Source organism: Salmo salar, chromosome ssa10 (assembly GCF_905237065.1).
Source record: "Salmo salar chromosome ssa10, Ssal_v3.1, whole genome shotgun sequence".
Classification (NCBI taxonomy): domain Eukaryota; kingdom Metazoa; phylum Chordata; class Actinopteri; order Salmoniformes; family Salmonidae; genus Salmo; species Salmo salar.
In genome coordinates, this window is record NC_059451.1 from 98,990,398 (window position 1) to 99,062,486 (window position 72,089).

Here is a 72,089-nt window from a genome sequence, read left to right on the forward strand (position 1 = left end):
CCGATATGTAACTTGATTAAAAAAATAAAAATAATAATCTTATCACTAGCAGGTAAGGTCCTGATTACACTGGAAATGACATTTCGAGTCAGCTCCCTCATGACATTGAGTGACACTTCTTCTTCTAAGGGTTACCATACAAACAATTAATTCAGATCCTGACACCAGTCTTATAATGGCTTGTGTTTAAAGGTGCTGTTATAATAGTCTCATATCGGAGAGCACTGTTAAGAGGGATATATTTCATATAAGGATATTTGATGTAAACAGTTGGATGTACAGGGAGCCATGGTTGCTCACTTTGATATGGCACGACTGAGCTTGTGGTCAATGCAACTTAGATGTATCTGTTCTGTGTTTACAGATGGGACTCTGTGTGATCCACTTGACCCACTATGTTCGGTAAACCTGAAAAGAATTGGGCTTCACTTGGTTTCAATAGAAATGTTTGATGTTAGTCGAAGAGTGCATTTGCACTAAGTTAATGAGTCGCATCAACACCCCGGCCTTAAACAATCTTCTCCAGGGATGTGCCCTTGGCTCCAGAGGAGCTCGCAGTTCCTGGTCCGAGAAGGTCCTGGAGGATGTTCTTCAAACTAGACCTGCAGGGAGATCCCACCTTTGGTCTACCCAGCTGCGCTGCTGGCCGCTAAGGTGTGTGCGTGTTTGTATGTACAAATGTCCTATATGTTTCCACATAGCTTGGTGAATGAACAACCTCTGTGTTTGTGTTGTCTACCAGGGCTGTGGAAGAAACAGGTCCTGGAAGGAATCATCAGCTACTTTAAAGAGCAGGATCTTACGCCAGAAAGAGGAACAGAAAGATGGAGAGTGAGGAGCATTATGACACCAATAATCCACAATGTCTAATTCAATGACAAGCTGTGTGTGAACTTCCTTGATGAGAAGACTCTACGATCTCTCTCTCTCTCTCACACACACACACACACACACACACACAGGAGTATGGATGTGGAGGTTCAGTCCATTCCCTCAGGACCAGCTTGAGGCATGTGGAGGGCACAGCCATCCTGATAGTTTTTGCCGTGCGGCTTGACCAGGAGCTGGGGAGGGAGTTCCTGAAAAGTGTTAAGGTCCCACATACACTCTCACGTACTGTCTCACCCACCCTTAAATAGGATTGACAGTAATGATAAAAAGAAGGGGGGTTTTATTGGTGTGTGTTCATACTGCTTTTGGAGTGAGGCTTTAAATTGTCTATAAATTGAAAATTGTTATTATCCAGATATTCATGAATTCAGTCACCCGTATGTATGTTGAATAGTGTTCGAGTGTGGTGCTTAGACAGTGTTGACTGTGTGTTTGGTCTCTGTCCTCTCTGCAGGGGTCCCAGGGGGGAGCTCTGTCCGTTCAGCATTGTCTCTGCTGCTCTCGGTGGCCAGGATTCAGCGCTACGAGGAGCAGGTAGGAAACCCAGACAACCTCCAATTACAAAAATTATCTTTCTCAATCTTGTCTCCTATAGTTTCTCGTAGATCTTCTCTTTGCCTGCTTCTCAAAAATGCATGGGAGGAGAAGATTTAGAGGGGAAGGAGCTTGAAACTACGTCTCAATGAGGAGACGTATGCAAGGAATCGAGGAAAGACCATTGGGGAAAGCCTCTCACCCTCCCTTCTCTCCCTAACTCTTTCTGTTTTACCCTTTTACCCCCTCCCCCTCCCTGGTGGTGTAGTTGTTTGATTTCTTGAAGGGGGCGTATCACTAAGGGCTTCAAGGATGAGCAGCTGGAGGGCTCCAAGTTCCTGCAGGACCTGCTGCCTCAGCGCTGCAGTGCTCAGATGATCCTGGACACTGTCAAGAACAGGTAGGGCTCGTATTCAGAAAGCCGTTTGGAGTAGGAGTGCTGATCTAGCATCAGGTCCTCCTGTCCATATAATCTTATTCATTATGATCTAAAAGGGAGAACTGATCTCTTCCAGCATCACCTCAGGGGGGATGCTAGGGTAACTAAGGACCCCATCACTGACCTTTGACCCCTGCAGTGTGTTTGGCTGGGACCATGTGACCCAAGGGCTGGTCCAACTGGGCTCATCCTCATGGACGCTTTGGCTTCCCAAGGCAGGGCCGTCGGAAGACTGCAAAATCGAAGGGGCCAACGCCACAGCCAAAACACCCAGCACAGCAGGCCTGTCGGGCCGGGGGACAGGTACTCTTGGAGGGCTTCAAGGTACGGTGACTACTGACCTCCTCCCCTGGATCATTTATATGTAGACTGACAGTGATTAATGAATAGGTTATATAAGGAACAGGATCTGAAGTGACAGCCACGGTACTAATGCTCATTTTATACTGATTATGATCAATCGTTAGTTTCTCAGCTTGAAGCACTATATCTGATTTGGGATGATTCTGATCCCCAGTTGCCTTTCAAAGAGCCCGATTTTGTTAGGACCAACCTAGGTTAAACCAGACTGGAATATTTCGCTCAGTGAAACAATGGTGAGCGATAATTCAGTCTGCTTTAACCAGGCTATAATATTAGAGTGCGTAACAGGCAATGTATTTTGGAAGACTGAATATTAAAGCAGCTCTCCCGTAAGATATCTCCTGTTCATCTGATATTTCCAAACCACTTTCTTTGGTTTATTTGAACAGATGCATGAGCCAATCAGGGGTGAGATTCTTGGAGCAAGTCCTGAACCGACATTGGTCACCAAAACGGCCTCCCCTGTCACTCATTACATGGGGTAAATATACTTATCTTGTTCTCTTTGCGCTCTGATGGGATTAGGTGTACTTTTTTTGGTTTGTTGCTATTTGGCATGAGGGCCTTTTGAACGCCATGTCCAATCCTCTCAGATCTCTACGTGTCCAGACGGTTTGGGGCTAGGATTGTTTCTGGATGTTGTCTGATTTCCCTCTCATCTTCATCATCAGATCTCCTCTCGGACATTGTGGTCTCGGCTCCCATGATCTGCCCTGGAGTCATCATCCAAGGTGACAGAGACGTTGATCACCTGTCCTACCTGCCACTGGCCACCGTGCAGGGGCTACTCAAGGCTGTCCAGGTAACACACACACACACACACACACACACACACACACACACACACACACACACACACCAGGCCCAGTGCAGGGGCCCAGCTTTGTGTGATCTCTCTCTGTGGTGTCCCCAGCCTCTGCTGAAGGTCAGTATGTCCATGAAGGATGCTCTGGTTCTCGATTCTGAGGAAGGCCATGTTCTCCAGGTAAGTTCCCCCTCTCTGCTCCTAACCATACATAGCTCTGATCAGAGATGGGGCCGGAAGTATCAAGTGTCTCAGAGTAGGAGTATTAATCTAGGATCAGGTCACCCCTGTCCATGTTGTCTTTTTCATTGTGATGTAAAAAGGCCAAACTGATCCTAAATAAGCAATCCTAACTCTGAGACACTTTGATCATACAGCCCCCGGGCTCGTACTCAATTAATCTTTCCTGTCATGTGACCCCCGCAGCCAGTTGGATGGGAGGAAATCTGCGGTGAGGGTTCCTGCTGCTGCTGAAGAACTTCCTGGGTCCTGGGTAGCATGGCTTCCAGCCAAGCCAGCCAGGCCGATCTCCTCCAGCCAGGTGTGTGTGTCTCGGTCTGTCTGATATTAGTGTCTTGATATCATACCACCACTCATAGTGACTGAGTGCACACTGAGTGTACGCCTCTGCACTTCGTTCATGTATTCAAGCCATTATGAGGGAATTTCTATTGGTCCATTCACCTGTGACTTGTCCTGTGCCCAGGTCCAGGTGGTACGTTCACCCTCCCGCTTACAACTCTGCTGCCAACGAGGCCTTCTGCCTGGAGACCTCAGCAGCCTGCGCCGATGTCTGGGCCAGCAGGCCGACGTACGACTCATGCTCTCACGAGGTCGGAACCCCACACCACAACGTCTAGCCTGGTCCCAGATCTGTTCGTATTCAATGATCATTACAAGACAGTGACATAGGTGTTCACAAAACGGGCATTAAAATATTTGGGATGAGAGCTACACAATGTCAGCTTTGGCTGATAAGTATATACAAAAGTATATATATATATACAAAAGTATGTGGACACCCCTTCAAATTAGTGGATTCTGCTATTTCAGCCACACTGTTGCTGACAGGTGTATAAAATCGACATGCCATGCAATCTCCATATACAAACATTATTTATATCTGTAATAAAAACCTCTTTCTAATTGGCTGGCCGGCTCGCAGTGGCTGCACCCATGCCAATTCATGTCAAATCCATAGATTAGGGCATAATGAATTTATTTCAATTGACTGATTTCTTCTTTCTATGAACTGTAACTCAGTAAAATCTTTGAAATTGTTGCATTTACATTTTTTTCAGTATACATATTATCTTCTAACACAAGGTTGTCAGTGTGTGCCTTATTTGTAGGGTTTCCATGATGTCCTCCACTGCCGGCAACTCTCAACTAGCAAGCTCCATCATGCAGACCCTGCTCTCGAGGTGTGTGTGATATCTTAAGGTGTAATTACATGCGGTATAAGGTTGCACTGTGATTTGACGCATGTGTTCTGTCTAGGTGAGGGCGATACTTATGAGCCAGAGCAGGACCTTCTGCCCCCAGTGAAGCTGGAGTTATGCATCGGTGCTCAAGGAGACCAAGTCTTCCTCCAGGAGCCTCTGGTATTAACTTTTACCTATTAGTGTCACGTGCGCGTGTGTGCGTGCATGTGTGTGTGTGTGTGTATGTGTGTGTGCAGAAGTGGCCCAACTAGTGAGCAACAGTCCACTCTCTAGTGCTTTTTCTCCCCTTGTCTGGCATGCTTGTATGTGTGTGGCGTAAGGCGCCACAAGAACATCAAGACATTGATGCTTCCTGTTCCTCTCAGGCCCACATCCTGTTGAGTTGCACAGTCCCACTGCCTGCTGTGGTACCAGGGAATGCGCCGTTCAGCCCGGCCCAACGCAGGCTGGGAGTGACGAAGTATGATGATGATGATGATGAAGAGGGGGGATTTCAGAAACGAGCTGCAGAGCATCCTGGAGAGCATCATGCGCCGGATGATCAAGTGTGAATTGGAGGACTTTGAGCTGGTGCGTTATCAGAGTAGTGACTTTAATAGAACAGTGTGTGAAGCACCTTAAATATACTTTGTATCCCTCATTTACTCAAGTGTTTCCATTATTTGGCAGTTACCTGTATATACAGGTAGAGCAGATCCAGGGCTCTACGCTTGACCTATTTTACAAGGACCATGTGTGTGCCTCAGTTGAAAAATGTAGGCGAACAAAGAAATGTATGGAGCACAATGAAAACTATTTGAGGTAATAAAGCTAGAATTCAGAATTTTTCTAGGCTCATGATGTTCCTAAATTTAATTTCCAGGTCGCACAGCAAAATATTTGAGACGTGTGTATGCAGAGTAGAGCCCCGAGATCTGCATATTATGGCCACAGCAGGTCACATACAGAAAGTCCTGTTTGGTCCACACGTTGCCGCAGCATGCCATCTGTACTGTTAGGTTCTCATTTTTCAGAGTAAATAACCCACGGACACTATAGAAACGTTTAACCAAGTTTAATTATTCCTAAAGGTTCTGTACAGCTGAAACTGACAGCAAAACATTTCAGACATCACAGTTTATATGCATCCTACTTAAGACACTCCTCCTTGTTGTAGTTTATGGCTCCACAGGAAAGAAGGTAACCAGATACTAACCCCTGATTACTCCCTTAGGGGAACTGACCTCACCTCCTGACCTCAAACTCTCCTTCACCTAATCCACAGATATCCATTTGTCTTCCCTATATCAACACATCCTCTCTCCTCCATCAAACACATTCCAAAGCCTTCTGTCTTTCTTCAGAGAAACCATTAACTTCTAACACAACAGCCAGTCTCTTTATTTCCTATCATTCATTTGCTACCTCAATGATCAAAGTTTAGTGATTCAACAGTATCTCTAATGTTTCTTTTGTTTTTTTGGGATTCTACTCTGCCGCTCAAGGGCTTTTTTTTAACCTTCTCTCAAATAAACATTTAAAAATATGTAGTTATGGTTAGTTTAGTTTATCATAAGGAGTACTGTAATAATATTTTAAAGGTTGCAGTTAGTGGTAGTGTAATCTGTGGTTAAGGTCAACTCTGTAAGAAAAATCATACAGGGGAGAGAAGTGGGAATGTGTTTTTGAGTGGTAGAATGAACAACAGTAGAGTATTTTATTAGGGGTGCTGGCATGGCGTAAGCAAGCAAACCTAGGGAATTTTTGTTCGCACTTGTCGCAATGTTCAATGCCCGATTGGTTGAAAAAGTATATTTGGCACATCAACACTGCTACTCTCAGACACCAAAAAATGTCACCAATTGGTTTAAGTCAAGGCTCAGCCCCTTCACCCCGGCTTGGACGCAGACAACTCACAAAACTTGGTATATAGCATTGCTTCGTCATAAGGACACATTTTCCCAAGGCATCTTTATAAAAAAAAAAACATATTTGTGTCCTCAATTAAACCCCCTAATAACCCTAACTTCTCTTCGCTCTCTATCAACTTGAAACTTGCACATAGTGTTTTGAATTGTACGCTTACACGAGGGATGATGTATAATGCTTCCTTATTTAACCTTTATCTATACAACAGGCAATTAAGAAATATTTGTATTTACACGAGTTATGTCAGTGGCAGAGATTACAACAACAGTACACTGTGACTGAAGTGATGTAATCTCCCTGCAACCTCCAGGATAAGTCGGGCGAGTTCTTCCTGTCCAGTGGGAAGAAGAACAGCATCTACGCCATGCTGGTGATGGGAGTGTACGAGGTGCTCATCGAATAAACTTCATCAAGGCCAACTACAGGTAACCTGAAGAAGACTGGCTCACTGATCTGTGGGAGAAATACTGTATCAGGGTTTTGAATAATGAACTTGTGTGCTCAGATGCTTAAATCAATGTTTACAAATTAGGAACGTTTTTTCAGGATGTGCTCCGGGCCCCGTGAAGTAAAAGAGTGGGAAACGTGCTGAATAGGATTTTATTTATTTCAATGTGTCAAGCGACAACTCTTGGAGGATGTAGGACTAGGCTTGATAGTATGCTACATTGTGAGACGGTGAGTGAATTTGTTTTTATATGACACTGTGTGTGTTGCAGTAAGAGTCTTTTCGAGGAACTGCTGGAGCGTTTAGTCGCTATAACAAGCTGTTGAGATCCTGAAGGAGAAGTCTGGAAAGGGCAAGGAACAGCAAGAGCCCCCGAAGCCTGCTGTCTATGGGCTTTGTGTCAACACTGCTCACTGCACTCTTCAGGTGTGTTGGGGGAATGCTGTCAAGGCTGCATAGACAAGTGCCACATTTTAGTTCAAAGTCATACAGTACCTGTGTGTCTTGTACCTGAAAGTGTGTGTTCCAGAGACAGCGCCAGAGCAGAGAGGAGGCTCTGTTGGTGCTGCGCTCTAGTGGGGACTTCCTGCTTACGCTGTGAGCGTGAGCTCTGCAAAAAAAAAGATTACACAGCGTTGGAGGAAACTGGACACACTGGACGGCCCCGACGGACAGAACACAGACAAGACCTTCCAACAATTCTGTGACATCACTAGGTCAGATCTTCAATCTGAGAGATCAGTACAGAAAGGACACCACCCTAAAGATTCTCTATGACATCGCAGGTTAGATTTCTGACATCAACTGGTCATATTCGGAGACCTCAACTGGTTTATTCCCCCGCTTTCCCAGTGTCTTGATGAGTGGGGGCACCAACATCCCGTGTGCAGTGGAGGATGCTGGGAAGAAGGAGGCCCTATTTCTCTTCTTTCCAGCTCCTGGTGCTGTCTCAGGTGGGAAAGTATTGGATGAGGTGGAACTGGCTGATCACCAGAAGAAGGCCAGTTGGTCCCTGACGAGTCGGCTCTGATGCGGTACACACACACAGCATGACTAGTCCTCAACTGGGAAGGATGAGTGGCAGAGGTAGAGGATCTCCCTTGTGTTGTAACCTGTGTGTGAATGTGGTACTTGCCCTAAGTTCGTCTCTGTCCGTTCCTGTCCCTGTCTGCACACACACACACATGCACCATCTTTGTCCTTCATCTTCATGTGTGTGTTTCCAGATGATACCACCCAGGCTGTAGGCCAGCAGGACCCAGTGGAGAAGCTGACGCTGCAGCTGGGGACTCTCCTGGCAAGCTGACGAGCTGGTCAGACCGCCCTGCCATCTGGAGTCTGCACTAACACACTGCTGGGAGAGCTAAGGCCGTACATACACCCATACTCACCACTCTGGTCAAATATGTAGTGTGACTAGCTTTCTGTTAAGTTCATTCTTGCAGTATCCCTATGTTTCTGTGTGCAGGGCTATCCTCTGTTATTAGTTGTTGATGAACCTGGCCTGAGTGCAATGGCAACCATGTAGTTTGCTAGCCTGGTTTAGTAAAGCGTTGTTAAACTGGAACAACAGCCGTTTGTGTCATTGAGTTAAACATTAACTATGCCCACATGCACCATCCTCCACACCACCCTGGTCAAATTTGTAAAGTCTGACTTACTATACCTACCTACTATATTACCTCTAAAATGAATTACCACTTATCTCTTTTCCTTTGCAGTATTGTCCAACAATGCTCAGGCCAACAGGGCCACACTGCTCCCAGCTGGCGTGGAGAAGCTGAGTGAGTCTGCAGCATTGCCCTCAATGTACATTACTGTTTTACCTGTCTCATATGAGCCCCAGGTGTGTGTGTGTCCACTAAAATCCCTAATACCCCTGTATTTCCAGGTCAAGCTGTCCGGCTCTCACCTGACTCCTGGTGCTACTCCTTCATCACCCGTGCAGGTATAGCCCCTGCGTGTTGGCCGTAATCAGCCTCCCCATCGGCCATTGTCACCCAGCAGGTGGCATCGTTTGTTTCTGTCCTGCGACATTTGACGAGCAGGCCAGATTTACTAAGTGTCTGCACCTGTTTTTTTGAGCAAGGGATAGACTTTCACCAGTTACAAATGCTAAAAAAACTTTCTCGTTGACACTGTCCTCCTAGCTAGGAGGCCTTTTGTTATGACCTTGTGAGGTCATGTGTTTTCCTGCAAAGTGGTAAGCTGGCGGTGGAAACAGATGATAAAAGAAGAAGAAAAAGGAGGGGAGAGGCCACTTATACAGCATCCAGTAAAGAGTTTCTGGTAGACCTTTTATTTACAACCACTTCAACTGATCTTGGAGTCTTGGTCAACTAAAACCATGTTGTGCTGTTCTCTCCATTCTCAGGCCAAACTCCTACATGGACCAAGGCCATTTCCAACCCCTGATCTACAGTATAGAACAGTATGAGAAATACCTCACATCACCCTCTCCAATCAAAGAGTATATAAGGGAGTGGTTTGGGATGGGGAGATTGTCTCACATTGAATTGATGATTGTAGCTGCTTGTAACCAGACAACTCAAGATCACAGATAGGACACAATAGAAGATATAAGACCATTATGACACTTCTCAGTTAACAGACCAAGCTCCAGAACCTTAAAGCACTGCATTATTAACAGTAGAGAAACAGGTGTCTGGGTGTTATTGTTGTTGTGTTGGTAAACCTGATGCAGTACATGAAACTGAGCACGTCAGAGATTTCCGCATCAACGCAGCCACTCTGGAGGCAGTGCTGCAAGGAGCACGACAACAGTCAGCAAGTGAGGCATCAACCATACATTGGCCCATACTGCATGAATGGCGCGATCTAAAACTTTGATTTAGTCTCCTAATCCTCAGCTCCATCATGACTTGTCACCGCAAATTCACTAATGCTTAATTAGTCCACCATCATACTCCGCATTCCTCACATCTACTGCTATACGCCCCATTCAAGATTAGAACTCCATGGATCGTTTTTATTGTCTTTCCCAGACCCAATGGTCCTGAGCTGAAGTCATTCATTTCGTCAGTGTCTTGACACCACATGTCAAGTGAGTTTGAGAGGATACAATATGAGGAGTGCTGGTTTGTCTCTTCCTTCAGACCATAGCCTCTCAGGAGCCAGAGCAGGCCACGAGCCCAAGAAGAGGAAGAAGCAGTAATGGAAATCCAATAGCCACTGGCCCTTCTAAACCTCTCAATGCCTCCTCTCTTAAGTTGCCCCCATTCATCCGGATGCGTTCTCATGATCTGCACTGAGTTGGGTTGTGCTTGTTAGGCCACACTGTAGCAAAATGTTTTTGCAACAGAAAACAAAAGTGTTTTCTTATTGGACAAGTTCAGATAGCCCACAACGGACGTTTTCTTCTATTTGGTGCCTTAACTATTCATGAACGCCGCCCAGGAACCAGCTGGTTCCTGTTGGCGTCATTGGTTTTGATGACTCCAGTGCCTGGGTTGGGGCAGCTCTGGAGGACCTGTGTATCTATCCCATGAAGCCTCTGGCTGCTGGCTACATTCAGAGGACTGCACCGTTTCACCCTGTTATTTCCCTTTCCCCAAGAGCCTTTGGTGATGTCTGATTTGGTATATGTTCAGGGCTTCACCTGTGAAGAGTCAATGTGTTGTTATTCAAGGTATACATACTGTAAGAGAAAAATAAAAACGTTTGTATTATGATTATTTGTTAAAAACTTGCTAAGAAGATTGAGAGCATTTCTGCTGTATTTTATTAATTTACAGTACAGAAATACCATATATATAAAATATATTTTCTTCACTTTACAAGCTTAAGAATTATACATTAAATGTAATTCGTGTGAAATAGATTTTTTTTGCCCATTTGTGTGTTCACTGCTGTTTGATCCTTTTCCACTTTTATCTGGTATCAGTGCTTTTTTTTCTAGATGTTTTGAACAGCCAAAGCTGCTGTTATACGGTTTGAGAGTAACATGGTTTGTAAAAACAGCACAATACTTTATATACTGCGTTCAAAGATAAAGGCAGCGTGTAAATCATTGGTGCAAACATGTTTTCATGAACTGAAATAAAGGGAAATGCCAGAAATGTTCTATGCGCTAAAATCTTATGTCTCAGATTTTTGTGCATAAATTTGTTCCCCACATTCCTGTTGGTGAGCACATTTCTCCACTGCCAAGATAATCCATCTTCACTTACAGGTGTGGCATATCAAGCTGATTAAACAGCATGATCATTACAAAGGTCTTACGATATGCTGAGGATAATATGCCACTCTAATGTGGATACGTGACAACAATGCTATGGATCTCAAGTTTGAAACAAATGATTAGCCTGCCTGCAATATCCACAGAGGCTGTTGCCAGAGAATTTAATGTTAATTTCTTTATCACAAGCTGCCTCCTTCGTAATTTTTAAAAATTCGCCAATCACATGTAACACGCCAATCGAGGCCTCCACATCCAGCTTCTTCACCTTAGGATCGTCTGAGACCATCCACCCGGACAACTGATGAAATTGAGTATTTCTGTAATAAAGCACATTTGTGGGGAAAAACTCCATTCTGATTAGGCTGGGCCTGGCTCCCCCAGTGGGTGGGCCTATGACCTCCCAGGACCACCCATGGCCGTGCCCCTGCCCGGATTATGTGAAGTCCATAGATTAAGGGCCTAATGATTTAAATTGAACGAATGTCTTATATGAACTGTAACTCAGTAAAATAGTTAATTGTTCCATGTTGCGTTATATTTTTGTTAAGTATAAAATCTGAATTGCCATCACATGCACACTACAATATTACAAACGTAAAAGCCTTTAAAGAATGAAGTACAATGATGATATTCATGACACCCACTGTGGCAGGCAATATCTGCACTCCAGCCCTGTAGGAGTTGGAGGGAGTCCCACCTGATCCCATGGTCACCTCCTTGCTCAGACACTGGTCAATGTCCACGGCACTGAAGAAAGCCAATGACTGAGGCATGTCCTGCGCCCTTAGGGCATGTCTGCATACTCAGCGCGTGGGCAAACCACACTTTAAAAAGCACTAAATTTAAAAGATGGGCCAGACACATAGGCTGCTTATTGAACAGATGTTTGAGACATTATATGTAAAAGCAGGTAATTCACGGGCTATGAATGACCGCCTTCAGTATTAACTTACAGTGCTTCATCCCAGCGGCGACCGCATGGTCATTTTATGTAATGTTAGCCTGACAAGACCAATGATGTTAGATCTTTGCTATGGTGACCTGGCAAGAGGTCAGCGGGAGACAGTGTATGAGCCGGGGCGATCCTACTGCCCGTGTGAGCAGGTTGGTGATCTGCAGAGCCAGTGCTGTCAGTTGCGGTCTTCACTGAGGACCACGTAGGCGCCACCTCGTTAGCGGATACTTAATACAGAAGCATCTGTCCAATGTCATGCTCTCCATCAGTCAGCTGCGACTGCTGGCCACCAGCAGAGTAAGGGGTAGTCCACACCGCCAAGAGCTCGCACCACCCAGTTCACCCTGCTGGTGATGAACTGTCTGCGATTAATCTCTTCATCTATAACAAGTGTGTGTGTTTTTAGTGTCAGACAGTCTGTCTTATGATTGAGTGTTATGTGTGTGTGTTATAATTATGTAAATGTTATGTGCTTTTTATGATTGTGTTTTGCATAAGTTCTCCAGACCTCATCCTTCACGGTCTGAGGGCTCCAGTGCTCTGCTGATCCACCACGGCCAGGACAGGGGTGGCCGGCTGGGCCTGAGTGGGCAATGTTCTCCAGCTTGTTGAACGTAACCGCCAAACCACAAACACTGGCCTGCCACCTCCCACTTCCTCTTTCGAGAACTGCACCCAAATAAATGAGAGGGTGAGGTAGAATGTGAAGTGTGTGTTTCTAATAAGATCTACAGGGGTATCTAAGGGGAAGGGCTAGTGGGTCGATTTGGAATTCAGGTCAGTGTTTGTGAAGGACTTCCGAGTTCATACAAAGCTGACATTACGCCTGGTTCAAAAATACACTACATCACCAAGGTATGTGGACACCCCTTCAAAATTAGTGGATTGGCTATTTCCGTCACACCCGTTGCTGACTTAGGTGTATACAATTGAGCACACAGCCATGCAATCTCTCAAGACAAACATTGGCAGTAGAATGGCCTCCAGCTAGCTAGTCCGGACCTGCTGGCTTCGATTCTCTCTCTGTACCGCACCTGCCTCTCTAACTTCATGTGTCGGCTATAAAAAGCCAGCTAATTTTACTCTGAGGTGCTGACCTGTTGCACCCTCTACAACCACTGTGAATTATTATTATTATTTGACCCTACCGGTAATCTATGAGCGTTTGATCATCTTGGCCACCTTGCATGTACCGTTAGTCTCCACCCGGCACAGCCAGAAAGAGGACTGGCCGCCCACCAGAGCCTGGTTCCTCTCTAGGTTTCTTCCCTATGTTCCACCGCCTTACCTAGGGAGTTTTTCTAGCCACACGTGCTTCTACACCTGCATGCTTTGCTGTTTTGGGGTTTTTAGGCTGTGTTTCTGTATAGCACTTTTGTGACATCGAGCGGATGTAAAAAGGGCTATATGCGCTGGTTGATTGATTGTCTTTCAACGTGACACACGTCTTGGTAACCGCCACCTTTCTAACAAGTCAGTTTGTCCAAATTTCTGCCCTGCCTGAGAAGCTTCCCCGGTTAGCTTTGCCCCTTGATTCAGTGAGGAAATCTTAGCGATACAGCATACAATGACATTCTGGAAGAGCGATTTCTGTGCTTTCGGCTTTTGCTTGGCAACAAAAGTTGTTTCAACATGACAAAATGCCCCGTGCACAAAGCAAGGTCCATACAGAAATGGTTTTGTCGAGGTCGGTGTGGAAGAACTTGACTGGCCTGCATAGAGGCCGCTGACCTCAACCCCATCGAACACCTTTGGGAGAATTTAAGAAACCACTCTGACTGCGAGCCGGCCTAAGCAGCTAACATCAGTGCCAGGCCTCACTATTGCTCCTGTGACTGAATGGAAGCAAGAAGAGTCCCGCAGCAGTGTTCCAACATCTGGGTGAAAAGCCTTCCAGAAGAGTGGAGGCTGTTACCAGCGGCAGGGGAATAAGATGGTCCGGCGAGCAGGTGTCCACATATACACTACATGACCAAAAGTATCTCTAACCACCATACCTTCGTTTTTTTGCAGAACTGAAGGACCTAGTCATGTTGATCAAAAGTAATCCTCATGAATTTCAACTTTCATTCTTCCTGTATTTATTGTCTGTATGTCCTTTGATTGTGTGTTTTTATGTATGCACAAAACCGCAAACCACATTTCCCCCATGGGGATTATCAAGGAATTATCTTATCAGGGGTTCCCAAACTTTTTCACTCAGAGCCCCGTCCAGCATTAGGACTATACCACATCGCAGCCTGTTTTGAATTTTTTTGAAAAACTAGTTATTTATACTTTTTTGATTACAACAAAATCTATGGGTTAAAAAGCCTAGCTAAAAAACAGCTGACATGGGCTGCGTTGATTTGGACATTTCTGACAAGTTATAAATAGTTCTAAGGTCTGCAATGACTGGCCCCACATGACAAGAACAAAACGATGATGATGCACTACCCCATTTCGGTTGACTTGTGCAGTCTGCTATTACAACTTTCAAGAGCAAGTTGAAAACGAACTGCGAAGCATCCCAAGCATGCTCCAATGAGTAATCTTATGTCTGAAGTGAGTACATGTAGGCCATGGAAGAACTGGGACATTTTCAGCTTCCCATTATCATGCTGAAATATGAGGGGATGGCAGCGGATGAATGGCATGACAATGGGCCTCAGGATCCCAGGTATGCCGTTCATAAAAATGCAATTGTGTTCATTTCTAACATGACTGCCCATACCATAACTTCCCCCATGGGGCACTCTGTTCCTAGCGTTGACATGAACAAACCGCTCACCTGCACTATGCCATCTGGCTGGTACAGTTCGGGATTCATCTGTGAAGAACACACTTCTCCACAGCCGGTGGCCATCGAAGGTGGGCTCAATTTGCTGAAGTCTGCGGCAAACTGGAGTCAGATCAGGACCCCGGGCGAGGAGCGAAGAGCATGCGAAGAAAAGCTTCCCTGGGGGCGGTTTGTGACGGTTTTGCAGAAATTCTTGGCGTGCTTATGTAACCAGTGTGAAATGGCTAGCAAGTTAACAGCGCGCTAAGCGGTTCAATCGGTGGCGTCACTCGCTCTGAGGCCTGGAAGTCTCTGAGGCTCTGAGGCCCTTGCTCCTGCAAGAGTTGTGAAAGCTTTTGTGGAGCGATGAGTAGCAGTGCTTCAAGGGTGACTGTTGTTCTCTGTGCAGAAGGTCCCTGATTCAACCCAAGGTTGGAGCAAAGAGAGGGACGGAAGCTATACTGATACACTTACACATGGTCTGTGGTTGTGTGGCCGGTTGGACATGCTGCCAAATTCTCAAAAAGATGTTTGAGGCTGGCTATGGTACCAGAACATTAAATTATTTGGCAACAGCGCTGGTGGACATTCCACTGCAGTCAGCATACCAACTGTGCGCTCCCCTCAAAAATGAGACATCTGTAGCATTGTGTTTGTGTGACAACTACTTTTTTAGAAGTAAGGCCTATTGCCCCCAGCACAAAGTTCCACCTGTATAATGATCATTCCGTTTAATCAACATCCTTGATATTACCACACGTTCCGAGGTGGATGGATTATCTTTGCAAAGCGAGAATATGCTTTCACTAACAAGGCGTAAACAAATCTGTGTGCAAAAATTAGAAATAAATTGTTGCATTTGGAAATTTCTGGGATCTTTTATTTCCAGCTCGTGAAACCAACACTTAACATCTTTGCGTTTATATTTGTTCAGTGATAAAGATAGCATTTATCAGTGCTTAGATCCAACCACACCTCCAAACAGAGCAAGCAGAGGTTGACTTTTATGGACTTTCACAGTACAGCTCTACAGCTGCCTAGTCTTAACCATCCTATCCCCCTCTGTGATACTACTTGGTAGTGGACGAGGTGAGTGCCCCCTGCCCTTGGATCCACTTTGGGTCTGCATCTGAAATGGTACATTCTATTTCCAGCGTGACATTTCGGACACAGAGGGTCATCACTAACTAAATCCGATCCACCACTATCCTTCCTGTACCTGCTTAGGCCCCTCGCAACATCTGCCGGGTTGCTGGGTGGCCTCCGGCTAGCTGGGGTCGAATTGCAGGCAGCTTGGCGAAGGGCTGCCCGGCTCCGTGAGAAATGCGCCTGGGTGAAGCCCTTGACATGCTCGCGGCTGATGCCCACCTTGTCGGCGGTCGCGGCTGTACAGGTCATACCCCAGCTCTTCTTGCTCTGCAGGTCATCCAGCGCGAACACTGTGTGCAGCATGGACATTCAGTGCCATAATGAACTGGCTACATGCTTATTATTGTCAGTAGATTTCTCAAGTATCCAGATATAGGCCCACCTTTTGTAACATGATGCATGTTGTGTAAAAATATATCTGTGACACAACAGCATAAACAGATACAAAACATTCCCAGTCAGAATATTTAAGTAACACGAGTTCCCCATTAGATTGCTCAACTTTTTCTTAGGCACATGCACCAAACATTGTTTGGAAAGTTGTCAGAAACTCACATTTCTGATGATTCTCATAACAACAATGAATGCTGCATCAATCTTAGTACCAGTTGCCAGGAGTGAGGTCTCACCGTGCTGCCAGCGAAGTGGGCCTCTCCCCGCCGGGTAGCGATCCACAGCTCCTGGGCAGTCCACGTCCATCCCCACCAGGTGGTACCCAGGGGCACCTGTACCATGGCCTTCAGCTCACTGCCCACTCGATCCCGCTGCACAGACAGCATGCAAAGTCTATATCAGTGGTTCCATTAAAAGGCTGTATTGCCCAGTCCACTTACGCCCTTCCCCCCATATTTTTTTCTCTCTATTCTCTTACCTGAGTGTTGCTGACAGTCAGCCACGTTGGTTTCTCAGCCCTGCAGGTGACGGTTCCCTCAGTGAAGACCTGGGGCAGATGGCGCCATACTGCCCCCTCCTCCTCATACTCTTCATGCCTGCTGACAGTGCGATGGAGCTCCCCTTTCCTCAGCCACACCACCTTCTGGAAGCTGCCAGGACACAGACATGATAACAACTGTACTTTAACCCCGTAGGATCAGTCATTTCAGATGTTTTATTGTGTATGATCATGATGATTAGCAATGTAAATGCAGTATGTCTTCAACCATTGTTTTCTCCATTAAATCAATTGAATTCCTATTTATGAAGTCATTCTTACATGCAACTGTCCACATACAATGGAGCCTAGGTGATTTTCTGAGTGTTCCTCCAGAAGGAGATCTTATTGATCTCCAAAGCCCGGGTGGCGTTGGTGCCCCCGGTGCCCCCCTGCCCCGCCCTCAAGGTCCCGTCCTCCATCTTGGACAGAAAGTCATTGGAGAAGGGGCTGCCCACGTTGTCGTCGTTTCCATCCTGTAGCCAAAACAGTCTCTTAAGCATTTATGAGGGCAACAGCGCCTCTTCAACCTCAGGAGGCTGAAGAAATTCAGCTTGGCCCCTAAGACCCTCAAACTTTTACAGATACACAATTGAAAGCATCCAGGCGGGCTGTATCACAGCCTGGTACGGCAACTGCACCGCCAGCAATTGCAGGGCTCTCCAGAGGGTGGTGCGGTCTGCCCAATGCGTCACACTGCCTGCCCACCAAAGGTGGTACCGAGAGGCTGAAAAACAACTTCTATGACAAGGCCATCAAACTGTAAAATAGCCATCACTAGCCAGCTACCACCCGGTTACTCAACCCTAAAGATCATTGCGGTAATAGTTGGTGTAGCGGTGGACCAGAGAGATTGAGCAGTGTTTCCCAAAAGTACACAATTTCATTGTCCAGGGCTACAAACTCATTGAGGGCTTGATGATTAGTTAACAAGGTGTGCTTGTCCAGGGTTACAATAGAAATGTGTACTGTTGGGGGGTACTCAAGGACCAGGGTTGGGAAACACTGAGATAGAGGGTGCACTTGCCACAAGAATCGATCAATGTCAAAGAGAGGTGTGCCCTCGTCCCATCTCTATGGAGAGGAGAGTTCACCTCATTTCTCTTGGTCCTCGTCACGCTGCCGCCATTCTCCTCTGACACACTCAAGGTGACTCAACTCAACCTACAGGTCAGCACAGGAAAGACAGCCACCTGTTGAACTATTTGACAGAAGAGCATATTTGATATTTGCACAGAATTCCTAGTTGATATGGGCAGTTCATTTTCTGTGTGTACTTCTTTATTACACAGTTATCATTCCAGCTATTAAAACGGTAATCCAGGAGGTGTCATTAAGACAGACCAATCCTGTGTGCACGCGTGTGCTTGTGCGACAGGGTCTGCCACAGCGAGCTGTCGGTCAGCATGAGGTCATCAGAGAGGCTGTTATCCAAACACCTAGGCTGCTCCTTATCTTTCTGCTCACAGTACAGTCGTGGCCAAAAGTTGAGAATGACACAAATATTAATTCACAGTCTGCTGCCTCAATTGTATGATGGCAATTTGCATATACACCAGAATGTTATGAAGAGTGATCAGATGAATTGCAATTAATTGTAAAGTCCCTCTTTGTCATGCAAATGCACTGAATCCCCCAAAAACATTTCCACCGCATTTCAGCCCTGCCACAAAGGACCAGCTGACATCATGTCAGTGGGTCTTTCGTTAACACAAGTGTGAGTGTTGACGAGGACAAGGCTGGAGATCACTCTGTCATGCTGATTGAGTTCGAATAACAGACTGGAAGCTTCAAAAGGAGGGTGGTGTGGAATCATTGTTCTTCCTCTGTCAACCATGGTTACCTGCAAGGAAACACGTGCCATCATCATTGCATTGCACAAAAAGGGCTTCACAGGCAAGGATATTGCTGCCAGTAAGATTGCACCTAAATCAACCATTTATCGGATTATCAAGAACTTCAAGGAGAGTGGTTCAATTGTTGTGAAGGCTTCAGGGCGCCCAAGAAAGTCCAGCAAGCGCCAGGACCGTCTCCTAAAGTTGATTCAGCTGTGGGATCGAGGCACCACCAGTACAGAGTTTGCTCAGGAATGGCAGCAGGCAGGACGTGAGTGCATCTGCACGCACAGTGAGGCGAAGACTTTCGGAGGCTGGCCTGGTGTCAAGAAGGGCAGCAAAGAAGCCACTTCTCTCCAGGAAAAACATCAGGGACAGACTGATATTCTGCAAAAGGTACAGGGATTGGACTGCTGAGGACTGGGGTAAAAGTCATTTTCTCTGATGAATCCTCTTTCCGATTGTTTGGGGCATCCGGAAAAAAGCTTGTCCGGAGAAGGCAAGGTGAGCGCTACCATTAGTCCTGTGTCATGCCAACAGTAAAGCATCCTAAGACCATTCATGTGTGGGGTTGCTTCTCAGCCAAGGGAGTGGGCTCACTCACAATTTTGCCTAAGAACACAGCCATGAATAAAGAATGGTACCAACACATCCTCCGAGAGCAACTCCTCCCAATCATCCAGGAACAGTTTGGTGACAAATAATGCCTTTTCCAGCATGATGGAGCACCTTGCCATAAGGCAAAAGTCGCTCGGAGAACAAAACATCGATATTTTGGGTCCATGGCCAGGAAACTCCCCAGACCTTAATCCCATTGAGAACTCGTGGTCAATCCTCAAGAGGCGGGTGGACAAACAAAACCCCACAAATTCTGACAAACTCCAAGCATTGATTATGCAAGAATGGGCTGCTATCAGTCAGGATGTGGCCCAGAAGTTAATTGACAGCATGCCAGGGCGGATTGCAGATGTCTTGAAAAAGAAAGGTCAACACTGCACATATTGACTCTTTGCATCAACTTAATGTAATTGTCAATAAAAGCCTTTGACACTTATGTAATGCTTGTAATTATACTTCAGTATTCCATAGTAACATCTGACAAAATTATCTAAAGACACTGAAGCAGCAAACTTTGTGGAAATTAACATTTGTGTCACCCTCAACTTTTGGCCACGACTCTACTCTCTGCACACACTCTCGATGGCCCTGCAAGTCACAGCAACATAGAGGTAACTACACACACACACACACACTTCCTCTGGTGGATGCACGTATAGTACACCCAGTGATGTACTACAAAAAATAAAAAAAAATAAAAAAAAATAGGTTGACTGATTCATTAATTAAAACTAATTCATTCAGTAATGCACTTATTGTCTCATTGACTCATCCCTGTGCTGCCTTTGTCTTTTGTCTCCATTTCCCCTGGTGCCCGTGTCCCCGAGCTGTTTGTTGTTCTCTGACCTACCTATGGGGCACACAGGCTCCGTTGCATCCTCCCCCTGGGGCTCCATCATGTTGTCCCTGCAGCCAGGCACCAGGTAGCCCCATGAAAAATTAAAGGCGAGCCGCACTCTTGGAGCTCAGATGCAATAATTTAACTACCTAATAACCAACGTTTCAAAAGACAAGCTGTCTTCATCAGGGTATAATGACAAACACTGTGGGGTGACTAGTTTATATAGTGTCAAAGGACACACACAGGTGTCTGTAATCATGGCCGGGTGTGGCCTGATATCATTGGTTAATTCTCAGATATAAAAATGACATACCAAAAACATGAAAGGATAGCATACGATCATAGATACAATTTGGCTACATAGGCCTACAAACATTTACAACAGAAAAATCACAATAATCACAAGAATGGCTTCAGATCAAAGTCTACGTTGAGGCCGAAGGGAGCAAGGATCTTTAAATTAAAGATCCAGGCAGCCTCTCGTTTTATTAACAATAAATGGTCGAGGTCACCCCCTCTCCCAGGGAGGGTTACATGTTCGATGCCGATATAACAAAGGGACTAAATCGAGTGGTTTGCTTCCAAAAAAGTGGGTCGCAGCTGGGTAAGTCGAGTTTTTGCACCTAATAGTGCTACGAGGCTTTGAGATTCTTATTTTTAATTCGTGCTTTGTTTTACCCACATTATATTTACCACAAGAACAAGTTGTAAGATAAATAACTGCCTTAGTGGAGCACGTGATAACATCTTTGATTGGGATCTGTTTCCCTGTGTCACGATTTCCCACGAAGGTGGCTCCTCTCCCTGTTCGGGTGGTGCTCGGGCGGTCGTCGTTGCCGGTCTACTAGCTGCCACCGATCCTTTTTTCCTTTCGTTTGGTCTTGTCTGTTTTGATTGTGCACCTGTTTCTTGTTTAGGTTAATTAGTGTGGTTATTTATTTTCTCCCTACCCGCTTTGTTTCGTGCGGGTTTATTTTTGTTTCCCTGTTTCTATGTTGGGCAACATTATTTTTGTTCATGTATATTCATTCAGGTTTTTCCCCTAGATTGTTATTTCTAGTGGTGTTAACGGACTGTATATTTAGGTCCTGGGCCTGTATGTTTTGGATGGATTCACTTTTGCATCTACTCCTCTCCTGCGTCCGACTCCTACACCCACCTCTCGTAGAGAGCTCTGACACCCTGTTTGGGGGTGTTTTGAAGGGAACTACATTTATAAGTGTCATTGCATTGAGCGCAGCCATTACACTTGTAGTTTCCATCTGGTAGGGGCCCAAATACAGTGAGTGAAAAAGTATTTGATCCCCTGCTGATTTTGTACGTTTGCCCACTGACAAAGAAATGATCAGTCTATAATTTTAATGGTAGGTTTATTTGAACAGTGAGAGACAGAATAACAACAAAAAAATCCAGAAAAACACATGTCAAAAATGTTATATATTGATTTGCATTTTAATGAGGGAAATAAGTATTTGACCCCTCTGCAAAACATGACTTACTCCTTGGTGGCAATCACAGAGGTCAGATGTTTCTTGTAGTTGGCCACCAGGTTTGCACACATCTCAGGAGGGATTTTGTCCTACTCCTCTATGCAGATCTCTCCAAGTCATTAAGGTTTCGAGGCTGACGTTTGGCAACTCGAACCTTCAGCACCCTCCACAGATTTTCTATGGGATTAAGGTCTGGAGACTGGCTAGGCCACTCCAGGACCTTAATGTGCTTCTTCTTGAGCGACTCCTTTGTTGCCTTAGCCGTGTGTTTTGGGTCATTGTCATGCTGGAATACCCAATTTGAAGAATGAGATGGGGAAAATAACATTAGTGGGTGTTGCCTGATGTATCTCACAGCCACAGCTTTCTGTACCAGGGTGTTAGTGTGCTATATTAGTTAGCATTTAGCAAGATGAAGCTCCACAAGGGGCCCAGTCCTGCCCAGCTCACCCAGGATGTCCAGGCATTCATTTGGGAAGCCAGCTGACCGTCTCCTTCAGCCTCTCCACAGCCTCCCTACTGGGGCACGCCCCTGCAATCTCCTCCTTAGTGGGAGGGACCTAGGTCTGACAGCACAACACCACAGCTAGAGTAGTATCTTTTTTTTTTAATTCTTTTTTTATACTTTGTTTTTATTGAGGAACACAAAGAAAGTACAAATAAAGTAAAAGAACAACAAAAAAGATCTGGCAGTTATAGTGCACATCATACCTTCATCATATTAGTTACATTGACATCTTTGAATTAGACCATTTTCAAGTACGAAACCCATTTTTCCCAGTATTCCTGACCTCTCTCCTCTTGAGTTCTTAAAGCAAAGGTCATTCCCTCCATGTGGTATATTTCTCTTACAATGTCTATCCATTGTGTCACGGTGGGAGGGTCTTTTTGTAGCCATTTCCTAGTGATAGCCTTTTTACTGGCTGCCAGTAGGACCTTCAAGAGGTACCTTTCGCTATTGTGTAAGTTATCAGGTATTTCACCCAAGTACAAAGAAATGCATGTTTGTTCTATAACAAATCCCATAATTTTTCCAATGTTAGATCTCATTTCTCCCCAGTAAGTTTTGATTGTGGGGCAGGTCCAAAAGATATGAGAGTGATCTAACCTCAATAGACAGCATTCTCTCCAACAAGGATGTAGGGAGCCAGTCTGGTTTTGATTTCAGTTTAGGTGTTATGAAGAAACGTACAACATTCTTCCAACAGAATTCTCTCCATGACCTTGAGTTGGTGGCGCTTTGTTGAGTCTCTAATATGTTCAACCATGTTTCATCAGTTATTTCAATGTTAAGTTCCTCCTCCCATTTCTTTTTAATATAGTTTGTAGAATGTTTCTTTGAGGCTTGAATACCCAATTCAAGATAGTTTTTTTGTTACTCCCCCAAGTTGTATGCGTTAGTGAATACTTGGATTAATTTTGGAGGCGCTTGAGGGTCAATCACTTTTATCTCCCTTAAGAAATAGTGTCGAACTTGTAGGTATCTGTAAAAATCTTGTTTATCCAAGCCATGTTTTTTACTTAGGTCCTGGAAGTTATCTAGGTCCCCATTCCTTATAATTGTACTGAATGATGTAATGCCTTTCTCGTCCATTGTTTAAATCTGCTGTCCTGAGTTGCAGGGATGAAGCTGTGGTCGTATGCGGGCCAACTCAGCAGTTTGATCTCTCTGTCTAATTTATTTTGCTTAACTACCCTAAACCATGACTTCAGAGAGAAATTAATCCACTGATCTTGTCTACTGTATATTTCTATTACCATGTCCTTATTTCCCAAAACTGACTGTATGGGTAGCTCTGTCAAAATAGTCTCAATGTCTTTCCATTTGGATTCGTATTCTGAATTGCACCAACAGAGGTCTCAATTGGGCTGACCCAAAATAATCTTTTAGGTTTGGTAAGGCCATACCCCACTGTTTTTTTGTAATTGTAATGTTGTATATCTAATTCTTGGTCTCTTACTGTTCCAGATAAACCTTGATATCTGTTGATCCCATTCCCTAAACTGTTTAAGCGGGATTTCTATGGGCAGTGATTTGAACAAATACAATTACCTCGGCAGGATGTTCATTTTGATTGTTTCAATTCTACTACTAAGATCCAAGAGAAGTGAATTCCAACTGTACAGGTCATCATTTATTTTCTTTTGATGTGATCGTAATTCATGTAATACAGTTTGGGTGTATCTTTTGGTAGATATACTCCAAGACATTTAATGGATGAAGAAGTCCAGTGGAAGTTATACCTACTCTTCAGCTCTTCCTGTGGGGTATAATTATATACTAGGGCTTGGGTCTTGTGTACATTAAGCACATACCATGAATATGTTCCAAATGTTTGTAAAACATTCCTTCAATCTAGGTACACTTGAGCCTGGGTCTTTAAGGAATAACAGAACGTCATCAGCATACATGCATATCTTATGTTCACTGCCTCTTATTGTTATTCCCTCTAAGGTTGGGTCCTGTCTTATTGCCTGTGCTAATGGTTCGAGGTACAAGGAGAAGAGCGTGAGTGAAAGATTACAGCCTTGTCTGGCCCCTCGCTCTAATTTTATCGTTCGTGACAAATGTCCATTTATCTTTATTCTAGCAGTCAGACATGAATACAGTGATTTGATGCCCTGTATCACTTCTTTATTGAAACCAAATCTTTCCATAACTTGGAATAGATAATCCCATCCCACTGAATCAAATGCCTTTTCTGCATCTAGACTGATTAATATTGCACTTGTCTTATTCTGAGTAATGTGGTCCATGACATGTAGTGTTCTCCTTATGTTGTCCTGTGTCTGCCTATTTTGGATGAAACCAGTTTGATCTCCGTCAATCAATTCTGGGATTATGTTCTCCATTCTTTTGGCTATTATTGATGCATATAATTTAAGATGTGTTAAGAATTGCGATAGGTCTATATGAACTGCATTCCTTCTGATCTTTACCCACTTTTGGGATTACAGATATGATGGCCTCTCCATGACGGTGGGAGACCCCCTCCCGTAGAGTTCAATTAAAGCAGGCCTTAAGTAGAGGTGTTAGTTGTTCTCTGAAGGTCTTGAATCATTCTGCAGGGAAGCCATCAGTGCCTGGAGACTTGTTTACTTTTAGTTGAGATATTGCTTTATTAATTTCTTCGGTGGATATTTCTAAAGTTAGTCTATCATTTTGCTCTGTCCCAATTGAGGGGAGATCAAGTGAGTTCAAAAAATGCTCTATTGTCTGTGCATCTGCCTTCTCTGGTTGCTTGTACAGATTTGTGTAATATGATTCAAATGCATTCTGTATTTCATCTAATTTGCATGTGATCTTCTTTGTTATGGGGTCTTTTATTTTGAAAATGGTATTCTGTGTTTGTTGTTTCCTGAGTCTCCATGCTAGTAATTTGGTTGCCTTTGAGCCTGCTTCATAATATCGTTGTTTCAGGAACCTGAGCTTTTTCTAAACTTCTTCTCTATAAATCTGGTCAATTTCATGTTTTACCTTTTGAATCTCTCGTAATATAAGAGGATCTTTGTATTGACTATGAGATCGTTCTAAGTTTCTTAATGTTTCCTGTAATTTCAGCAGTTTCTGTGCTTTAATCTTTTTCTTGAGAGATGATGTGGCTATGATCTTTCCTCTTATAACCACCTTAGCTGCATCCCACAATGTAGCAGGAGATACTTCCCTGTTATCGTTATTCTCCAGATAGATGTTCAATTCTGTCTTTATTGATTCCTTGAATGCTGGATCATTCAGCATGCTTGTATTACGTCTCCATAGAGTATTTCTTGGTTTGCTATCAAGGTGTAGAGTAAGGTAAAATCCATTATGATCTGATAAGTCGCTCTGCCCGATCCTACAATCCTTAAGCCTGTGTCTATCTGCACTGTACATGAAAAAATAGTCTAACCTGGAGTATTCAGTGTGGCGGGCTGAGTAAAAAATATATTCCTTATCGGTCTTGTGGGTGTCACGCCATACATCGAGCACTCCTAGATCCTGCAATATCCTATTGATCTTTTTAGCAACTAGACTCATTTTCCTATTTTGATTTGTGCTGTCCAATTTTGAGTTTAAAATTGTGTTAAAATCTCCTCCACAGATAAGAGTGCCAGAGCTTTTGTGGCAATTAAATCAAACACCATCCCGTAGAAGACCATGTCACTCCCTGGGGGTGCGTATACATTAAATAATGTAACTTCCTTGTTATCCAGTTTACATTTAACAAGTATAAATCTACCCTCCTTGTCTTTTATTTCTGACAAACTCAAAATTAATTGAATTTGGGATCAAGATTGCAACTCCCCTTCCACCAATTTTCTAAGAAGAAAAAAAAGTATTCCTATATCCCATTTTCTTGAGTTTCTCTTGTTCAGGTGTGGATAAGTGAGTTTCCTGCCAGAATAGTATGTCAACTCTCTCGCGTTTCATTTTTGCTATTACCTTACTTCTCTTGATGGCACTCCCCAGTCCGTTTACATTGAGACTTATGACCTTAAATTCCCGATGATGCATCGATATAAATAAATAAAAACTGTGCACCATATCTGCCTGCTTATCTTGAGCCTAAAAATGAACGAAAAATCAAGAACGATAATAAAGTAAACCAAAGTGGGAAAATACTTAGATATTTGGACTCCAATGTCAGAGGACTGTCTCTTGCCTCTGGAGTTTGAGGGGATGAGCCTGTCCGCAGGAGGGACCCCTCTCTCAGTTATGAAAATGCGTGACGTAATCACAAACATGACCTGTTGGAAACGAAAATAATAAGTGCGCCTATTTCGTCGCTTATACACATCGGTTAATTACAAGTGAAAACTATATCGGTCATGCGTGCATATCATATTTCCTCCCCTTGATATGCCCTTCTGTCACCCCGTTGTCAATGTGTCATTAATACTTAGTTAATATATATGTTATTAATGTGACGCTACTTAGTGTGTTCATAAAGAACACATACTTTTGGCTACTCACCCTTGTTCTGCATTGGGGGAAAATTGGAGAGATATTTTACCTATTGCAATGTCAACCGTTACAACCCAACGTCTTAACAGCTCACGGTAACTATTCATTCTGTTAAATCCTCTTCAGTGTCTTCCATCTTCGCGATGGAAATGCCTGAGTCTCTCTCGGATGTGAACGTCCTCTCGCCGAGGTGGTTTCCCTCTTTTTCCATGACTCTGCTTGTCGATAACGATCCATGGGAGAGCCTGCTCGAGTCTTTCCGCCGGTGATGTGGCCTTTCTCCTGGCGGTATACTCCACTGGGATGCCCCTCGACTTCAGATCCTCAGCCGCCTCGTCTGCATGCTCGTATGTAACCGGGCCATTTTCCAGAAATACCCGCATTTTTGCCGGCAATGGTGTTTGGAAGCATATACCCTTCTCTTTAAGTGCTTTCTTAATGGGGGTGTATTCTTTCCTTCTTTTCAGTATCTCTCCCGCGTAGTCATGATCAAAGAACACTCGTTGGCCTTGGAAGCTAACAGGCTTTTTCCAGATTGCATGTAAGACTTTTCTTTGACTGAGAATTTTAGGAACCGTACAACTAACTATTGATCTTGGTGGGGCGCGGCTGGGGGGTTTTGGGGCCAGAGCTCCGTGTGCTCTCTCAATTCCCAGGTCAGTGTCGTCTTCAAGTATGTCTTTGAATAGACCCTCCACGAATTTGGGCATTGAGTCTTTTTCGCGCCCTCTACTACGTTATAAAGTCTAATGTTTCGACGTGAGAAACCTTCGAGTTCTGTCACTTTTGCCTGTGGTGCATGTTGGTTTTTCAGTGACTGTTCAAGTATTTTCTTGACTGCGGAGTTCCATGTGTCCGTTTCCCCAATGCGCTGTTCTGTGTCCCCCATTCTTGTAGATATGCTGTGAAGTTCGAATTTGTTTTCTTAAAGTTTCTGGTTAATGTCTTTCTTGAACTAATTTAGTTCCTTTCTTACATCTTCTCGAAGTTCCTCTCGTAAACCTGTGAGCGCCTCGCCCAATTCCTCCTTTATCACCTCACGAAATTAGGGTTATTTTGCTGCTGCTATCTTATTTGCGCTAGCATTAGCCATCTCGGGTATATCGACGATTATATCTTCTGCTGTCTTGTTACGCGCTGTTGTTGTAGCTCCACAAACTTTTCCTATTTTCCCGTTTTCCTTAAGTTATTACAATGCTCTGAGTAAATACTTGAATTTAGGGGGAAATACCCAACCGATGTGCAGTACGAAAAACTTGGCAGCCATTTCTTAAGTTGCATCACCGGAAGCCCTAGAGTAGTATCTTTGATGACAGTTGTGTTTGTGATGCTAACGTTAGCTCACGAATGTGAGGATGTCTGAGTTGGATAGCGTGCACTGCAGCACAACGGGAAGCTGTGAACCGGATGATTTGATTACTGCCGGCGGTGATTAGACTGTACCAGGCAGTGGTCCCGTGTGGGCAGGGTTGAAATCAAAACCCAACTCTCATGTAAATTGTGACATCCTCAGTTACACAGATCTCATAAAATTCAGTTTTGGAATATACTGACTTTGTGACCAAAATTATTAACTATGTAGTCAATTTTGACACTAGAATAAATGTTTAATTCATATCGATGCCACACAGGTCGTTTCCCACCAGATAAGTTGTTTTTTCAGTTCAGTCGCTCTTTAATGCTTTGGTTTGGCCATATATTTTTATCCTGACATCTACTTTGAGCGGATGGGCAATCTACTCTGCGATTGCTATATACATAATTTTTTCTTTTAAATAAATGATATCATACAGTTGAAGTCTGAAGTTTACATACACTTAGGTTGGAGTCATTAAATGTCGTTTTTCAACCACTTCACAAATTTCTTGATATTAACAAACTATGGTTTTGGCAAGTCGGTTAGGACATCTACTTTGTGCATGACACAAGTAATTCTTCCAACAATTGTTTACAGACAGATTATTTTACTTCCAGTGGGTCAGACGTTTACATACACTAAGTTGACTGTGCCTTTAAACAGCTTGGAAAATTCCAGAAAATTATGTCATGGCTTTAGAAGCTTCTGATAGTCTAATTGACATCATTTGAGTAAATTGGAGTTGTACCTGTGGATGTATTTCAAGGCCAACCTTCAAACTCAGTGCCTCTTTGCTTGACATCATGGGGAAAATCAAAAGAAATCAGCCAAGACCAAAAAATTGTAGACCTCCACAAGTCTGGTTCATCCTTGGGAGCATTTTCCAAACGCCTGAAGGTACCACGTTCATCTGTAGAAACAATAGTACGCAAGTATAAACACCATGGGACCACGCAGCCGTCATACCGCTCAGGAAGGAGACGCGTTCTGTCTCAGAGATAAACGTACTGTGGTGCGAAAAGTGCAAATCAATCCCAGAACAACAGCAAAGGACCTTGTGAAGATGCTGGAGGAAACAGGTACAAAAGTGTCTATATCCACAATAAAACGAGTCCTATATCGACATAACCTGAAAGGCCGCTCAGCAAGGAAGAAGCCACCGCTCAAAAACCGCCATAAAAAAGCCAGACTACAGTTTGCAACTGCACATGGGTACAAAGATCGTACTTTTTGGAGAAATGTCCTCTGGTCTGAAGAAACAAAAATAGTACTGTTTGGACATAATGACCATTGTTATGTTTGGGGGAGGCTTGCAAGCCGAAGAACACCGTCCCAACCGTGAAGCACGGGGGTGGCAACATCATGTTGTGGGGGTGCTTTGCTGCAGGAGGGACTGGTGCTCTTCACAAAATAGATGGCATCAAGAGGAAGGAAAATTGTGGATATATTGAAGCAACATTTCAAGACATCAATCAGGAAGTTAAAGCTTGGTTGCAAATGGGTCTTCCAAATGGACAATGACCCCAAGCATACTTCCAAAGTTGTGGCAAAATGGCTTAAGGGCAACAAAGTCAAGGTATTGGAGTGGCCATCACAAAGCCCTGACCTCAATCCTATAGAAGATTTGTGGGCAGAACTGAAAAAGCGTGTGCAAGCAAGGAGGTATACAAACCTGACTCAGTTACACCAGCTCTGTCAGGAGGAATGTGCCGAAATTCACCCAACTTATTGTGGGAAGCTTGTGGAAGGCTACTCGCAACGTTTGACCCAAGTTAAACAATTTAAAGGCAATTCTACCAAATACTAATTGAGTGTATGTAAACTTCTGTGTAACGGTCGTCGTAGGAAGTGGACCAAAATGCAGCGCGTACGTGAATGCTCATATTTATTTTGTTACGAACACCACACAAACACAACAAAACGAACGACAGCTAACAGTTCTGCAGGCTAAACATAGCAGTGCACGAATACATCTTCCCACAAAGGGACAGGTGAAAACAGGCTACCTAAGTATGACTCTCAATCAGCAACAACGATGTACAGCTGTTCCTGATTGATAGCCATACCAGGCCAACACAAAGAAATACACAACATAGATAGAACCTAGAATACGACACATAGCACATAACCCAAAAACCCCGGAATACTCAAACCAAACACCCCTCTACATAAACACACACCCCCGAACCACATAAAACAAATACCCCCCTGCCACGTCCTGACCAAACTACAATAACAAATGACCCCTTTACTGGTCAGAACGTGACATTCTGACCCACTGGGAATGTGATGAAAGAAATAAAAGCTGAAAGAAATAATTCTCTCTGCTATTATTGACATTTCACATTCTTAAAATAAAGTGGTGATCCTAACTGACCTAAGACAGGGAATTTTTACTAGGATTAAATGTCAGGAATTGTGAAAAACTGAGTTTACATACACCTTAGCCAAATACATTTAAACTTCTGACTTCAACTGTACATATTAATGCCCATGATTTTGGAATGAGATGTTCGACGAACAGATGTGCACATAGTGTTGGTCATGTAGATTATGTCATATAAGCACTCACCACTAACTAGCTAAACTCAGCAAAAAAATAAATCCTCTCACTGTCAACTGCGTTTACTTTCAGCAAACTTAAGATGTGTAAATATTTGTATGAACATAACAAGATTCAACAACTGAGACATAAAGTGAACAAGTTCCACAGACATGTGACTAACATAAATGGAATAATTTGTCCCTGAACAAAGAGGGGGTCAAAATCAAAAGTAACAGTCAGTATCTGGTGAAGCCACCAGCTGCATTAAGTACTGCAGTGCATCTCCTCCTCATGGACTGCACCAGATTTGCCAGTTCTTGCTGTGAGATTTTACCCCACTCTTCCACCAAGGCCAATATCGACATACAAACACGACAACAACATTCAAAACCATTTATTAACCATAGAGTTTATTTTGTAACTTCGGATTCGTGAAGGAAATAACCAAAGCCAATCAAGGGAAGGAGAGCTGAGGAACGAGCTTGTTAACTGATAGATAGGCAACAACAACATTTCTACAAGTATGGAACCATTGCAAATCAATAGTTTTCTGTGTACTTCTACTAATCGTGAGGCTAGAAGACAGAGTACTGATCATGGGCCCTTCCTCCCCGGCAAGGCCGACCCACTTTCTTAATGTGTTCTTTGACCTCCTGGAGGCCCCGCCTCTTGCCGTGCTTGTTGGCGATGCACAGCGTGAGCTGGAACCCAGTCAGACCAGAGATGGCTATGTGGAGACTCATTGTGTCCAGGAAACTAGCCTTAGAACCCTGTGGGACAGAGAACATATACAGAGGCTGCTGCCTACCTGCTTCCACTGGAAGCATCCTTGAGGATTGGGAAACAGCATAGAGATTGATAAAGGGCTCTCTTATCTGTATTTTTAAAACTGCATTGTTGGTTAGGGGCTCTTAAGTAAGTATTTCACTGTAAGGTCTACACCTGTTCTACTCGGCGCATGTGACTAATAAGATTTGATTTTTAGTGTCCAGAAGGCAGTATTATCATGGGCAGTGCCATTGAGGGCTTCCACCAGAGTTGTCCGGGTCTCCAAGGGGATGAGGTCTGCAGGCATCAGCTGGCTGGATCAGGAGTATCTCTCCTCTATCAGACGCTTGCTGGACCACGAGTACCTGTCAGGAAACAGAATGATAGAATACAGAGTATTCAGTGAAACTGCAATCCACTCCGGCTCAGAATAAATAGTCCTTGTTAAATAACTGTAATCATTCCTGCCCAGTCCCAACACAATATTATACACCATCTATTAACCTCACTACAAAAGCCTTTCAGTATTTTTTTACATTTACGAATCATTTTTACATTTACAGATCATTTTACAGTTACAAATACTAAGAAGTGATGTAAACTGTCCTGTACTGAAATAAAGTAGTAATTTCCTCCAGCGTAAAACCCTCCCTCCCACAGTAGAGGGTCTTGGTCCTCTCTTTCAGTCTCACCAGGCAGTGGGGGACACGGCCACAGCCAGTGTGGCCTGCCTCGTCGGGGAAATCCACCTGTCTGGCCTCCCCATCCGGCCCGTAGCGTATCCAGCCCACCTCCCACACCCAGTCCTGGGGCATGGGTGGCAGCGGCACCTGCTGAAACTTACTGGCAGCCTCCAGGTAGGGGCAGGCTCTGTTTTTGGGCCCTCAGGCGGAAGTGGCCGTTGATGTCCTTCCCTTCCATGTGGGGCAGCTGGAGCTTCATGCCAGGGAGCAGAGACCTCTTTCCCCACAGCTGGTGCCTCTGCAGGTGCCGCTTCACCTTCTCGTCCTCGTACTCCTGCTCCGCACCGCGGAAGATCTGCTCCTGGAGGTTTTGGGGCAGCATCTGGATGTTGAGGGGGTTCAGGTGGGTTTCTGGGGGGTGGGAGCCCTGGAGAGAATGGGGCTGCTGGGTAGAGTAGGAGGTGCGGCATAGTGTCCTCCATAGGACAAAGGCCTCCAGAGGGGACGAAAATGCAGAATTGTCTCACTAGTCCTGACTGTCAATTGTTCCTCCCCTTGGACTTTGGTCAGGTGCATGATGAAAACCTTAATGGAGAGATAGTCAGGATGCAACTTTGTAACCATAACGAAACCATCCAATAAAAGCCATAAAATAATCAATAAACATTAAATGTAATATTAAGATCATCAACATGAAAACATGATGATTGCTAAATAGGCCTACTTTAGAAAACTGCTATAACTACAAGCAGCATTGCAGAGAATGGTCGAAATGCTATGTTTAGAACAGAATAAAAATATCGCTAAAATTCCTAGCTAACGTTTTGCAATCCTCAACTCGCCTCAATGTGACAGATATAAACAATGTTTTTCGGGATTTTCCAGGCATGGATTGTGAAACATTGCAGCAGACCAGCTATCTAGCGATATCCAGTGGCAGGGATGACCTCCCCTTGCCGAAGTGTGTAAGATAAAGCGAATGTTTTGCAAAGAATATGGCCAGTATTTGACGAAAATATGTTAAACAAATCAGTCACTAGCTAAAACTAATAATAATATCGAATATTATAGCGTGTTTTCAAAAAACGTTTATCGGCCTCGTGGCCTAATGGATAAGGCGTCTGACTTCGAATCAGAAGATTGCAGGTTCGAGTCCTGCCGGGGTCGGTTTTTTGGGAAATTCTTGACGGATAGTCGGATAATGACCTAAACATACACGAATTGCTTCGTCAATAAATGTGATGATCACGGATACAATCATACAACAGGCTATATAGTATGAGAATCAACGATATGTTCGTCTCTTTAGTTATTCCTGAATAGAAAAATCACTCTTGATAATTCTGTGTAGCTCATGCTCTTTGCAAAGTAAACTTGCTGGGCTATTCAATTGATTTGGCCTTTATCCATAAACAAAGTATGATTTAAAAATTAAAACGATTCTTATGGAAAACCATCGCTAGGGGTCAGTCTGTTCATTCAAACTGAGAATATACCTCCCATTACCCTCTGCATGAAGGAAGGCACACAACAATAACAAAATCTCAGAACTAATTAACACAACTGTGCTTTCATTGCTCGAATTAGATAGGCCTACATTCATGATACAAAGTCATGATGGTAATAGGCCCAGTAGAATGACCTTACGTTTATTATATATCCATTTCTCATGGCATAAATTTGCATTCAACTATTTGGACTACATGTGGGCATGTTGTAAGAATTTTTTTTCATAATTTGTCAAATGTAGGCCTACATAAAAAAATCAAATGCAGTAAAATGTTGCCACTGTGGTGCAAAGGGAGTGGAATGCGTGGACACCAGTAGGTCAGTCTTGGAGCGCTGGTAGGGTCACCGGCAAGAACTGGGTTAGCTGACAGCGTCACGAACGATGAGCATACATCAGTGGGGCAGAAGTCCATGTATTGTTGTGATTCTGGATGGTCAGATAGCTAGCAACAATGACAAGAAACTGCCTGCCATGTGTTGAATCATAAGTGGCTCGTTTGATCTTGTTCTTGATACCAAGTCTTGTTTTGACTGTCACGTCTATGCAAATATGGCTAACGTGCTAGCTAACCAACAACTGTAAGGATGTATTTGTGAGAAATGTGTGCATTGTGCAAATTTATTTATGTTTTCAATAAACATTGGAGACAAAATATAGCTTAAATGTTGTCAACAATCTGAGAAGGGGGTTATCAAGTCACAAGGCGAGACCCAGATGTAGACACAGGAGGCAGATGGTTGGAGTCTTACAATGTTTAATAATCGAAAGGGGTAGGCAAGAGAATGTCGTGGACAGGTAAAAACCAGATCAGAGTCCAGAAACAGGCAAGGGTCAAAACCAGGAGGACTAGAAAAAGGAGAATAGGATAAGGAGTACGGGAAAAACCCGCTGGTTGACTTGACTAAACATACAAGATGAACTGGCACAGAGAGACAGTAAACACAGGGATAAATACACTGAGGAAAATAAGCAACACCTGGAGGGGGTGGAGACAATCACAGGAGCAGGTGAAACAGATCAGGGCGTGACAGTACACACTGGAGTTGGTCTTGAGAATAGCCGCCCTGGCTTTTCTCCAGGTACGTTGACAGCGGTGGACAAACATCTGGGCCAAGGGTACGCTGACCTCCTGCTCTTGTTCCGGAAAGAGTGGAGGCTGATTCCCGTTTTGAGTGCTCCATGGGGCGAGTTCCATGGCAGAACTGGGAAGGGTGTTCCGGGCATACTCCACCCAGACCAGTTGACGGCTCCAGGTAGTGGGGTTGGTTGAGACCAGGCACCTTAAGGTGGTCTCCAGGTCTTGGTTGGCTCGCTCCGACTGACCGTTAGTTTGGGGATGGAATCCGGATGACAGACTGACCGACAACCCAATAAGGGTGCAGAATGCCTTCCAGAACGGAGACGAGAACCCCGATCGGAGACCATGTCTACTGGGAGTTCATGGATCCGGAAGACATGCTGCACCATAAGCTGGGCCGTCTCCTTGACAGAAGGTAGTTTGGGGAGAGGGGTGAAATGGGCGGCCTTGGAGAACCGGTCGACTACTGTCAGAATGACAGTGTTGCCATCAGACGGAGGGAGCCCAGTGACAAAGTCCAGAGATATGTGACCAGGGAGGATGAGGGACCGGTAGTGACTGAAGGAGGCCAGAAGGAGTTTGCCGTGGAGTCTTGTGCTGAGCACACACTGTGCATGCGGCGACGAAGGCAGAGACGTCAAGGACCATTGTGGGCCACCAGAAACGTTGTCAGGGGAAGGCTAGTGTACGACGGGACCCAGGATGACAGGTCAGCCTGGAGGAATGAGCCCATTTCCAGGACCCGGGACTGGACTAGGGACAAACAGCCGGTTAGCCGGGTCCCCTTCATGGCTGGGAGTGTTGTGCCTCACGGACCAGGTTCTCAATAACCCAATCCACAGTGGTAGCAAGGCATGAGGTAGGGAGAATGGTTTCAGAGGTCGAGGGCGTGGCAGAGGAACTGTATAGGCGGGAGAGGGCGTCAGGCTTCACATTTTGACCCTGGGCGGTAGGAGATTAAGTTAAATCTGGTGAACAAGAGGGCCCACCGGGCCTGCCTCGAGATGAGGCGCTTGGCTGTACAGAGATATTCCAGGTTTTTATGGTCGGTCCAGACCAGGAACGGCTGTTCTGCTCCTTTCAACCAATACCTCCCCTCTTCCAACCCCATCTTCACCGCCAGGATGCTTCAGGTTCACAAAGGCTTTGTTGACAGCAGGAGACCATTTGAACGGTACCTTGTGAAAGGGGTTGTGCCGAAAGGGGGGCCGCCAGGGTGCTGTAATCCCGAATTAAACGCCGGTATAAGTTAGCAAAACCAAGAAACCGTTGCAACTGCACCCTGGATGTTGGCTGAAGCCAATCCACCACTGCTTTCACCCTTCCAGGAGCCATCTGAACATTGCCCTCAGCAGTGACATATCCCAGAAAGGTGATTGTAGAGCGGTGGAACTCACTTCTCGGCTTTCACAAACAGTTGGTTCTTCAGGAGGTGCTAAAGGACCTGTCTGACATGAACATGTTCTTGTGCAGATTGGGGGGGGGGGGAAACAGGATGTCGTCAAGGTACACGAACACAAACCGGTTTAGCATGTCCCGAAGCACATCATTGACCAAAGCCTGGAAAACAGCAGGGGCAAGTCCAAATGGCATGACCTGGTACTCATGTCCACTGGCTGTGTTGAAGGCTGTCTTCCACTCACCCCCCTCGCATATCCGAACCAGGTGGTAGGCAGTACGAAGGTTCAACTTGGAAAATATGGTGGCCCCCTGGAGAGGTTCAAACACCGAGGAGAGGTAGGGGAAACAATTCTTGACAGTAATGTCATTAAGTTCCCGGTAGTCAACGCAGGGTCTTGTCCTTCTCCACAAAGAAAAACCCTGCGCTGGCTGGAGATGCAGACGGACGGATGGCCCCAGTGGCCAGAGACTCTATGTACTCCTCCATAGCTTTGGTCTCTGGTCCAGACAGAGAATACAAATCAACCCCGAGGTGGTATAGTGCCTGGGAGAAGGTCAATTGCACAATCATAAGGACGGCGCGGGAGAAGGGAAGTAGCATGTGCCTTACTGAACACTTCCAGGAGGTCATGGTATTCCGTGGGAATAGCAGAGACATCCACAGTCTTGTTAGCATCCAGAGGAAGATGACTTGAGGAAGGCTGTGCTGCTTGAAAGCAGTGGGAATGGCAAATGGGCTCCAACCCAGGATGGACCGGGAGGACTAGAAAAAGGAGAATAGCAAAAGGAGTACGGGAAAAACACGCTGGTTGACTTGACTAAACATACAAGACAAACTGGCACAGAGAGACAGTAAACACAGGGATAAATACACTGGGGAAAATAAGCAACACCTGGAGGGGTGGAGACAATCATCGGAACAGGTGAAACAGATCAGGGCGTGACAGGGGTAGCTGCATCCCAATATGGCGATTGGAGTATGGGCGAGTGTGTGTGTCGAAAGGAAATTAGTGGGCGTGTGGAAAGGAGTGGGTGTGTCAAAAGTGCTCTGCTATACATTTGCCGGTTTTGATTGAGCTGTGTTTTTTGGGGGTCTCTCAACTAGGACGTTGTAGCGATTTTTGTACACCAGTAATGCCATTTGATGTGGACTTCAGTTAGAAGAACAGTTTGGGCTGACCGAGTTTGAAGTGGAGGGAGTACAGGGCTTAGCATATCTCTCAAGGAGGCTAAAAAGCGATTTTGGCTTGGAAAAGTAACATTTTCAGAAGGAGGCGATAATTGGTTAAGGGCGGAGAAAGTAGCCACACTATGATGAAACTGGCTCTCATGAGGACTGCCACAGGAAAGGAAGACCCAGAGTTACCTCTGCTGCAGAGGATACATTCGTTAGAGTTAACTGCACCTCAAATTGCAGTCCAAATAAATGCTTCACAGAGTTCAAGTAACAGACACATCTCAACATCAACTGTTCAGAGGAGACTGTGTGAATCAGGCCTTCCATGATTGAATTGCTGCAAAGAAACCACTACTAAAGGACATCAATAATAAGAAGAGACTTGCTTGGGGCAAGAAACATGAGCAATGCACATTAGACCGGTGGAAATCTATCCTTTGGTCTGAAGAGTCCAAATTTGAGATTTTGGTTCCAATCGCCATATCTTTGTGAGACGCAGAGTGTAGTTCCCACCGTGAAGCATGGAGGAGGAGGTGTGATTTTCCCTGTGGCTCAGTTGGTAGAGCATGGTGTTTGCAATGCCAGCCTGGTATGTGCAACACCAGGGTTGTGGGTTCGATTCCCACAGGGGGCCAGTACAAAAAAATGAAATGAAATGTATGCATTCACTACTTACTGTAAGTCGCTCTGGATAAGAGCGTCTGCTAAATGACTAAAATGTAATGTAAAATGTGTGATGGTGTGGGGGTGCTTTGCTGGTGACACTGTCAGTGATTTATTTAGAATTCAAGACACACGTAACCAGCATGGCTACAGCAGCATTCTGCAGCGATATGCCATCCCATCTGGTTTGTACTTAGTGGGACTATCATTTATTTTTTAAAAGGACAATGACCCAACACACCTCCAGGCTTTGCAAGGGCTAGTTGACCAAGGAGAGTGATGAAGTGCTGCATCAGATGACCTGGCCTCCACAATCACCCGACCTCAACCCAATTGAGATGGTTTGGGATGAGTTGGGTCGCAGAGTGAAGGAAAAGCAGCCATCAAGTGCTCGGCATATGTGGGAACTCCTTCAAGACTATTGGAAAAGCATTCCAGGTGAAGCTGGTTGAGAGAATGCCATTAAAGCAAAGGGTGGCTACTTTGAAGAATCTGAAATCTAAAATATATTTTGATTTGTTTAACACTTTTTTGGTTACTACATTATTCCATATGTGTTATTTCATAGTTTTGATGTCTTCACTATTATTCTATAATGTAGAAAATAGTAAAAAGAAATAAAAACCTTTGAATGAGTAGGTGTGTCCAATTTTTAACAACTGGGTGTAGAAACTCTGGTAATAGTGCTCACTTTTGCCCCTAGTGGCTAGTTTTGAAGGCATTTCCTGACGTCCTCAGGACATGCATAGACATCCAATTTTGACGTCAATCTTGAACCACCTGGCTGATTGGCGATACAGTTAAACCATGCAAGGTGGTTAACTGTAGGCTACATGCTCACAGTTTTTTTGTGAGATAGTCATGTCCCTTTTGACAGGAAATTAATATCCAAGCTCGAACAGTTATTTGGACACAGTCATTCTCAAAACATCACTCATATAGGCTGTTTCAACCCGCATTAGTCATCTATTTAATTGGAAAGTTTATAGGGACATATATTCAACGTACACCACAATAAGTGTTGTTTGTGATCACAAACAAAATAAACACCAGAACATTGGACCAACTACTGAGAGAAAAGTCATAATTTCATTCATGGCAGATTAGTCAAATGGAAGAATAAAGTCTGAGTTCAAATTCCACCAATTCAAATAATATAATGTCTTCGAACGTCAGGGAAACAAATATAAACTCCCATATAGGAATTGAGTCATCATTCAGCCACAAAGTAGTTAGAATTTAATGTTACTGAATTAGGCTACTATGACATTAATCATCACCTACGTGTACGTTGCCATATTGTAATCAATGTTGCTGGATGAAAAATCGCATTTTACGCACCAGTTAGGCCTACGCATAAATTATTATAGCTATCAAGTGAAATTTACAAATACCTCTTAGTTTTCTGTCTGCGTAATGGCTTTCCCTATATGGCTACGTGATGGCCTACATTTATAGAGTATACATGAGTCATAACGTTTGTTGTAAGAAGCCATAACTGGGAATCACCAAATATATTATACTGTAGATTGCTCCGTGTAGGTTGCATTGCCTTATCATAACCGCAAGCATACAATAACGCTTCAATAACCGGCACATTTGGATTCCCAAGGTGTAGCAATTGGCACTGACTTGATAATGGAGTAACTCAATAAGTGTTAATAAGAAATTTAAAGACTATGTACCGGTGGCTCCCATGCACCTTAGTAACACATGCGCACATAAAAACCTTTGGTTACATCTGGTTCTGTGATTGGACATAAAACAAGCTGCCACTGGAATGACGTCACGGCGGCCGTAAATTGTCAACAGAAGACGCACTCAGCAGGCGAGTAGAGCTCGGAGGACTACTGAAGGAGACGGACTAACCCGGAGAAGACTGTGCGTATTAATCCAATGATTGGATCGACAGATGAAGAGTGAGCCCGCGAATTAACCACACATACGCACTTGGAGGGAAGATAGAACTGAAGACTGAATAAAGGGGATTCCAAACATATATTTCTTCCTCTTGGACCTAAAACATAAGTAAGCCATATCAGCATCACTAAGAACTGACATGGTATTTTATTCCATGGATTGATTGCATCTTACAATGAATCTGTTCTCTAGTCATGTCCATGGTCTGCCTGCTACCTTGGATGTGTCTGATTTGCTGGTGGTCGCCTTTTACTTACAATTGTCGGTTTTTAGTTGTGCCATGTTCAGAAATAGGCGTGCGCTTTTGGCATCGGTGACATTGAGCAGATTGGGGTATATGTTATTTCTTTACATCAAATATAAAATAAGCCTACATTATTGTCCAAAGGGTTATAACAATGTAGGCCTACTGTGTTATTTTCAGTAATAGATTACAATACAGTAATTTTGTAGGCTATAGCCTTGCTTTTGATGAGAATAGCCCTTGGTTCAGAAAACAGGTCATTGGCACGAAGTTTCATTAAAAGTGACCAGGCCTAGAAGCACACAAAGGCAACTCTGCAATCATATGACAGTCTGTTAAATAAGTCTCCTTTCATGTCTTGTATGTTTGTAAACGGGTCGGTAGTTTTTAGATCGGAACGTGGTTGAACCGAAGCATGGCAAAGGGCCGAGACCCATACGATCTGTTCTCCATTTTTTATTACACGTCCAAGTCATCCTCTAAATATGTTAAACTTCTAAAAAGCTATGAGCAAATTAGTCTTTGAAGCTAGTATGCACAACTAGGCCTAGTGTTGTTGTTCTTAAAATTATATACACAACAAATAAGTATTGCGATTAAGAAGACTCCCAGAATACAAGTAAACCTAGGCCTGCTTTCAATTGTCTATATGCCTATGTAATTTGATTATAGACAAGGACCTGTTAAATTTGGTTGAAGTTCTGTAACCTGTTTATTAATGTATAGAAGGAAAATAACTGTCCAAATGCAAACAAAACCAGTACGCCCTATGCAGCCTAAACCCTTACACAACTAATTAGTAATTTCGTAAATAAAAACGTAATTTTGCCTTTTTTTCAGTGGAAGTTCAATAGTTTAATTTCTGTGTAAGTGTTGTCCAATTATTTTAGCCAAATTAAATGTAACAAAGCACCTGTTGGTTAGGTCAGTGTCATGCTAATTAATCAACACTTTTCACATCACATTTACTGAATTGCCTACCAAGATTACAATTGTCATTTTTAAGATATAACACAATAATATACTATTGTACTAGACTATGATTTCATACTAGACTACAGGAAAATATACATTATTTTTCTCTCTCCGAGATAAATGAAAACATCGACAAGGAAACATCTCCAAAATGTTGTCGAGATATCTCCTAAATTACGATACTTGATTAATTTAATTTGGTGACAGAGAACTATAGGCTCAACATAAACCAGGTCGCATGCACATATGATACAAACACTACGTAGAACAAATGATGAACCTCTCTGTTCGTACTGTTTTTTTTATTTTGTTTTTGTTTTGGTAAGCTACAAATACATATATTTTTTTATTCAATCAAAGGCAATGTAGTTTTTAACTCGAATCGATTGTAGCCCTAGATATTTTATAGGCTACTTGTTAATGGAACTTTAATATTGATTATGTTTTATTTTGAATCTATTATAGATATTAGAAAAGTAAATATAATCGAATGACATGCCTATTAATAATAATGTATATCAGTAATAGGCCTTTTTGTTGTCATAGCCTGAAAGAAGTGGTGCTATATTGTAATTACAGGCTAAACTGTATAAACCCACTTAAAGTCCATGTTATTCCAGGTCTTATTGGTCTTTTAAAAATTACTTTGTTGCTTTGCTGTCAGTGTCCTGTCTTCACGCCACATAGACATCTACGAATAGAATAAATTGACATCTCTAGAATAGAGAATAATTCTTCCCCTCTTATTTTTGGCCATCATTTTAAAGGAAATGTCTAGCCTAATTGTCATAAACATATTTAAATCATACATGTCATTCCTTCCTCTCTTAAGGTGTCTGATGAAGCACGCGATCACTACCCGCTCACCAATCCGTCATGAGTCTGAGGCAGCAAGACAAAGTAGTCTACGAAAATGTGAACCGGAGGTCGTTTTCTGTCTTTGGTTATCTAGCTGTATGAGTGTTAAATACCTGTCATAAAGCTAGATAACCGAAAGTAGAAATTACTTCCACATTCTTGTTCTGGTGGAAAATAAGGCCTAGGGTATGCCTACAACTAAGTTAGGCCTTTTGACAAGTTTCGCCAAGTTCCACCTCAAAGGTAAGCAACACGTCATGTTGTTAATTTTAAAACAATTAACATATTTGTTGTCACACTGCTTACAATGAAATTGGTACAAAAGTATGGTCTTTTAATATTTTGTAAAACACGTACAAATCGAATCAAATCAACAATAAAAAATGGCAGACTTTTTAATTTAAGACAAAAAAATATGAACAGATGTACGCCTAGCCTACTTTTCTCCCAACTCACTGACATCGTAAAACATTTCTTAGTTTTGATATGGCCCTCTCGACAGTTTCTCTTGGCATATTTGGCAGTTTCCTAATGACTATGTTTGTGGCCTAATAAGGACTACAGGCCTCTTTACATTTGTAATAAATAAATAGTTAAACATCGTTGCATTTTTTATTATGGCTTGGTGCTACCATAAAAGCTATTTATACAGGCACATGACTCAAATAATTTGGTGGGACATATGTAAATGCTTATACTAGGGCCTGATGTTGACAAATGTTTTTCGATTTCGATTTAATTTTGGTTGGTGGCATTAGTCGGGGTTGTATGAATCTGTTTCGATTGGTTGGATTAGTTTGTCTTCTTGGGGCGATTATCCGCGGAGCCTGGCCACTTGGGAGCTGTCCCGTCCCTTCTAGAACATGGTGCTGAATGCTAAACAGCTCGCGCCCACTCGGAGAGAACGGCGCGCGCTCTCTGGCGGCGTTTCAACTTAAACCACCACACTGCCATCACTTTGTCATCACCACCAATGTGTACACAATTAGGCCTCCTAACTGAAATTAATCTATTTTACAATTTGGCCAAATTTTACAGTAGGCCTATTCCTTATTCAAGCCATTAGGAAAACAAAAAATGTAAGGATGTTTGAAATAATGGTCAAAGCACTAAGTGTTTCAGGCAGTGTAGGCTATTTGAATAAACAATACACTAGCAATGCAACTGAAGTTGAATGGTTTAGGCCTACTCTAAGAATACACCCATGGGTAAGAAAAACACTTGCAGACTGCAGTTAAATTGAAAGTGCATCTGAGAGCTTGGGAGTAATTTTACCAATACCTTGACCTCTCAATAACAAGGGCAGGGGCATCCAGGATACAGGGCTTGAACATCTGAACTTGGTTCTTCACCTACTCTGTATGCTTTGGGCAGAGAATTAAGCAACTGAGATTGTAAAGCCTAGAGAGCTCTAAAGTGAGATGAGTTTTCATTCATCCCCTTAACTACCTGCTGCAGCGAAGCTCACTGTCAGCCCATGCCTGGCTAATTGCTTTGATTCAAATAGGGAGATTGGATTTATGCGAAAAGTCCAAGGTCTTTTCCCTTGCAGGCATGGACCAAAGCTTTCACTCAGTGTGGTCTTCACAGTATTCTGGGAATTCTGTATGCCATCACAAAATCACAAAATCTTGCAATAATATAGATTTTCTTTGATTCCATTAATTGTGGTGTTGTTAGCCTGGTTGTATGATGTAACAATTATGATTTGGGGAGAGGCTTCTGGGAGAGGCGTGTGTGCGTGTGCTTACCATACGATCTTCCAGAGGCAGCTGACAGAAAATTCACCTCTGTGTTAGTAGAATGTGTGTAGAAGTATGGTATGAAATAATTACTAAATCATTGTGTTAGTAGAATGTGTATTAGACGTATGGTATGAAATAATTACTAAATCACTGTGTTAGTAGAATGTGTATTAGACGTATGGTATGAAATAATTACTAAATCACTGTGTTAGTAGAATGTGTATTAGACGTATGGTATGAAATAATTACTAAATCACTGTGTTAGTAGAATGTGTATTAGACGTATGGTATGGAAATAATTACTAAATCACTGTGTTAGTAGAATGTGTATTAGACGTATGGTATGAAATAATTACTAAATCACTGTGTTAGTAGAATGTGTATTAGACGTATGGTATGAAATAATTACTAAATCACTGTAGAATTGGTTTCTGTATGTTATCATTATAGTGAACTAAAGGAACAATACAGGAATGTTGTGTTCACATTTGTCTCTTATAAATAAACTGCAGAGGTAGTTGCCATGGTTTCATATCTGCAATGATAACCTCATATCATAGTGTCTGTTTTTAGTATTAATTCTCATGTCCTCTCTCCTCCACCTGCCTAACTCACAGGCGACTCGTTCACAACATGGTGTGTTCAAGGAGCACAAATAGGGGACAGAATCATCAACAAAAAGCGAATGAGGAGGTGAATTGCCACACAATAGCCCACCCCCTTTACCCACCGGCCTCTAATGCCATCTGTACTGCAAAATGGGAGACAAGAGACGCCGTGCCTATGCCAAGAGGGGGACAAAGCCAGATCTCCAGAGGATGGGCACGCTGAGAGCAGAGAGAGGAGCCATCTTGGGAGACATTGCTGCAGAACCTAAGATGGCTGGGCTGGCATAAGACGTGAGTTGCATTTTTGGTCCTGTGTTTGGTATCAGCGGTGGGGGTGAAAAATAGTTAGGGGGTGATGAAGGGAGGAGGGTGTTCCCTATTTCCTCACACCTCACACTTCTTCCCTCGCCTATCTGATCCTACTAATTTGAATAGAAGGGGTTGGGGCGAGGTGGAGGAGGCAGAGGGCTGGGAGGCAAACAAAATGAATGAGCTGGCACCGATTGGAGGATTGCAGGAAAGCCTGCCATTTTCTCTTGTCATGGCAGCTTTTTGCTCTTTACACCCCTCCCGCCCCAACGTCTTTTCCTAGTTTACAGTAGAGGAACACATGCTGAAGGCCTATTCCTCCCACTCAAGTAGAATATGTTATTCTGAGAAGCCCTTGATTATGTTATGTAATAATGTAACCGTATTTTGACAATATAGTTGGTTATTCTTTGTTGTGTATTAGAGGGTGGCAGGGACATTTTTGTTCTGAAAGGCTAAAGGCTTTGTGCTCTATGAAAATATGCTAGCGTGGGTTGTGTTGATGGTTGGTTTGTTTGATGCAAATAGTTATTAATTAATTCTCAATCTTCTTTGACTTTTTCTCATTATGTTTTTGTTCAGATGAAGACTAATATACAGTACAGTTGTTGTATCTTACTACATCAAACACACACTACTGTGTAATTGAATGATAATTGATCTAGAATAATTATTTAGATATTGTGGGAGATTATCAAACACACATCAAGCACGATTTACATTTACATTTTTTTGTAATTTAGCAGATACTCTTATCCAGAGCGACTCACAGGAGCAGGTTCGATTGTAAAACAGGAAAGGCTCATACTCAGCTGTTAATTGTATTGTGTGTTGCCATTCTCAAATTATTATTTTGTTAATATTAATCTATATAAAAAAAATGGAATCAAATGTGTGTGTGTGTGGTGTGTGTGCATGTGTGCGTGTCTGCATCTGTGTGAGCATAGTTTACTCACAAATTACTCCCACATTTCTGTATATACTCTACTCCCAAATATTGGTGATAAGACACGGAGCCATTATCATCACAAATATTATATAAATAGCATTGCATATATTGCTCAACTGCCTTGATTCATGGTGGTTGCAATGGTTGTGTGTGTTCGCCATCCTAATCAAATGACTTCCAATGTATCCACTACTGTGGTAATTAAGCTCTATGAACATGCAAAACACACTCACACCAAAATCAGACTTGTGTCTGGTATAAATAACGCCCTGTGCCCCTGGCGGTTTCTGCCACAACCTGAAACGGGGAGAGAGAGAGTGTGCTTTAAGGGCCAATGTGTGCAGCTGCAGCCTGAATTCGCGTGTTAATGAACAGAGCCTTCCGTTTTCACATTATCATTCAGCCCCACTTTCTCTCCCCCTCAATGGCTGTTCACCCACCCCTACCCCCTCTTAACACACCCCACCCTTCAAAAAAGCCCATGCTTTCCCACCATTGTAAGGGCTGGTGGTGCGGCGGGCCCTGGGTCTGGAGGGCCTGGGGCCGGGGGCAGGGTGGGAAAGGCCCTCCAGACTAGACTATGAGCAGATGCTACAGACATTAGACTTTCACAGCCAATCAGAAGGGTCTTGTGAGCGACTGAGTTTAATGTGTGTGTGGTGTGTGTTTAATATGTGCGTTTGATATGTTGGTGGGTAGGTTTACACAGGTTTACACACCAGAGTGCCACCTGACTATTCAATCTGCTCTGCATGTCTAAGAGGGGTGTAAATCCTGTGGACTGGGACATTCTTTGACAAACGTATAGGAGATTTTACTGCCATTATATGTACGCTGACAATATATACAGCACCAAGCAGGCATATGATAGAAATATAAGTTGCAATACAGGTGAAATGTTACTCATCACTCTTATTTTGATTGTATGAGAAACATTGTATTTTGCATTGTGGATTGTGTTGCCTTAAGTGATAAAATAGATTTGGAGACAAAGCCAGGGAGTGTTTCAGTATTATCAGTGGGTCTGACGTGCTTCCTCTCTGCCAAGTTCTCCTCCTCTACCTAATGTTTCTCTGTTTATCTCTGGGGCGCATGGTACAGGTTCCACAAAGGGACCAGGTAAAGATAAAGAAAAGACACTGAAACACTGGATGCATCAGAGGGAATCTAATGGTATAGTAGTCAATTTGGGTGAAGTAGATGAAAAGTGATGTATTGATTGACTGAGCATTGTCAGCAAACCTGTGTGTTTAAACAGCGGACTAATCATCCAAATTCTTCATCATGCAGGTTTAACGAATGTGTCGTTTATATTTAGAAGGCTGGTTTCTCAGACCCAGATTAAGACCGGTCCTGGACTAAAATACACTTTAAATAGAGAATCTCCATTGAGCATGCTTTTTAGTCCAGGAACAGACTTAATCAGAACCAGTGTCACACTTGTCTTCAAGAATGGACCAAGGCGCAGCGGGAATGTGGATACTCATAGTTTAATTCCAAACACAAGTAAAGCATCCACAGGGAAAACAATAAACGGTACTCACAAAGACAGGAACAGTTTTGCAGGCACACAACACGCAGTGCAAAAACAACTACCCACGAAAACCAAACAAACACACACCTACTTATAGGACTCCCAATCAGAGGCAACTAGAAACACCTGCCTCCAATTGAGAGTCCAGCACCCAAAACTACACATAGAAAAACAAACCTAGAACCTATACCAAACTAACACACCCCACTACACCACACACAAAACCCCATAATACAAAACAAATATACCTCTGCCACGTCCTGACCAAATATAATAGAAATAATACCTAAATATTGGTCAGGACGTGACAACCAGCCCATAAAGTATTGCCCTTTTTATTCAGATGAATGATACTCACAGCTCTATATATACTGTAACTGCATTACGGCGATTTGTTTTATGTATATACAGCATAAGTGCAGCTATGATGGAGACAAAAAGAGAGAGACAATTTGCTCATATTATACTTAATCTCTTTTTCTAATAAAGTGGTGTACCGCGTTATAGCAAACAAAGAGAGAAAGAAAACCTGTTTGACAGACAATCTGCTTTTTGACAAGGTAAAAACAGCTATAGAATGCCATTTCTGATGACAGTTGCTCATCGAAAAGGGGGAAAGACAGATGGGTGGAAAGGAGTGGAAGAGGACAGGGAGAGAGATGCAGCGAGATGCTAAGGGGGAGGAGGAGAGAGACAAGTGACAGTGTGTAGAGGGTGAGCTGCCATCTTTCTTCCCTCTGTCTCCCCACGTAGAGCACAAGCTACTGTAAGTAGAGGAACAGTGAGACACACGCTCTTCCAAAGGATCTCAATGGGTTGAATTGCATGTCAGTAATGGAGCATTAGGGGGATACGTGTGTGTGTGTGTGTGTGTGCAGCTCTATGTGACAGATGGTACAGTCGTTGGCAGGGGCACAGTGGCGACCGAGGCAGATTTGTCAGGCGATCTAAATGTATTCATGCTCACTCTACTAGTATTTAGGGAGACAGGTTTTTCTTTCAAATACTGGAAGCGTACATGCATGCATTTAGACCCCCATCCAGCCCCAGTACTGTCCATGCATATCTGTTCAGTGTTCACAGACATGCACTGTTCCCCTATGTGTTTTCTTTAATGATATACTAAGCCATCGTTGCATTAAATGAAGGAAAGAACACAGTTAGTTCATATGAAATACATTCTGTCCAACAGTTCCAAATCATATGAATTTGGTATGGAAGTAAAACCTCAATTGTTATCTAAACAGAAATCAACTCTAACACAAAATACCAAAATGATCCAAAACAAGTCAAATAGCTTGATGGTCATTATAACGTGCTGGTATTGAGATGCTTAAGGAGGAAGACTTAAATCTGTTCTTAAACAAAGACCCAGGTTTCAATCAAGACTGTGGTCATGTCCATTCAGTGATTGGTCATGGAGGTCAGTGGCACTAAGACATGGTGTCAAGAGGATTTGGGATCTAAATGTTCCCAAGATTCCCCCTCCTGTGTATGCATACCTCAACCATAGATTTGACCTTAATCTGAACAAACGTAGCTATCCATATAGGGGATGTAATGTGTGGGCTTTGGTGACCATCACAGAAGGAATTAGAAAATATATTATAGCCAAGCATTAATTGAATCATATAACTGTTGTTTGAGGTTTTTGGATCTGTTGGATATTTTTTCTAAATTGATTTTATTATTTGAATAAAGTATTTTCTAATGTTTGGAGTTATTTCAGTGATTGAGAGTCATACCAAAAAGTGATCATGTTTATTTATTGAAATAGGCAAGTCACGTCTTATTTACAATGACAGCCTACCCCGGCCAAACCCGCGCCGCCCTATGGTACTCCCAATCACGGCCGGTTGTGATACAGCCTGGAATCTAACCAGGGTCTGTAGTGACACCTCTAACACTGAGCTGCAGTGACTTAAACCACTGCGCCACTCAGGAGCCCAAATATGTGTGTTCTTACACTTCCCATTCTCTATATGTAAGTTAAGTAGTCCACAAACAGGTAATGAAATAAGTACAGCTCCCCAGTTTCCTCTCTGGACTGCTCTCTCGCGCTGTGGATAGTATAAACGTTCACTCTGATATACACTGCTCAAAAAAATAAAGGGAACACTAAAATAACACATCCTAGATCTGAATGAATGAAATAATCTTATTAAATACTTTTTTCTTTACATAGTTGAATGTGCTGACAACAAAATCACACCAAAATAATCAATGGAAATCCAATTTATCAACCCATGGAGGTCTGGATTTGGAGTCACACTAAAAATTAAAGTGGAAAACCACACTACAGGCTGATCCAACTTTGATGTAATGTCCATAAAACAAGTCAAAATGAGGCTCAGTAGTGTGTGTGGTCTCCACGTGCCTGTATGACCTCCCTACAATGCCAGGGCATGCTCCTGATGAGGTGGCAAATGGTTTCCTGAGGGATCTCCTCCCAGACCTGGACTAAAGCATCCGCCAACTCCTGGACAGTCTGTGGTGCAACGTGGCGTTGGTGGATGGAGCGAGACATGATGTCCCAGATGTGCTCAATTGGATTCAGGTCTGGGGAACGGGCAGGCCAGTCCATAGCATCAATGCCTTCTTCTTGCAGGAACTGCGACACACTCCAGCCACATGAGGTCTAGCATTGTCTTGCATTAGGAGGAACCCAGGGCCAACCGCCCCAGCATATGGTCTCACAAGGGGTCTGAGGATCTCATCTCGGTACCTAATGGCAGTCAGGCTACCTCTGGCGAGCACATGGAGGGCTGTGCGGCCCCCCAAAGAAATGCCACCCCACACCATGACTGACCCACCGACAAACCGGTCATGCTGGAGGATGTTGCAGGCAGCAGAACGTTCTCCACGGGCGTCTCCAGACTGTCACGTCTGTCACATGTGCTCAGTGTGAAGCTGCTTTCATCTGTGAAGAGCACAGGGCGCCAGTGGCGAATTTGCCAATCTTGGTGTTCTCTGGCAAATGCCAAACGTCCTGCACGGTGTTGGGCTGTAAGCACAACCCCCACCTGTGGACGTCGGGCCCTCATACCACCCTCATGGAGTCTGTTTCTGACCGTTTGAGCAGACACATGCACATTTGTGGCCTGCTGGAGGTCATTTTGCAGGGCTCTGGCAGTGCTCCTCCTTGCACAAAGGCGGAGGTAGCGGTACTGCTGCTGGGTTGTTGCCCTCCTAGGGGCCTCCTCCACGTCTCCTGATGTACTGGCCTGTCTCCTGGTAGCGCCTCCATGCTCTGGACACTACGCTGACAGACACAGCAAACCTTCTTGCCACAGCTCGCATTGATGTGCCATCCTGGATGAGCTGCACTACCTGAGCCACTGGTGTGGGTTGTAGACTCCATCTCATGCTACCACTAGAGTGAAAGCACCGCCAGCATTCAAAAGTGACCAAAACATCAGCCATGAAGCATAGGAACTGAGAAGTGGTCTGTGGTTACCACCTGAAGAACCACTCCTTTATTGGGGGTGTCTTGCTAATTGCCTATAATTTCCACCTGTTGTCTATTCCATTTGCACAACAGCATGTGAAAGTTATTGTCAATCAGTGTTGCTTCCTAAGTGGGCAGTTTGATTTCACAGAAGTGTGATTGACTTGGAGTTACATTGTGTTGTTTAAGTGTTCCCTTTATTTTTTTGAGCAGTATATATTAACCCTGGCTCATGGGTCGTCTCTGGGTGTGTGCGCATTTATTTGTGGGTCCAATGTGGGTCAGGCTGGCCTCATCAGGCCTCCTTAATGTAACTCTTGCCGAGACTAATCTAGCACAAAGCCTTGTCCTTAAGTATCTTATAGAGGAAGACACAGGAGAAGTTTCTATATCCAGGACTTTTCAGATTATGTCTGTCTGCCCCTAGTAGTCCTGGAGCAGGGGTCTTCTGTGCTCCAATGAAAGTAGATAAGAATTAGGTGACTGAGCTTACAGTACTCTTATGCTGTATAATCACACTAAGGGAAGATGAAGTTTGGAGGAGGGAGGATGGGGTGACCTGTTTTTTTTAAATCTTTGCGTATCTCTTAATCTGATTTGAAGATGTATAGCTACTGTATAGTATTATCTACAGTTCCGTAATTATTGTGTTTTTCCTTCTCTGAAATACTTCAGGTTTGCGAACTGAGAGAAGCGGGGAACACTTAGAAAGAGGAGTGTCAGTTTTCCAGTGTCAAGTACAACACTGTATAGATTTCTAACGCTCAGTTCTTACTGATACTGCATACTGGTTCTTTCTCCATTTTGATCATTCTACTACTGATTCTATATTATTTGACCCGATTTATATTTGACAAATATCACCGTCTTATCAAAAGTTATATAATGAGCAGGCTTTTTGTTTCTACATTTTTTTGTATTATTAGTCAAGTTCGTCAAGTTCATGTTCATGGCTGTCAAGCTGCCTGGTCTCTGGCCAGTGGGAGAGGTGGTCTTGGAGGTGGTGCGGAGGAGTTGTTTTCCCTTTGACCCCTGTGGAGGTTGCTAGGGGAGGGAAGTGCACCAGTGAGAAGGCTGAGCTGTCAGAGCTGTCTAAGACACATCAGCCCCCCACCACACACACACACGACACAGGCCCAGAGCTGGGAGATGTCAGCTCTGAGGGAGGGAGGGCTTTATGCTCATCAGACACCTCCTTACCACAACTCCAGTCTATCCCACCACCCCACTACAATTCCAGTCTATCCCACCACCCCACTACAATTCCAGTCTATCCCACCACCCCACTACAACTCCAGTCTATCCCACCACCCCACTACAACTCCAGTCTATCCCACCACCCCACTACAACTCCAGTCTATCCCACCACCCCACTACAACTCCAGTCTATCCCACCACCCCACTACAACTCCAGTCTATCCCACCACCCCACTACAACTCCAGTCTATCCCACCACCCCACTACAATTCCAGTCTATCCCACCACCCCACTACAATTCCAGTCTATCCCTCCAACTCCACCCCACTATAATTCCAGTCTATCCCCCACCCCCACTACAATTCCAGTCTATCATCCACCTCCACCCCACTACAATTGCAGTCTGTCCCTCCACTTCCACTACAACTCCAGTTACCCAACCCCCACTGGCACCCCAACATCAGACACACAATCTAGCCCACCATAGGCACACAGTTCACCCCAAAACCCAAGTACTCAGTCTACGCTCCATAGCTCCAGTCTGGCCCCTCCTTCAATCTACCCCTCTGTAGATCTGTGTAGGGTAACCCCCACCCTTGGTCTCTGTCTAGACTCTACCTCAAAGTCTACAACAACACCCTCACCATATAGAAGAGAATCATGCATCCTCGGCCCTATATTAAAACTTTTCCCTCTGCCACTCACTGCATGCTTTGCCTACGCATATTTGAAGTAGTATGCTTCTGTTGTATTGTCTTATATTGTTGTGTTGAATTGAGGATTCATTTGGATGGCATAATCCTCTAGTGTTACAGATCCACCTTATGGCTGTGGTAAGGCCAGGACAGATAAGTTTTACTTTTCAGTGTAAAATAACTGGTATGTCAGTCTGTATGTGCCAGTGTTTGCGTTTGTAAGTCCGTTTGTGTGTGAGTGTGGTCCCCTTCGAGGTTGTACCCGTTCAGGAGAGGGGTCTTGCGAATGAAAGGGTCTCTATTTGCATACGCTGCATGCCGTCTGAGAAGAGGGAGCAGTCAAAAAATATATCAGAGGTGGACAAAGAGAGAGAGGACAAACCCTGCATTGTGGGGCTGGTGAGAGAAAGAGACTGTTTGAATGGGTGAGTGGGTGAAAATTGACAGAGAAAGAGTTTGGGCTGGCTCCCTGAAGTGATTAAAGCCTACAGAGCTCCATTCATACAGAGTTAAAATGGAGGAGAGGAAACGCACACAGCGCAGTGCATGCAGGGCCTATTTGCCGAAATATTGAAAAATACTGTTTGCATTTTCAGGCTTGAATAAATGTTTGAAAGTGTCTAAAATGAACAAAAAATAAAGATGAATTATGTTATGGTAGCCTAAATAATGATTGTGGACTGTGGAGGTGGCTATCATGTTGACCAAGGATCTGGCATTGTTATGGATTGTGTAAGTGTTTCGGGTAGGCAGTGAAATGCATTTCTAGTCAAACCTTGTAGGGTGTCGTTCTGCTTGATTGAACATCTGAGCTTCCTATAAGCTTGCCAATAAGCTTGCATACATTCGTGTGTGCATGTGTGTGTGTGCTCGTGTGGTTGTCTATTAACTGCAGGTTTTGTAGCTCTTGTCCTCATTCTAATGCTAATGATTCTTAACCATTATTTCTGTCCTATATTCTCAGGTTTGGATGTGGAGTGGTCAGTAGGGAGGGAGATTCTGCATACTCTATTGGTGTTCCTGGTACAGTATGGACCAAACCACTAAACAACCATCAGACTGTTGGAAACCATCTCTGTCACTGTCATACAAAGTTTATACAACCAGAGGACCACGACAAGGAAGAGGGAAGATTTGTGCAATTTAGTTTTATTTGTGTTTTTTGTTAGCAATAGTGTAATGATTCGATTTTCTTTTTTACTACAATTTGTTTCTATTTGTCTTTGTTACTTCTTTTTATATTTATTATTTGAGTCTTATTTTTGTATATATTTATATAGTTTTAAATACTATGATTATTTGTGTTGTTCCAAATGTCTGAATAAAAATTACAGTTAGTGCAGAATGGTGCTGCTTTTTGTGTGTGGGGGGGCTGAACGGGGGGTTCACCCAGGGAGCCATACAAGCTAGAACCGCCACTGCTTAAGAGATACGTTGCCCCCCCCACCCAAAAAAATAAAATAAATAATCTCCTTCTATAGAAGAATGGGGGCGGGACAATGTCTGAAAATACTAATCTCAGCACCCAGAACCAAATCACAAGAGACTAGAAAATACTGGAGAAATCTGATATTTCTTTCATGGAATCCATTCACACTTTGACTTTCATTCTTGATTCATTTTGTTGTTCTTTTACTGATTCAATTAAATAATCATGAAAAACATTATGAACCCACTTATGCTCTCAAATCACAAGTGACAGTCATATACTCAGCTGTATTTGATGTAAAAGTACTGCAAATGTATGTGCGTACGCCTGTATACAAGTACAGTGCCTTTTGTAAAGTATTCAGAACCCTTTACTTTTTCCACATTTTGTTACATTACAGCCTTAATCTACAATGGATTAAAAAAAAAAATCCCCTCATCAATCTACGCACAATACATTTACATCATTTAGCAGACGCTCTTATCCAGAGCGACTTACAGTAGTGAATGCATACATTTCATTTCATGCATTTTTTGTACTGGCCACCCATGTCAGGTTGGATGGAGAGCATGGATGTACAGCTTTGTCCGGGCTCTGGCTGGGCCACTCAAGGACATTCAGAGACTTGTCCCGCTTGTCCCACTCCTGCTTTGTCTTGGCTGTGTGTGTAACCGATGTGAAATGGCTAGCTAGTTAGCGGTGGTGCGCGCTAATAGCGTTTCAATCGGTGACGTCACTCGCTCTGAGACCTGAAGTAGTTGCTCTGAGACCTGCAAGGGGCGTGGCTTTTGTGTTGCGATGGGTAACAATGCTTTGTGGGTGTCAATTGTTGATGTGTGCAGAGGGTCCCTGGTTCAAGCCCAGGTTGGGGCGAGGAGAGGTACGGAATCTATACTGTTACATGTGCTTAGGGGTGTTGTCTTTTTGGAAGGTTAACCTTAGCCCCAGTCTGAGCGCTCTAGAGCATGTTTTACCAAGGATCTCGCTGTACTTTCCTCCGTTCATCTTTGCCTCAATCCTGACTAGTCTCCCAGTCCCTTCCGCTGAGAAACATCCCAACAGGGATGGTGCCTGGTTTCCTCCAGACGTGACACTTGGCATTCAGGCCAAAGAGTTCTATCTTGGTTTCATCAGACCAGAGAATCTTGTTTCTCATGGTCTGAGAGTCCTTTAGGTGCCTTTTGGCAAACTCCAAGCGACCTGTCATGTGCCTTTTACTGAGGAGTGGCTTCCGTGTGGCCACTTTACCATAAAGGCCTGATTGGTGGAGTGCTGCAGAGATGGTTGTCCTTCTGGAACTCTAGAGCTCTGTCAGAGTGACCATCAGGTTGTTGGTCACCTCCCTGATCAAGGCCCTTCTCCCCCGATTGCTCAGTTTGGAAAGGAGACTAGCTCTAGAAAGTCTAGGAGTCTTGGTGGTTCCAAACTTCTTCCATTTAAGAATGATGGAGGTCACTATGTTCTTGGGGACCTTCAATGCTGCAGAAATGTTTTGGTACTGTTCCCCAGATCTGTGCCGTGACACAATCCTGTCTAGGAGCTCTACGGACAATTCCTTCGACCACATGGCTTGGTTTTTGCTTTGACATGCACTGTGAACTGTGGAACCTTATATAGACAGCTGTGTGCCTTTCCAAATCATGTCCAATCAATTGAATTTACCACAGGTGGACTCCAATCAAATTGTAGAAACATCTCAAGGATGATCAATGGAAACAGGATGCATCTGAGATCAATTTCGAGTCTAATAGCAAATGGTCTGAATACTTATATAAATAAGGTATTTCTATATATTTTTTTTCATTCTAAAACCAGTGTTTTGCTTTGTCATTGTGGGGTATTGTGTGTAGATGCTGAGGATTTTTTTTCTTCAATCCAATTTAAAATAAGGCTGTTACACAAAATGTGTAAAATGTCATTGGGTCTGAATACTTTTCCAAAGGCACTGTATGTGGATGACATTGCTGTATGTGTGTGTGCATGTACGTGTGCATGCGTGTACGTGTACATGCATGCAAGTATGTGGATGACATTGCTGTTTACAAACCCTGAAGAAAGTGATTTCGCATTATTTTCAATAAAATTATGCAATTTGCATTGTACAATGATCATTTGTGTCTTGCTTCATGTTAATCAATATTTTAAGTGATGGCAAATGTAGGGAACCAAAATAACACATTGGGTGGGGAGTAGGACTAAGGACACCTGCACCAAACTGGAATTAGAAAAGTAGCACAGGAGTATGGTGATGAAAACAATTGTAATCTACCATGCTGCAAAATAACTTTGAAACTGGCCAGTGTCAACTAAGCAAGCAACCTATAATTTAGCCGTCATGTTTAAGTACATTGGTACATTGGACAGCGCCACACAAACAACACTGTTGAAATACAATTGGTTAAGCTTCAGCTCTTTTCTTTTGCATTTAGGCTTATAACACAATAATTTATGCAGGTGGGAGTAAAAAAACAATTGTGGACGAGGCGGACGGTGCGTTCTGGAAGTGGTTCGTATCAATCAGGTTGTCTGGTATTTTGACAGATTCACACGCAAATGTGTGAGAAAGTGTCTCCGCGTGACCCCACCGCCAGCTGCCATTAGGCTACTGAATGGCAGTGACGTGAGGACCAGACGTTAGGACGTGCACGGAATCTACCCCAAACATTAGGCCTTCCAAGCACATGCCTTACTAAATTTCCCCTGATATTAAAATGGCATTTGCAGGGTGGCAGGGTATTTTGTACTGTGTTAAAACGTATGCCTAGACAACATACGAAAAAGTGCTAGAAAATACGAATTCAGTATTTGTTGTGTGAATTTCTATGCCTCAGACACGTGATAAAATGTCAATTAATATTCTCATATTTAACGTTATAATTTCTGAAATAGGTCAAATCTGAAGTTAGAATCATGTTTTGATGTAGTTGTTTACTCTGACAAGAGACTGCTCCTAATTCTTGATTTAACAGATTTGATTAGTGACACCATTTTTTTTTTTACACCAAATCTGGATTAGGATTATAGTGTAGGTCTGATTCGATGGACCCTACAATATCTCACCCTTGACCTCAATCAGTCCAAATTCAACAACACGTGGACAGGAGTAAGGTCAAGAGGGGATTATTTATTTGTGTTTTATAGTCAAAACATGTTTGTTGGTGACAGACAAAATGTAGTAAATTAATGCTTATCATTGGTATTGTTGATAACACTTACAAAGTTGTCTAGGATATTGCTTAATTTAGATTGAAAAACGGTGCAAATATTGATGTTTTGTTGGAGTGAAATTATTGAAATACATTGAAATGTAATACAATTGCAGAACTGTTATAAACTATGATTATTCACTTAGATTTTTTTTCTAACAAATATTTTCTTAAATTGATAAATCATGATATTTTCTTGCATCTCCCAAAGACAGAATTTACACAACTGCACAAGTAATCTTACAAATTGTGCATTGACTGTGATATTACACATGTATTTCACATGTATAAAAATATTTCCTGAAATATAAGGCAGCAAGCTCTCTTCATCATGAATATAATAGTCTGTATTGTAGTTTATGATCACAAGTGGACGTAATTTGTCTCATTTGACTGGACAACAAAGGAAAACACAGAAAAATGTATATATGTATATTATTATAATTTAATGTAATGTAATATTTATTTATTGTAAAGTATGCCTACTCTCCACCTCCTTTGTTAGTATTGAGTCAGTTAAATTAGCAGCTTGAGGTGATGAAAGCATACTCCTTGATGAAACAAAGTGGGTCCGAGGCACAAGGACCTGTTGATATAATGTCCTTGTGGCGGCTAGAGGTTGGGGTCAGGAGGTCAAGCTCTGGACAGTCCCCCAGAGGACAATAAACAGTGCCAGCGAGATATCAAGGTCAGGGGTCACAGCCAAAGATCAAGGGCCAGTAATTAAGTGGCTATTTCCTGCCATTCCCCAGTGACCGCTTGGCTGAGATTGACAGGCAGAGGCTTGGGGAGGTCTTTGATGACCAGGCTTTACCAAACACTACAAACACTGGTGATGAACTAACTAAACTAACTAGTGATTACAGCCTATTCACCACAATCAGGAGACTACTGGAGGGAGCAATACTGGGACATTTTTCTGGGATATTTACCACACAGTATTTCAGGCATATTTCAAGCATAATATGTGGTAATCTGTATAATACTGTAGTAACTACAATTTTGTTTATTTTATGATTGATAATTGATGATTGCATAATGTTAAAATCATGTTGTCTTGTGAAAAGGTAATAATTTTCAATTTTTTATATGGCAAGTAGTAAATGAAAGAATCGGAAGATTGTGTTTATTTTCCAATTCAGCAGTCAGTGGGGGCTGGAAGTAAGTTTCACAGTGAGAGAATAGGAATTGTTTATGTTTCTATCCAGTGAGTGTATCAACCGTTAGCATGAGAATAGGCATGGGTCCTGTGAACTTCTCTGACCCATTGACCTCTCTCCCGGGATGTAAATAGTACCACTCGAGAGCTGCCCGCTCTCTCCGTCAGACCTGAGTCATGCCTAAACTCCTAATCAGGCTGATGTAATGTATCCTACAACCCCCTTCTACACATCCTCACCCCCACTTCTTCAGACTGGGGGTACAGCAGTTTGTTTAAGGCATACACCAACCCCAATCCCAAACTATAGGGTACCCCACCCTCATCCAGTTTATGGGCATCTGGACTTTGACATTGGAGGAGTCTGAGGAGCTGGTATGAGACAACAGGGGCCCCTTTCTCTTCCTAAAGAACCTGGGCCTTCACATAATCACTAAGCTGTTTGTAGCTAATCCTAATTAGAATGGTAAAAGTATCAGACTGGTGTCACTCTGATCATAATCACTCATTTCACATTCAATACCAAAGTGTCACTGAACTGGAACAGCTAATTCAAAGGTGTGAATTATAATAAGGATAACATGCAATGGGCATAAAACGTGATGCAGAAAGCTGGTCTGAGAGGATGATATTTGTATCAAAGAGATAGTGACAGAGCTTCAGTGAAATGTTCAATATTCTCAGCAATGGAGTCTCAGATGCAGTCATTGAGGGCTGGCTTGAAAGACTGACACCTTTCAGGCATGGAGAAGAAACATTTCAGGCTGTAAAATCCAGTCTCTCATGAATGTCAGGAATATAGCTAAAAAAAGCCCTTCATAAGAGAGAATGTGCATCTTGGCCTATTTAATTACACCTTTTGAGAAAATTGACTTAATTTAAGCTTCCTTGACAACTTGTGCCTTGTACCTTTAATTCAGGACATCTCATTGTTTGCAATTGGTTTGAATGAAATATTGACACAAAACATTAGGCCACTTAACCAGCAAAACCTTATTTGTAGCCAAGGCCTATTGGGAGAAAGGGGAGATTAATTAGCAATACAACTACATATGTCAGATTGGCTAATTTATGGTATGGATTCGAAGTGCTGAAAGTAACCACATAAGATACTTCCAATGAATCTGTAACTGGCTTACAATTCAGGACCGGACACAAACAGTGAAGGCCTATTTCATCTGTATTTATGCACATGATATGGTTCCAGTTTGTGTCTTTATATATTCAATAATAACCGTTTTATTTAGGTCGTATGCGTTTTCATCATTAATTGTTATGAAATCGTCGAATAACTTGCAATAAATGATAGATGCAATTAATGTAAGGTCACAATCAATTAGTAAGAATGTCAGACATCACTCTCTCAATGCATTAGATTGGGTAAATGCTCTTAAGTCCGTGGCACTTGCTATACGATACAACGTAAGCCTCACTCTCAGAATAATTGCAGCGCTGTTAGTAATACAGTTAAACTGGAACAGTTAACAGCTGGGTAATGTAGCCCTATTGGAGGCGAGCGATGTCTGGCTCTCTTCCCAGAGCATAAGTAGGGCTCAAAACAAGGTGTGAATATAATGTATTCAACATGGTTATACATCATTGTCTTAATAAATCATATTATTTCATACCTTACCTTAGATCTGTAAAATTGGTACACAACATGTAGGCCTATAATATGAATAGCTCCTTGTCCTCAAACGTTTTGCTATATTTGGAATATAAATGTTGTATATTACATTCTCGCATTTCTTACGAAATTACAGTATATTGTTCGAATTGATTTTCGTACAGTTACACTTGCTACAACACAATGGCAAATCAAATAAAAGTTTGTTCCCATTTCATTTCTTGATTGAATCCTCACATTAGCAATTAATGGTAGGGCTAATTGTTATCAAACTTGGAATATGTCAACGAAACGTCTTGAAAAGCCTTTCTGCAAGTGAAAGTGAATGTTCTGCTGCTCTCTTATTCAATTGAGAAACAAAACATTTTAGTCGAAAGTGGGCTACAAATATTTCACAGTCAAATAATTGACGTTTATTAGTGCAATTATTTCTCAGACTGTTTTGTTCTGGCTGTTGTTCAGGCCTTTCCTTCTGATGAAGGCAACATAACCTAGGCCTACACAATGTGTGAAACGTAAATGCTATAAAACGAAAACAAGAGGGAGAGAGGGAAATAGAGATTTTGGCACACATTTTCGTTAATTCGCTTCCAGTATATTGTAAATTAGTATTTATATATATATATATGTTTTTAATCTTCGTATTTATACTTGTTTACAAAGCAATTTCTTATGGCGCAAAACTGCCTTAAATATGACCAAACGTAAAAAATAAAAAAAGGCACAAAAAATCTCTAACGTTGATCAACCCCTGAATTATTTGGAAGTATAAAAGGATTTTATTGTTTCTAATTTAATCGTGTGATTTTATAAATCCCATGGTCTTGAATTGACAGAGATAATAAGGGAGAAAAGTGGTTGCTGATCCACCTTTTCCTGTCACTCCCTGACACCCACGTCTATAAGGTATGCATGATATACACTGAGTATACAAAACATTAGGAACACGTGCTCTTTCCATGACATAGACTGACTGGTGAATCCAGGTGAAAGCTATGATCCCTTACACTTCAATCAGTATAGATGAAGGGGAGACAAGTTAAATAATGATTTTGCCTTGAGACAATTGAGACATGGATTGTGTATGTGTGTCATTCAGAGGGTGCATGGGCAAGATGAGAAATGTAAGTGCCTTTGAATGGGGTATGGTAGTATGTGCCAGGTGCACCGGTTTGTGTCAAGAACTGCAACACTGTTGGATTTTTCACATTTTTCGCTCAACAGTTTCCTGTGTGTATCAAGAATGGTCCACCACCCAAAGGACATCCAGCCAACTTAACACAACTGTGGGATTCTTTGGAGTCAACATGGGTCTAATGTTGATGTCCAATAGTGGAGGAGAGGAATGCAGAGTACACTCAGCCTCCCTCCTTCTTACAGCAAGAGACAAACAAATAGCCCATTACTGCTTGTAGGCTATGCACTAAGGAGGTTGAATGAGAAACGTGCAATATCATCCGCCACTCTAGAAAACAATCCAGCCAATTTGAGTAACTCATTAAGGGTGTATTCAGAAAGGTGAAACATTCCAAACATTGCATATAGAAATGTGCTAACGGGATCCCTCCTATTCAACATGGCAGACAATCTGATTTGTTCTACACAGTACATTTCTATCTGAACGTTCTGTAGCGCTGCAACCCTGAAAAGAGCTCAGGATTCATTAGAGCTATTCATTTATTAGCCAGTGAATAAGAGGTAGATTCATGTTGTCTGTGTTTGCCCCTGGCTTGAAATGTGTTTGGATCGGTGGCATATCTCCGAATGTTATCTTAGCTCTTAATGGCAGGATTTATCTTCCAGAGACAAAGAAGGAGAAAGAGAGGGAAAACAGAGACACAGAGAGAGAGAGAAAGAAAGAGATAGATGGAGAGGAGGAGAGAGAAAGAAAGGATGCTGACAGTCAGGGAGAGGGGGGGGAGCCATCTGAGCTACATGATACATGGACTGACCAGGTGATCAGTGCAGAGAGGATGAAGCCCATCCTCTCTGTTAAAGATCAGTCACAACAAAGAGGCAGGGATGAGAGTGAAGTATGGATTGGTTGAAACCAGGGGGGAGTCACCAAAGGTAAAAGGTAGAGTGTATTTGAGCTATGAGTTATGGATTCAGAAACAGAATAACGTTACTAAGAACAGTGGCTGAAACTATGTATATTTAATAGCAAATAATAATAAATAATGAAATTGAATAGAAAATTGTCTATCATATTTTACAGGTCTGAGGTCACTTTATTTTATTTATTTAACCTTTATTTAACTAAGCAAGTCAGTTAAGAACATATTCTTATTTACAATGACGGCATAAATATAGGACAAAACACACATCATGACAAGAGAGACAACACTAAATAAAGAGAGACCTAAGACAACAACATAGAAGGCAGCAACACATGACAACACAGCATGGTAGCAACACAACATGACAACATGGTAGCAACACAAAATGGTAGTAGCACAAAACATGGTGCAAACATTATTGGACACACACAACAGCACAAAGGGCAAGAAGGTAGAGACAACAATACATCACGCAAAGCAGCCACAACTGTCAGTAAGAGTTTCCATGATTGAGTCTTTGAATGAAGAGATTGAAATAAAACTGTCTAGTTTGAGTGTTTGTTGCAGCTCTTTCCCAGGGATGTGTGTGCTTTGGGGACCTTTAACAGAATGTGACTGGCAGAACGGGTGTTGTATGTGGAGGATGAGGGCTGCGGTAGATATCTCAGATAGGGGGGAGTGAGGCATAAGAGGATTTTATAAATAAGCATCAACCAGTGTGTCTTGCAACGGGTATACAGAGATGACCAGTTTACAGAGGAGTATAGAGTGCAGTGATGTGTCCTATAAGGAGCATTGGTGGCAAATCTGATGGCTGAATGGAAAAGAACATCTAGCCACTCGAGAGCACCCTTAGCTGCTGATTTATAAATGATGTCTCCATAATCTAGCATGGGTAGGATGGTCATCTGAATCAGGGTTAGTTTGGCAGCTGGGGTGAAAGAGGAGCGATTACAATAGAGAAAACCAAGTCTAGATTTAACTTTAGCCTGCAGCTTTGATATGTGCTGAGAGAAGGACAGTGCACCGTCTAGCCATACTCCCAAGTACTTGTATGAGGTGACTACCTCAAGCTCTAAACCCTCAGTGGTGGTAATCACACCGGTGGGGGAGAGGGGCATTCTTCTTACCAAACCACATTACCTTTGTTTTGGAGGTGCTCAGAACAAGGTTAAGGTTAGAGAAAGCTTGTTGGACACTAAGAAAGCTTTGTTGTAAAGCATTTAACACAAAATCCGGGGAGGGGCCAGCTGAGTATAAGACTGTATCATCTGCATATAAATGGATGAGAGAGTTTCCCTACTGCCTGAGCTATGTTGTTGATGTAAATTGAGAAGAGCGTGGGACCTAGGATTGAGCCTTGGGGTACTCCCTTGGTGACAGGCAATGGCTGAAACAGCAGATTTTCTGACTTTATACACTGCACTCTTTGAGAGAGGTAGTTAGAAAACCAGGCCAAAGACCCCTCAGGAGACACCAATATTCCTTAGTCGGCCCACAAGAATGAAATGGTCTACCGTATCAAAAGCTCTGGCCAAGTCAATAAAAATAGCAGCACAACATTGCTTAGAATCAAGGACAATGGTGACATCATTGAGGACCTTTAAGGTTGCAGTGACACATCCATAACCTGAGCGTAAACCAGATTGCATACCAGGAGAGAATACTATAGACATCAAGAAAGCCAGTCAGTTGATAATTAACAAGTTTTCCAACACTTTTGATACAGGGCAAAATAGAAATAGGCCTATAACAGTTAGGATCAGGTTGATCTCCCACTTTAAATAAAGGACGAACTGTGGCTGCCTTCCAAGCAATGGGAACCTCCCAGAAAGGGGAGACAGGTTAAAAAGTTTGGAGATAGCCTTGGCGGTGATAGGGGCAGCAACCTTAAAGAAGAAAGGGTCTAAACCATCTGACCCAGATGGTTTTTGGGGTCAAGTTTCAGGAGCTCCTCTAGCACCTTGGACTCAGTGACTGCCTACAGGGAGAAACTTTGTAGCGGGGCAGGGGAAAAAGAGGGAGAAGCATTGGGGATAGTCGCATTATAAGGGTTGGGAGATGAGGAAATGTTGGACGGGCAAGGAGGCATGGCTGAGTCAAATAGGAATCCTGACTTAAAATGAAGTGGTGATTAAAGAGCTCAGCCATGTGCTTCTTGTCAGTAACAGCCACATCATCAATTTAAAGGGACATAGGCAGCTGTGAGGAGGGAGGGTTTATTCTCCAGGTCTTTAACCGTTTTCCAGAACTTCTTGGGGTTAGACCCACAGAGAGAACTGCTCCTTAAAGTAACTAACTGTGGCCTTCCGGATAGCCTAAGTGCACTTATTTCTCATTTGCCTTAACGAGAGCCAGTCAGCCTGAGTATGCGTGTGCCGAGCCTTTCGCCAAATGCAATTCTTGAGGTGGAGTTACTCTGCAAGATCACAGTCGAACCAGGGGCTGAACCTGTTTTTAATTCTCACTTTCGTTATGGGGTTGTGATTGTTAACAATACCACTGAAAAAAAATCAAAAAAGAAGGTCCAAGCGTCTTCGAGCAGAGGGGATCAAGGTGATTCTATACCATTTTATAGAAGGGGCAACTACACTTCCTTATTTGGCCTCGTTTTTAGATTTGGTTCATAAAAAATGCTAGCGACCATGACTGATTTCAAACGTGAGTTTGTTTCGGGGGTGTGGTTTGATGTGGGTGTCTATTGTGTGTGTTTGCAGGTGGGAAGAGTTCGGCCAAATTATTTAGCCAATTAATTTCAGCCAGCTGGTGTTCAATCTTGGCATAATTGGTTTGACTTTGGATAGCCTATCTCTGGGGATAGTTAGGAACCGTCAATAAATCACAGAATGTAAATGGTACAATATTTTAATGTTGCACATCTTTCAGTTGTCTCATTTTATGCTTTCAATATTTGAATATGAATTTATACAATGTATAGTTTATGGTTTGAGGTTTATAAGTAATTGAAATTTGGAGCTAGTTACCTTTTAAAATATTGTCGCATGTACGTAGTGTAATTTACAGATGGTCCCTAACTAGCCCCATTGGGATATCGAATTGACCATGGACATTATGATTGGGTGGTGTGCAGCTGTGCTCCAAATTGATGATTACTTGGATGCTGCCAGCTGTGGACATGTAGGCAGAATGAAAATAAACCCAACCCATGGAAAACTGTTACGGTACCCTTCATTCCGTGGCATACAATCTTGTCCTAACCTCTTGCAAATCTCAGTTTTGGACGAGACTGACTATGACCAAAATGATCCTATTCACACTTTGTAGTCAATTTTGACTCGATCCCACATAGGCCATTTTCTAAACAAGAAGTTGCTTTTTGGAGGCAGTCGCTCTTTAACAAACAACATTAACAATTTAGCAATTATAAAGCAATATGTCCTGTCATATGCTTAAACATAAGCTAATGCTTTTATTTTAAAAAATCCATTGGCCATATGATATGGATTGTTCATGCGCTTTATTGCTGCAATTATTTTAGGTCTTTGGGTCCATGTCTATAGGAATGCACTAGTCACATTCCAACAGGCTGACTCAATCTGATTACCATTATTTCCCATGCACATCAATGCAGGCATGGGCCATCAACCATGTCTGATGTGTGGCTACCAGGCTAACCTTTGACTCCAGTCTGTCTGGAGGGACACTGTGACAGGGGGGGTCAAGGTCAATGGGAAAGAGGGATGGGAGCATATTGAGCATATTTGGGGGTGCTAGGCGTCCCAGTCTGGGAGAGAAGGTTCCAGAGTGTTCCAGATGTCTGGTTGAGAGAGGAAAGATTGTGTATCACACACCCCTTAGCTCCTCACCCAACCCCACTCCACCCCTCTGTTGGTTCCCCTTACCCCCTGGGCCCGAATGAACAGGGGGACTGCTGAGGGACTGTCTGGGTACTGGCGGAGTGCTGGTTCCCAGACAGGGATGTGTAAAGAGGGTACACAGACAAACACAAAGAGGTACTAACATACACAAACACACATATATTAACTGCATAAACACATTATATCCTTATATGCAAATAAACACATGAAATCAGAATCCCACACTGTATATCTGCACTGTCTATTAAGACATTGGAATGTACATGAACACCACATTGATTCACTTTGCATTTTACAAAGCAGTCTGAGGGCCCTGGGAACCTAGTCTTGACTGGGGGAACAAAGAGTTGTGATGGATGTTCTGGTGGGGGCCCAGACAGTCAGCAGACATGTAGTGGACTCACTGGGAGTTTAGGTGGCACTTGATTGACTGAAGAGATGGAGCATACTTCCCCCTTCAGGCCATAGTGAACTGGGCTGGTTATGGACCAGAATAGTGTGCTAGAAGTTGAAACTTGAGAGACCCCATCCTATTGACTTACAAACAGAACTCTCAAGGTTTCACCAATGCTATTCTATTGGTAGTGCACGCACGCACGTGCACACACACACACACACACACGCACACACACACACACACACACACACACACACACACACACACACACACACACACACACACACACACACACACACACACACACACACACACACACACACACACACACACACAGGCCCCAGGAAGGACAGACCTCCTGGGCGATCAGCACTGGAGCATATAGCCACCTGTCAATCACCAGATCCTGCCGGTCTTAAGAGAGACGTTTCGTCTGGCCACAACACCGCTGTCCCGCCACATTATGCCTTCTCTGGCAACCGTCGTCGGGCGACCGTGGGCCATTGTCCCTTCACAACGGGGCTCGCCATTGAACCCTGGGGTCCTTAGCAACCAGAATAAAAGGTGTCAAAAAGGCCTATTTTCTGTGGCTGAAAGAGCCTGTTCTTGTGCGCTGCGTCCTGGGATTCATATGCCAGGGTCTGAATGGACAAACCTCCTCCTTTTTAAACACTGGTGTAACAGAGCGTATGAAGGGGCCGACCGCCCAGTGGATAAGATGGATAGGATCATGGCTAATCTGCTGTTCCTCTCCACTGTGGTCCGATAGGGACACTTAACCAACCTCTGGGGCCAGTTAGTGGCCTGGGGTTGCCAGGGCTGGGCAGGGCAGTGGTGGTGGTCAGTGGGCTGTGACAGAGCAGAAAAGGGTGGGGGGTGGAAGGATTACCTTTCCTACGCTCTACTGTTGGATGTGTGTGGCATGGATAGAAGTCTTATGTATCCATCACATTCCACATCTCCTAATAAGATATGTTTGGTCAGACAGTAGGCTGAAGCTTGTTTTGAGAAAACTATAGAGAGGCTGGGGCTAATGCGAAGAGAGGATACATAGAGTTACTAACACTTTTATGGACTTCTGGATGTTTTTACAAGTGTCTTTATGAGAGACTGAACATAAGGCCCTGCATACCTCTGTACACTATGAGGGTCTGAGACATGCAACTCATAAAGTTAACTTTCTGGAGTTGACATTTGAATACACCAATATATAAAATCGGATCAAGAGTCTGATTGATAAAGATGGAACTTTTTGATCAGCTGATCGGAGAGATTGTCACCATCTGTGGCGGGAGGTGTTCATTGTCTAGATCTTGCTCCCTAATAAAAAAATATCCCTCAATGAATGGTGATTCATGCTCATAAGGTTTAATGGGCTTACTTCTAAGCGGTCTACTCTATGTCACAGTTATTTTTCCAAGTACAGCAGACTACTAACAGACTATAACTTTGTACCAACATTTTAATAGATGCAGATCTTTATCATTCATAAGCGTCTCTCATTGAGCGTCACCCGATGTAGCTATTCTGTGATTCTTATGTAGATTATTTTTACTTTAATTTCACGAAATGTATCAGCTATAACTTTTTTAAACTGACAATAACTTTTCCCCTCCATTCTACTGGTCAATTGGTAATAAGATGGATGATATCCGTTTGCAGATTTGGTACCAACGGGACTCGCCGAAACTGAAATATTATCTGCTTTTCTGAAACATGGATCTCGGGACAACTCGATGGATTCTCGACTCTTCTCTCTCCTGAGGAGTTTTCAGCTGTTATCGTGACTGTTGTATACATTCCACCTCAGGACAAGAAAAATAACAAGCTGGCAATTAACAAACTGTATGGGGCTATAAACAAGCAGGAAAAATTACATCCGGAGGCTGCTTTTCTGGTTGCCGGTGATTTTAATTCCACATCATTAAGACACGTGTTGCCCAACTTCCATCAACATGTCTCCCTTCGCCACTAAGGGCGAGAAAGTCCTAGACCACTGTTATTCTAACCACAAGCAAGCATACAAGGCCATCCCGCGTCCACCATTTGGCAAATCAGATCATGACTCCGTACTCCTGCTTCCTGTTTACGAGCAGAAGCTCAAACAGGAAGTACCTGTGACTTGCTCCGTTTGAGAAATGGTCACCAAAATCAGAGATTATGCTACAGGACTGCTTGTGCTAGCACTGAATGTGGAATGTGGAATGTGTTTCGAGACTCCGCCGACAACATCGACGGGCTAACCACCTCGTCACTGGCTTCATTAGGAAATGTATCGGCAACAGTCCCCACAGTAAAGGTTTGCTGCTTTCCCAACAAAAAGCCCTGGATTAACACTGAGGTTGGGGCTAAACTAAAGGGACAGAACTTCCACAGACCACACCGGAGGCTACGGCTGAGGACAGGAATAAGTACAAGAAGTCCCACTATGACCTCTGCAGAGTCATTAAACATGCAAAAAAGGAAAATATAGAAATAAGGTGGAATCATATTACACAGGCTCTAACGCCCGCCGCATTTGGCAGGGGCTACAGTCCATTACAGATTACAAAGGAAGACCCAGCCATGATCTGCCTAACAATGCTTCTCTACCAGATGAACTCAATGCATTTTATACACACCTTGACAATAACAACATCATGCTGGGCGTGAGGGACTGGTGTGAGGGACTGGGTGAAGTAAGGCCTTCAAACAGGTCCAACACCTGCAAGGCCAAGGGGCCTAACGGGTATTCCAGGGGTGTATTCTCAGAGCGTGCGCAGAACAGCTGAATGGCATATTCACAGTCATTTTCAACCTGTCCTTGCCACAGTCTGTAATCCCCACATGTTTTAAGATGATCACCATCATTCTCTAAGGCTTCATACCTCAATGACTACCACCCTGTAGCACTCACATCTGTAATCCTGAACTGCTTTGAGAGGCTGGTTATGGCACAAATCAACTCCACAACTCCAATTTGCATACCGCCCAACAGATCCATAGACAATGCAATCCTCAATTGCTCTCCACACCTGCCCTCACCCACCTAGATAAGATAAAATACCTATGTGAGCATACTGTTCGTTGACTACAGCTCAGCATTCAACACCATTATCCGCTCCAAGCTCGTCACCATGCTTCAGACCCTAGGGACTGAACACCTCCCTCTGCAACTGGATCCTGGACCTCCTGACGGGTCGACCCCAGGTGGTGAGGGGTAGGGCAACATCTCCTCTGCCACGCTAACCCTCAACATAGGGCCCCCACTGGGTGTGTGCTTAGTCCCCTCCTATACTGCTGTGGATGGGAGCACGCCTCCAATCAATATCGACAGGACTGCAGTGGAGCGGGTCGGAGAGCTTCAAGTTCCTCGATGTCCAAATCACTATGTACTTAAAATGATCCATACACATGCGCACAGTCGTGAAGAAGGCGCTACAGTGCCTCTTCCCCCTCAAAAAGGTTTGAAAAGGTTTTGGCATGGGCCCCTAAAATCCTCCAAAAGTATTACAGCTGTACCATTGAGAGCATCTTGACTGGCTACATCACTGCTTGGTATGGCAAATAGCACCGCCCACGATCGCATGGCGCTATAGTGGGTGGTCCGGACAGCCAAGTACATCACTGGGGCCGGCTTCCTGCCATGTAGGACCCTTCCCTCCTCAACTCTCTTCCCTTCCCTCCTCAACTCTGTGCCCCCTTCCCGCCACAGCTCGGTGCCCCCAGGGTCATGTCCCCCTCAGCACCAACTTGTCTGACCCCTGGGGTAAGGAGCAGGACCATAAAAAGGGCCTCTGATTTAGTTTTAACAAGGTCCTTTAAGTGGCTGATGAATAAACATGAGCTGAGTATGGAATGGCAGGAGGGGCGATGGGAGAGGTGGGTGTCAGGAGAATGTTGTGTGTGTGTGTCTGTGTACGCATGTGTGTGTGAATGTGTCTGTGTCTGTGTGTGTACACACAGGCACAGGCAGATGCGAAGTGTGTTGCGGAGGGGGAAGAGTGCTGTCAGTGTCTGAAGGGGGGAGTGGCTCACCAATTTTTCACAGCAGGAATGCATCTCGTTTAATTTAAGCACTTGTGGCACCATTACCTCTTGCCCCTTTACTCCAAAGCGTTACTGATGACAAAAGAAAACAGCTCCGAAGCCTGCCTTTGAGAGGGAGTGGAAGGATCCCTCGCTGCTACTGATGTTGTGGGAATCATCTGCACTCACAACATGAGTTACACTCTCAGGGGGCAATAGAACATCACTGCAGAGGGAACTGTAAATGCATAATGGCAGATCATATTGATGCATAGTAGTAAAAGAAAGAAATAGTGGATGCTGCTGTTATTGTAACAAGGTAAACAACACGAACCAAATCATGCATGTGCCTGTGGAGGCCTGAGTGTGACCTTGTACTTGATCAAACCTTTGAACCTTTTTTACCTTGGGGCGTGTTTGGAGGCTGATGCTGCGGGCTGGGTTCTGATGTGTTCCCTGTCCCAGTGGTCATTTTAGTCTCCCAGGAGAGCATATGGACATGATCTCTCCCTCCCCGTGCGTGTGTGGCTGACTCTGGTGTCCCAGGGAGAGCATTGGGGAATGACATCATGACCCCCTGACCCCTGTGTGATCTCTTTGGAGAGGACGGTGGAGGATCTGGTTCAGAGTAATGGTGCGTTCACAAACATTTGTTGTGCGAGGAGAAGCCTGGAGATTGACTTTACACTCTTAAAAAAATAGAGGTGCAAGTTACAACCAAATAAAGTTCTTGAGAGCGATGCTGTAGTTTCAATTTTCAAAGTTTATTCGCGCGTGCACAGGATACAACAGGTGTAAAACAGTACAGTGGAATTCTTACCTCGTTAGCTCTTTCCCAACAATGCAGTGATAATAATAATATAGATAATAATAGAAAAGAGAAAAAACAAATGATAATACAAAAAACACACAAGTACATTTTTTAGTAGGCGCTCTTATCCAGAGCAACTTACAGTAGTGAATGCATACATTTCATAATTCTTTATTTATTTATTTTTTTCCTTACTGGGTCCCCCATGGGAATCGAACACACAACCCTGGTGTTGCAAACACCATGCTCTATCAACTGAGCCACACGGGACCAGTACCACCATATAGGTTGAAGAAAGCAAGTATATACAGGTCAGTGCCAGTTCCTTACTGCAATGTCCATTTAACAATCTTATGGCCAGGGGATAAAAGCTGTTTAGGAGTCTGTTGGTCTGATCCTTGATGCACGGGTATTCGTCTGCCGGTGGGAGCATGGAGAACAGTCCATGTCTCAGGTGGCCGGAGTCTTTGTCTGTTTTTGGGGCCTTTATCTCAGATACTGCCTGGCATGTACACTTGAAGTCTACATACACTTAGGTTGGAATCATTAAAACTGGTTTTTCAACCACTCCACAAATTTCTTGTTAACAAGCTATAGTTTGGCAAGTCGGTTAGGACATCTACTTTGTGCATGACACAAGTAATTCTTCCAACAATTTTTTACAGACAGATTATTTGACTTCCAGTGGGTCAGACGTTTACATAGACTAAGTTGACTGTGCCTTTGAACAGCTTGGAAAATTCCAGAAAATGTCATAGCTTTAGACGGTTCCTGATAGGCTAATTGTCATCATTCGAGTCAATTGGAGGTGTACCTGTGGATGTATTTCAAGGCCTACCTTCAAACTCAAAGTGCCTCTTTACTTGACATCATGGGAAAATACGAAAAGAAATCAGCCAAGACCTCCAGGAAAAAAATTGTAGACATCCACAAATCTGGTTCATCCTGGGAACAATTTCCAAATGCCTGAAGGTACCACGTTCATCGGTACAAACAATATAAACACTATGGGACAACGTGCTGTCATACTGCTCAGGGGAAGGAGACGCGTTCTGTCTCTTAGAGATGAACGATATTTTGGTGCGAAAAGTACAAATTAATCCCAGAACAACAGAAAAGGACCCTTGTGAAGATGCTGGGGAATATCCACAGTAAAACGAGTACTATATCGCACATAACCTGAAAGGCCGCTCAGCAAGGAAGAAGCCACTGCTCCAAAATCGCCATAAAAAAAGCCAGACTACGGTTTGCAACTGCACATGGGGACAAAGATCGTCTTTTTTGGAGAAATGTCCTCCTGGTCTGAGGAAACAAAAATAGAACTGTTTGGCCA

The 72,089-nt window shown here is 43.4% G+C and overlaps 1 long non-coding RNA gene, 1 other non-coding gene and 1 pseudogene across 2 annotated transcripts; 2 read left to right on the top strand and 1 right to left on the bottom strand.

Moving 5' to 3' along the window:
• Window positions 1-12,505: 12,505 nt before the first annotated feature.
• Window positions 12,506-32,426, bottom strand: LOC123724575 (DNA polymerase subunit gamma-1-like; annotated as a pseudogene).
• Window positions 32,427-33,003: 577 nt separating this feature from the next.
• On the top strand, window positions 33,004-33,076 carry trnar-ucg (transfer RNA arginine (anticodon UCG)). Its single transcript has one exon. It is a non-coding gene; the product is annotated as a tRNA-Arg (tRNA).
• Window positions 33,077-39,253: 6,177 nt separating this feature from the next.
• On the top strand, window positions 39,254-53,468 carry LOC106561280 (uncharacterized). Its single transcript, XR_001318758.2, has 4 exons — window positions 39,254-39,766; window positions 41,710-41,978; window positions 44,098-44,379; window positions 53,185-53,468. It is a non-coding gene; the product is annotated as an uncharacterized lncRNA (long non-coding RNA).
• The last annotated feature ends 18,621 nt before the right edge of the window (window positions 53,469-72,089 follow it).